Raw genomic sequence first — 72089 nt, 5'->3', positions numbered from 1 at the left:
TCTGGCTTACAAAACAGTTTCAGTTATACACGAAGGAGATACATCCACATACTTCTGTTAGACAATAAGGGCATAGCTGTATTGTTACACTTTGATTAGATTACTTCCAAGAACAAAAGGCGATAGCCACGTAAGGACATGGCTATTAAAGTTTCTGATTAGATTACTTTCAAGAACAAAAGGCCAATCGATAAGACCCTGCCCTCTGAAGCCAGAACCATAATTACCTATTAGCAGTTTCTTTAACGTGATCATTAGTTTCGGTCAGCCTTGTCGCCCTCGCCTCAGACCCTTTCCATAACCAGTTTATCCCTCAACTGATTCCTAGTTACGCATCCCAATTTTAACCCTTTCCTCTTCTCAATCTACCTTATACACATTCTCACTTCTGGCTCAGAGACAGCAATGCTACCCACTGCACCACAAGACGTCCGAACCAGGGTTTTATGACAATCAACATGGTCATCATTAGACTCTTGTTCCAGATTTTTATCTTTTATTGAATTCAAATTCCACCACCTGCCATAGTGTGATTCAAACCCTGATCCTCAGAGCATTACCCTGGGTTTCTTGTCCAGTGACAGTACCACCATGCCACTGCCACTCCACATGTTAGGCATGATGGCTGCGAATATGTAAGGCTTAAGCCCATTGACATCTTTGAAGCTTTGGTGAAATATTTGGTTCAAATATCTGTCTAATGATTTGACGTTGAAGTTGAGTAGCATTTATTTAGAAAGCATTAACAGGGTAATGCATTAATGTTTGAGGATTGAATCTGGGCGGGCCACTTTGGGTGAATCAGTCAAAGCAATGAATTCCTTCTGCAATTTTAAAAGTGCTCAACATGTGGCCCTACCGTACAACCTCTGCAAAATATGATGTTTTACAAATATCCAACAATAAATATTAAAATTCAGAATACTGTGTGAATGAAAACTATGTAAAACCATATAGGGTATTGTTATTCATAGCGTTCAGTAGAAAAGGGATAGAATTGATACCATTAATTTAGTCTGTTTTTCAATTAACATGCTGTTTACTTTGTCCAAAAGTAAGCCACAATGCTCCCTCTCCCACACTGCCTCACTTGCCCAACAATCTCATCCTCACTAACCTAAACTAATGTTCGTTCTGATGAAGGGTCATCCAGACTCGAAACGTTGGCTCTATTCTCTCCCCATAGGAGCTGTCAGACCGGCTGAGATTTTCCAGCATTTTTTGTTTTTATCTTTCAGCATGGGCTACATCCGGACAAGAACAGCAATGTTCCCGTCATGCAGAAACACCAATCCAACAGAATACAACAACCAGATGATAAACATGATCAGCAGAGACTGAGTCATATTCTAATTAACCTTTTTCTCACACTCTGCTCAGAAGGTTGTCTGAGACCAGGAACTCACTGCACCTAAAATCTAAAATTTGTCTAAATATTGCAGTCAGTCTTGGGCGACTCCTTGCTCTAGAAGATTGGCAAGTTTCAGGCAGTTGGAAAAGCTATTTTCCATCAAGTTGATGGCCTTACAGCAACAGTTGGCATTTGCCTCAGTTTGCACTCCTGGGAAATTCCACAGAACCTTGTGTTACGGAGTTGCACTGGATGAACAATGGCAAAAACTGAAGTGTCTCTCTCCAGACTTGCTTTGCAACTGCAATTAACAAGTGTGTATGAAGCACTGGAAGAACCTTTGTCATCTCAGTCAAGCCATGTCTTGGTACTCATTCTATAATTCTGGTGAGTGTGCTGCCAAAATTAATTTGACAATCTGCTAAGGAAATCTTCTGATACGGTTGACCATCTCCTGTTCCCACAGGGCCTCAGTACAGGCCACTGTCTGTGTGATTTGTGGTTGGTAATACACTCAGCTGGTCAGATATTGCTTCGAAGAGTTTTATTTGTCTTTTATTTGTCTTCGTTGTGCAGCCCAGCATAAAAGAGTTTGGTGATACTTTGTTGTCAGGAATAACTTCTATCATCATCCTTCATGGAAGAAGAAAAGCAACTCTGTCTCATTGGTCAGAACATTGAATTCATTGGTCAGAACATTGAATACAGGAGTTGGAATGTCTTGTTGAAGTTGTACAAGACATTAGTAAGGCCACACTTGGAATACTGTGTACAGTTCTGGTCACCCTATTATAGAAAGGATATTATTAAACTAGAAAGAGTGCAGAAGAGATTTACTAGGATGCTACTGGGACTTTATGGTTTGAGTTATAAGGAGAGGCTGGATAGACTGGGACTTTTTTCTCTGGAGCGTGGGAGGCTGAGTGGTGATCTTATAGAGGTCTATAAAATAATGAGGGGCATCGATCAGCTCGATAGTCAATATCTTTTCCCAAAGGTAGGGGAGTCTAAAACGAGAGGGCATAGGTTTAAGGTGAGGGGGAGGGATACAAAAGTGTCCAGAGGGGCAATTTTTTCACACAGAGGGTGGTGAGTATCTGGAACAAGCTGCCAGAGGTAGTAGTAGAAGTGGGTACAATTTTGTCTTTTAAAAAGTGCTTAGACAGTTACATGGGTAAGATGGGTATAGAGGGATATGGGTCAAATACGGGCAATTGGGACTAGCTTAGGGGTTTAAAAAAAAAGGGCAGCATGGACAAGTTGGGCCAAAGGGCCTGTTTCCATGCTGTAAAACCTCTATGACTCTATGACTCATCCTGTGCTATGGAGCAAACTCTGGACCGGAAGATGATCATGGAGGACTTGGGAACATAAAGAGAAGCTTGCAGGCTCTTCACATCTTCAAGTTTCTCCCTGACTTACAACTGGGGCAGCTGTTGCATGGTTTTCTGCAGCCGCAACATTTCCCTCTGTCTGTCTCCCTCACTCTGTTAGGAAACCCAAACCTATCTCGTTGGGGAGCGGGGAGGTCTGGGACTGGGCTGCACATGCTCAGATTGGCATTTTGATGTATTTTTAGACCTAGTGCAGCTAAACATAAGGAAAGAGCGTGAAAACCTAGGTCAACTGACTGGGGAACAGAGCACCATCAAGAAGTTGAGACTCAGACAGGTATCATGGAGAGGTCCCATAGGAAAGGGGACAGGGAGAGCTCCCAAAAGCGGAGCTCCAGAGAAAGGAAAGCAACAGAAAGAGGTTCCAGTTCAGTTAAAAAGAGAGGAGCAGGAAAACAGGCTCGAAATAGAAATAGGACTGTGGGGAGCAAACTGTAAGTGAAGAGGGCTCAAAGGAAGCTCTGGTAATTGGAGAGAGTTCAGGAGAAGCCCTGAAGATCTAATAAGGATGGTAACTCCATGCTGGGCTGCTGGGGCAAAGATACTACTTTGGAGCACTAGTGTTCCAGCACAGCCGAAGATCTGAAGTTATGCTTGTGAGTTGGTGTTTGAGTGTATACTTGGGAATACAAAGGAATTGAATCTCAGGAGATGAGATTGGAACCCTGCAAGGTGAGCTGTTGTTGATGAAGTCTGAGTTAGAGTGACTTTTAAAGAGAATTCCAATGAATGGTTCGATCTTCAAAGGTGAAGACTGGAATCCTTCATGAGAGAGACAGAGTTTCGATGTGATTCATTGACTTTCAGTATTACTGACATCTGGGTGGGTTGCTGAGAAATCTATGGACTCTGTTTTAGTCGCATCTGTCATTTATTGTGTATTGTGGTGTGTTTGACCACAGTTGGCCCGTTAATTCACGTGTACTTCGTACTTACCTTGAACATTAGAGTACAAGATAGATTTTGGACAGAATTCTCTAGCTGTTGACACTGGCGGGACTCTCTCATCCCACTGTTGGCACACTTCTGCTGTGAGATTCCTGGCAGCATGGGGTGGCCTCAATGGGAATTCCCATTGATAGCGGTAGCACCAGAGTATCCCACCACCAGTGAACTGTGTGCTGCCTCCCACTGCTAAGAAAAACACTGAGCAGAGGCCAGAGAACCTCACTTGTTATAAATTATTTTATCTTTATCCTCATACAGTAAAAAATATTTTTGTTTGTTCAAAATCCGTGGAATCTTGTGGTTTTCTTTGCTGAGCAAATGTCTTAAATCTCAACCGTTGTTCTTTAAACAAAATGTTATTTGTCCTGAACCGGATCTTATCAAAAACTTGAGGTGTGGTCAAGGGTCATAACACACTCTTCCTCTAACCTTCTTAGGATGAAGAACTCTTTGGTATTTGCCTTGATTGTTTCCTTCCAATGTATTGGGGTTTCATGATTCTCCAACCTTTCGAATCCCTTTGTGTTTCTTAATATGTCAACATTTTAGTTTCCATATGCCTCACCAACATTCCTTCTAAGACATACTTGGCCACTGGAAGCAGTGGGACCACAATTATGATCATTGTTAGAATGATCCCTCCAGAGTAATGCACCCCTGTGACAAACCATCTATGAGTCTCTGCAGAACCAGCAAGCCCCTGAGAATCAGAAGTGAACATAAAAAGATAAGAGCAGGATTGGATCATATTGTCCCTGTGCCTGGTTCACCATTCAATCTGATCACAGCTGATGTTCTGTCCTAAATCCACTCTCTCACCTGCTCTCCATATCCCTTCAGAGACCAACAGCTCAACTTTGGTGATATTCAATAATGGAGGCTCCACAACCTTCTAGAGTAGAAAATTCTGAAGATTCACAACCTTCTGAGTGCAACCCAAACAACTTTTTTAAAAAAAGCTGCTTTTGGGAAACTGAAAGATTAACCATTATGTCCTCTACCTCCAGTCTCCTACATGACAGAGAAGAAACTCCCATCAATGATGGAGAGGCACAGTGGAACAGTGGCTAGCACTGCTGCCTCACAGCTCCAGGGACCCGGGTTCGATTCCCGGCTTGGGTCAATGTAATGTGTGGAAAACTCCACATCGGTATCATTTTGCGTCGCGTTGTTGCATGAAAACCTGGCATAGACTGCCCAGCAGGGGGGCATGGAATTCTTCCAGTGTGGCAAAACCAGACATTTCAAGCATTCTGCAAATCCAGCAATTTTAACTGAAGTCGCAGACCAGCTTATATTCATGAAATGCATTCCTTCCAAGAAATGCAAAGTGCAAAAAAAGATGACCCTACAGAATTCCTGGGGGGGTAGATAATTTTAATCCAGATTACTGGTCAAATTACAGTCCAGGTTCAAGGCTTCGGTACCACTTTTAAAATTGATAGTGGAGCACCTGTTAACATATTAGCTTATGACCTTGACTGACTTCAGTCAATGACCCTTTATCATTCGGACATTGAATGGCAAGGTCGAGCTGACATAGACCTTCCTACCAAAAGCAAGATTATTGCTACTCTTAGCTACAAGGGGTGAAAGATGGCTGATTCTCGCTATGTTCTTCACAATCAATTTACATCCCTATTGAGTTGTGATGTTGATTTTCTTGTAGGAATGTTAGACCAACAGATGATGTTCAAAGTATGAATGACTCACTGTCTTTAATACAACAATCTTCATCCTTTTATTTAGAAGCAGTGGAAACTCAGCCTTCAGGCGCCGAGGAAGTTTATACCCTCAGCAGTAAGTTCCTGAATCTCTCAGTTTTTCACAAAGTAAGGGTAGATTTGGTAGATACAGAAGGCACTGCAGCAAATGGTGACCATCCACAGGAGATCCTTCTGGACCCAAATTGACTCACCCTAAAGACTGCAATACTGAGCGATCTTTTGGAGGTTGAGGTCCTGGAGAATGATTTGTCTTTCCCATTGATAGCTCCACCTTATAACATCTTTTTTGAAGAATCAGCTGAGCAGCATTTAGATCTTAGTTCTACTGAACCTACCAATGTATTGCCAACATTACCTCTCATGAAGAAAGTGCTTTGTCTAAATCCAGCTTAAAGCCCACGGAGTGTCACACTGTTAAAGAGTTGGTACCTTCACAGGGGGAAAGACAGCCATCCTTCAGTCCTATAAGCTGAAAATCTTCTCTTCAGAGCTGGAGGTCAGCACAGAAGCTGCAACAGGAACAGTACCACTTCTGAAGCTGTAGAATCCTGTACAGCTATCATGTCCCCTTGTTGATTACCTACAGGAAACTCCTCTCATTACAAAAGATGAGGCTGTCTTGTCTCCATACTGTCAGGAAAATAGAGGTAGTTTTAAGGGATTTATATTTGTATCACTGAATATTAGAAATAAGGTAAGGGTTTAAGTGAGTTTAATTTAGTGGTTTTGTGTAAGAAGAGTAAAATTATAGTTAGATTCATGCTAGACCAAGGTGTTTGTATGTGTCGGGGTTTGGTCAGTTCAAACTGTGTTTCTATTTTGCTTAGAGAGGCTATGGTGTGAAAACTAAACAAGCTGGGATAATTAAAAAGTTGTTGCTTAGCAACCTGTTAGGGTAAGAAAGTGTTTTGGGATTGTGTGTTTTTGACCAATTTCATAGCAGTTGGTGATAAGAAGTCTGAAAGAGAACATCTCTCTCAGTTTTGCTGGAGGGAAGTCCATACTATGGAGTAATGTTTAAGAAAACAAGTGCAGGAAACTTAAAGAAGAGCTAGTTGAGGAAACTAGAGAGGAACAGGATACTGTTCATGGAAGTTAAAGTCAGACCTGGGAAGAGAAAAGTTGATGAGGTTGGCTGCAGACAAGTCACATATCTGAAGCAACTGTAAGGTTTGGTGTCCTTATTTCCAGTGTTTGAAGCAATAATATTCTGTTGGGGACTGTGTACTTGAGTTTGTGTTGTAGTTTGGATGCATGTTGCAATTCAAGACCCAGGAAGCCTGAAAGGAGAGGTGGAAAACATAGTGCTGGATTCCTTGTTAAAAGCTTTGTGGAAGCTTTGTTTGAAAAGATAGTTGGAAAACCTGAAGTGGGTTCTTAATACAAACAGCTGATTGAAAGCATTGTTTGAAAGATGATTTTAAAACATGTCTTTTTGGGAATGGAGCTTGGGGAACCCTCGTGACAATCATTTGGGGGATTGTGAGAAAAGTCCATCGAAGTTTGGTTGAGTGACATCTGCTATTTGATTTCAGCGTGGGGTGTTATTTTTGAAAACTGTACACATTTGTGAAGCTAAGGGGGGAGTAAAGGAGTGTACATTATAATCAAACTTTTCATGTCTCCTAATTTTTTTCTTATTGTTAAACAACTGATCAACAGTCATGTGACTCTCTGTGTTCCTCCACGTTTTCTTAAAAAAATAAAATATTATTGTCTTCTGAGCCAGGGTTCCATTCTGGGCCATCCAGTAGTAGTAACACTAACTGGAATCATAACAATATTCTCAACAACTTGTTCCATTTCCCATACTGGAACAACCTCATATAGACAGAAGTGTGCCTCTCTTACCATTGCCAACACAAAGTAGACAGTCCTTCCAGAAAATCATTGGGAAATCATCTTTTCTTTTCCTGACAGACTTACAGGAAGTTGGTTATTTTCTTTTCATTGTCCAGGTCCATTGAAATCTCAGATCTTTGATTCAACAGTGGATGGTACGACTGTGATAGTCCTTCCTGGAGTTGAAAATGATTCAGCTTTTGAAGCTTCTTCCCCAAAGTCCTCTGATGGACCAATACGTTCCTGAGGTTCCTCTTCTAGTGCCAGAGGGTCCAAAGATCAATTCTCTTTAGTCTTCTCTTGGATCAGTTTTTCGTTCCAAAGTCTTTGTTGTCCTTGAAGTCCCATCATCCTGAAACCTACACTCAGCTTCTCACCAATGCTGATAGCAATGCTGATAAAGTGTTGTCCTATTCTGCAGACGATGATGTCCTATGAGATGAACAAGAGAACACTCACGTCTCCACGATGTCTTCCCTAAGGGCCGAGAATACTGAGGGAGATTGAATCTGCCAGGTCTGTGACTTGGGAGGAGGAGAGTAGGAGTTGGCTAGAATCTGTAATTGTAAAAATAGGAGTTGCAGAAATGTAACGTAATGTAAATTGTTAATTACGTTGTTTCATGTTGTTGTTAAAAAAAGGATAGTGCACTTGGAGTGAGATGTAATTTAAAGTGTTAACAGATGGGAAATGCTCAGGTATGACACAGATGATAATGTACCATTGACATCAGTCATTCATGTGTTAGATTTTCTCTGCTGAGAGAGAGATTCGAATCATGGCCAGGAGCTATTTGCCTTCTTTGTAACCTATTTAGAAGTCGAACGAATACACAAGTGTTAAGCAGATATCAGAATATGCCTACAGCATGTTTAAAAACCAAATTCCATGCCTAGAGTCCAAGACAAAAGGACCCAATCACAGAACACTGCTGAGGGCTGCTGGTCAATCATGATAGCTGAAGAATCATCAAGCCTCATTCATGGTGTCCTAGTAACCCTTCTAGCAGCTGTGGTTCAAAGTCTCAGAGATTCATTATCAGCTATGTTGCTGAACTTGCTTCAGAATGTTGGAAAGATAGCTTGTAATCTGCCATTTGCTCCACTGTTCAAGATTTCCAAATCCAATGTTAGTTTTAATTGTCATCGTGTTAACAAAGGTTCTGAAATGGTAGGCTGTGGTCAAGATATGTATTCACTCGAGTCCCACTCTCCCTGGTGATACTGACTGATAACATTGTAAACTGGACTGAGTTGTAACTAATTCACAGTTAAACTGGCTGTTACAAGAATTCTTTCTACAAAGACAGTCTTTGTTTTCCTTGAAGTTCCGTCATCCTGAAACCCACACTCAGCTTCTCACCAATGCTGATAGCAATGCTGATAAAGTGTTGTCCTATTCTGCAGATGATGATGTTCTACTAGATTAACAAGAGAACACTCATGTCTGCAAGATGTCTTCCCTAAGGGCCGTGAATACTGAGGGAGATTGAATCTGCCAGGTCTGTGACTTGGGGAGGGGGAGAGTAGGAGTTGGCTAGAATCTGTAATTGTAAAAAAAGGAGTTGCAGAAATGTAATGTGATATAAATTATTAATTACATTGTTTCATGCTGTTGTTAAAAAAGGATAGTGCACTTGGAGTGAGATGTAGTTTAAAGTGTTAATAGGTGGGATATGCTCAGGTATGGCTCAGATAATGATGTACCATTGACACCAGTCATTCATGTGTTAGACTCTCTCAGCTTCAAAAGCTGAATGATCTTCAACTCCAGGAAGGACTTTCACAGTCGTACCATCCACTGGCATTATTATAGTTGGTTGTAGGACCATGTTGCTGTCTAGTGTCACCACCAGATGGCTCAATATACTGCTACCAAATGCTGAAATCTTGGTTGACGTAACAGTTGATCTGAACAGAATTTTTTGTTTTTTTTCTAAATGTTGTCTCAGGTGGGAAATGTCTTGACAAGTTTTCACTCCGTATTTTTGAACTCTTAGAGAAAAAGGAGGAAGGAGCAGGTCCCACAACATCATGCTGATGAGCTGGGCTCGAAATAAGTCTGCTAGCAACCTTGCCTCCTGACAGAGGCGCCGAACCTGAAACAAATTTAAAAAAGAGGAACACCCCCCCTCCCACATGGACATCCCTCAGGAAACCGCCCCCACCCTGAACCACCACAAAGGAAGCGCCTGGGCAATACCCTTTGACTCCTGGGGGCTGTATGTACCTGTCGCGCCTGGCGGGTTCTGTTGATCTTAGCTAGGTGGCCAAAAGCATCTCCCATTGGCTTCTGTTGTTAGTCATTTTACCCATTAACAGATGTATCCTGTTTACTGTGGCCAGTTTCTGTCTCATTCCAGCCTTCCCAAATCTACAATCGTAGTTCTCACTTTCAAACACAGTATCAAACCCAATCATATTACGGTGGATATTGAAAAATGTTTTTGTATCATTGGGTTGTTAATTGAATCTGGTTCATTGCTCATTAATCAATCTAATATGGCCAGTCCCCCTGTTGGGTTTAGAACATGTTGTTGCAGAAAACTATCCTGAACACTCAAGAAGTTCACTATTTTTCTGACATGAGCCTCTCTGTTTATCTTAATCTAAATGGAAGTTAAAATTTCCCACTAAAACCATTGTCTTTGCTGCAAGCTATTTTACTGTTGTAAAATGCTTGATGATGTTCAATTAAAATTTGTAATTTGTAATCTGCACACAATGTTGTTCAAAATGTGTTTCCTACCAGCAGGACAGAGAATCTAGCACGGTGGGTGGCGGGCGGGGGGGGGGGGGGGGGGGGGGGGGGAGGCAGGTGGTGAGGTTGGTGAAGCCTTCATCTAGGTTAGGTTAACCCCCAGGATGCAAATTAGTTTCACACCAGCCTTCGGTGGGTTTTCCGACTGCCACGGTGGGCACCAGTGGAAGATCCCACTGTAAATTCATGCCAGTATGAAACATATTTCTGGGCCTCCCACCATATTCTCCCACCAACAAACCCACCGGTGGGGTCTTGGGACTATTGTGCCCAATGTTACAGGAACACATTTAAATAAAATCTTAGGATAAGTTCCAGTGATGTCTGCTGACCCCAGTAGAGGGCTGGTAATTAGTATCAAGTGAAGTTACCTTTTTGGTGGTTGACATATTAAAAGATTTATTGGGCCCAGTGAATGCTCGGTGAGGAATCGTTGTGCTCTGCTCACCTTATTCCATGGTACGCATCCTCTAGCAATGGAAATCATCATTGCTTTAAATGTCTTTACACTGGGGTCATTCCTGCTGGTGTGGGTCATAACTTCCACCATCACTTTCTCAAGGTGTCTTGGGATGAACAATGAATGCCCCACCTTTCCTGTGGTACCAGCACCCTGAAAACAAATTTCCAAAATAAAATTGGTCCTTGGGGTCCAGCGCTCTGTATGTGAGTCAATACCTCCATAAAATTTTCTATGTTGATCAGGCATGTCCAGGCTTAAACTTCTGAACTCTATTGTGTAAGGATTTCCCAAAGTGCACGGGATCATTATTGGGACCAGCTGAGTCGTTTGGTTTCCCCTGGAGAAGTGTGTTTCCTGTATGACAAAGCAGATCAATCAATCTATCAATGCTCATCTGATGTTTGATAATAAGCACTGAATTATGTTTGGGAATCAAGATTTGGCGTGGCATGTGAGATGACACCAACCCAGATGGGGACCAGTTGGTCTCCTGGCTGAACACTCATCTGTTGAAGTGACAGGAAAATCCATCATTTTAGTACCTACTCCAAGAAACCAGCCCTTTACTTCCAACCAAAATGTAAGGGGTACAAATATCTGGCTTATAGCGAACATATTTAGATAACTACCTGGTGACTGTAGTTATTTGCATAATTCAGTACTTACTATTACACAGCTGATAAATACTAATGGAATAATACTCCTTCCGGTTCATATTGAGAGCTCTTTATAAATCTCTGGCATCTAGGCTCTCTAAAGTAATTGCTTCAGGTTGTGGCATTTCAATTGTTTCTTCAACCTGACCCTCACTGCTTACTGAATCTGGTGAAGGTGTTGGAGTTAGGGAAAGAGTGATATAGTGGGATTTCCATGATGAGAGACAGAAAGCTCATCCTTCTGTAGTTTCATTTATTAAATATAAAATAAACACTGTTTAAAATTGTATTTGTGTTCCTACCTTATGAGAGAACAGCTTCCAAATTCCACTCTGCCAGTCTGTTCAAATTTCTCAGTATTCTTTGCCAATCTTTTGAATTTGTTTGTCAAACGGTAAATGACATGTTTCACTTGCTTCAGCTGTCACCTGTAAGAACAACTGTCCCATCAACATGACAGAAACAGATCCAAAGTAGCAACATAAATTTACTGCAATCCACTGTGACAACTCTGGGAAGTGCTGGATAATTGAGCTTTGGTCTACAAGGCTGCTTGGAGCACACATTCCCAACTTAGAAGCGTTAAATAAACAGCTTCAAACACAGTTAAACCATCAACACAAGCGCTGTATATTCCTGTAATAGTGCTGCATTGTGCTTATCAGGGGTTAGGGTGACTGAAGACAAGGTCTAAAAATTAACGGCCTAAGTAAAAAAGATCTAAATATCTTTTGTGACAAGGAATCATGTAATTATAGCACTTTTATGATTCACTAAGTAGTCTCACAACACCAGATTAAAGTCCAACAGGTTTATTTGGTAGCACAAGCTTTCGGAGTGCTGCTCCTTCATCAGGTGAGTGCAGGATTTGTTTCACAGCGCAAATCCTGCACTCACCTCATGAAGGAGCGGCGTTCCAAAAGCTCGTGCTACCAAATAAACCTGCTGGACTTTAACCTGGTGTTGTGAGACTACTGACTGTGCCTACCCCAGTCCAATGCCGGCAACTCCACATCATCACTTTTATGATTGGTAGTCAAATGTAAATGTTTCTAAGCCATTTCTAAAGGGTGAAATTATTAGATTTCAAGCAGGTAAAAACATTAGCTTTCCCTTTGTTTACCCTCTATTACTGTCAATGATATGAAAACATCAAAGTGACCTCAGCATTAGCGCAAGTTAGTGTGTGCAATATAAGATGAAGTCCATATGAACAGAACATGGTCATGCTGGATAACATATATCTGAAATGAAGCAAAAGACTATGGCAGTATTTTGCAAACTATTTTCCAATGTGAACCAATTTTAATTTACCACCGTTTTCTCAAAAGCAAATAGAGACAGGCAACAAACAGTTGCCTTTCCAGCAACGCCCACATCCCAGGAAACAATATATTTTTAAAAATTCTTGAAAATTAACATGACCCCAGACACCAGCAAAAACAGCAATAAAGCAGAACAGTAACATTTGGCATGTTATTAAAATTTGCGTACTAGAGATCAACATCATATAAATATGAACATTTGTTTTTAAATTATTTTGTAAAAGTATTTTGTTTATTCATGTAGATTGAAGACTCAGTGAAGCCCCTCTTCACCACCACCACCACCACGTTAGTCAGTTAATCTTCCCTCAGCACACATACCCCCTACCCAAACCCCCCCCATACATTCATTCCATCCACTCAGCCCCCACTTACTCAAACTGTCCCTCCTTCCTCAGCTCCCCACTCATGCCCTCACTCTCCACTCAGTCCACCCATGACTCATGCCCTTCCTCCCTACCCACCCCCATTGCACTCATCCTCTCCTCTTTCCCCACCTGGATTTCTCTACCATGCAAAAGCAGTGATAATGTTGGATAGGAAAATATTTGAATTATGCTGAAATGTTAAACGTTTAATGCGGAAAAGTGTGAGGTGATTCACTTTGGAAGGAGTAACAGGAATACAGAGTACTGGGCTAATGGTAAGATACTTGGTAGTGTGGATGAACAGAGGGATCTGGGTGTCCATGTGCATAGATCCCTGAAAGTTGGCACCCAGGTTGATAGGGTTGTTAAGAAGGCGTACGGTGTGTTAGCTTTTATTGGTAGAGGGATTGAGTTTCGGAGCCAGGAGGTCATGCTGCAACTGTACAAAACTCTGGTGCGGCCGCATTTGGAGTATTGCGTACAGTTCTGGTCGCCGTATTATAGGAAAGATGTGGAAGTGTTGGAATGGATGCAGAGGAGATTTACCAGGATGTTGCCTGGTATGGTGGGAAAATTGTATGAGGAAAGGCTGAGGGGCTTGAGGTTGTTTTCGTTAGAGAGAAGGTTAAGGGGTGACTTAATAGAGGCATACAAGATGATCAGAGGATTAGATAGGGTGGATAGTGAGAGCCTTTTTCCTCGGATGGTGTTGGCTAGCACGAGGGGACATAGCTTTAAATTGAGGGGTGAGAGATATAGGACAGATGTTAGAGGTAGGTTCTTTACTCAGAGAGTAGTAAGGGTGTGGAATGCCCTGCCTGCTGCAGTAGTGGACTCGTCAACATTAAGAGCATTCAAATGGTTATTGGATAAACATATGGATGATATTGGAATAGTGTAGATTAGAGGGGCTTTAGATTGGTTCCACTGGTCGGCGCAACATCGAAGGGCCTGTACTGCACTGTAATGTTCTATGTTCTATGTTTATAAAACGTTAACTGATGTCATAGAAATCATAGAAATCATAGAAACCCTACAGTGCAGAAGGAGGCCATTCGGCCCATCGAGCCTGCACCGACCACAATCCCACCCAGGCCCTCCCCCCACATATTTACCCGCTAATCCCTCTCACATCTCCTTAGGACTCTAAGGGGCAATTTTTAACCTGGCCAATCAACCTAACCCACACATCTTTGGACTGTGGGAGGAAACCGGAGCACCCGGAGGAAACCCACGCAGACACGAGGAGAATGTGCAAACTCCACACAGTGACCCGAGCCGGGAATCGAACCCGGGACCCTGGAGCTGTGAAGCAGCAGTGCTAACCACTGTGCTACCATGCCGCCCCAACCACTGTGCTACCATGTCAGGGAGAAGCAATTGTCAGGGCCCAAACCGCATGCCCCCCCCAGGGCCCAAGCCTTGGTCCTGCTCCCCCCCAGCCCCACTTCCCTGCCAGGCCCCAGCTCCCAGCCCCTGGTCCTGAATCCCTGTTCTGGGTCTGTGCCTCACAGACCCTTTTCACCTGGATCTGCAGCCACTCCAGCAGTACTTCCTCAGTGGCCAGCAGTGGTTCCTCCTTGGCCATTACCACTTGGATCCAGAACGCCAGGAAGGAGGAGCTCGGCCTGGGGGCTCAAAACCCAGTGGGTGAGGGAGTGGAGCCTCTTCCACCAGTGGGTGCTTGGATAGAACCAGGGTTCTGAGTCAAGTCAGAGGCAGTGCAAAGTGGTGACTGCAGCCAAGGGTGGGATGTGGTTGAGGCTAAGGCTAGCTAGAATCTCCCTTCTAGGGCTGGAGCCTGAAGTTGTGATGTACTTGGGGCTGAGTCACTCCACTGGTAATGGAACCTCAGATTGAGTGGGACGATCCAGTTGTTAGAATAGAGCTGTAGAATCCCTACAATGCAGAAGGAGGTCATTCAGCCCATCAAGTCTCAAATGAGCATTTCACCCAGGCCCGCCCCCAGGCGCTATACCCTGTGTATTTACCATGGCTAATCCATCTAATCTATTCATCTTTGGACACTAAGGGGCAATTTACTGTGGTCAATCCACCTAACCTGCACATCTTTGACCTGCTGGACCCGGCTCCTGGTGCTGTGAGGCAGCAGTGCTAACTCCAGCAACTGAGATTCCTGCTACAGTGGAAGCATCAGGGAGATAGCAATCCCTGCATCTCCCAATCACAGAAACAAGTCAGAGTGACAGTGGATTAAAGAGATAGGGACTCAATGACAGCTCCCCTGGGCCATGCAGAATTCAGAAAAAAGAGTGGAAATCTTTAATCCAAAAGTTGGGATTCCGTGAAACAGCAAAAATCTTGCACGGCTGGTCTATTCAATATTGACATAGAAGCCAAAGATTTCCCAGTATAATTGCAGTATAGCCACCACCGATGGACTGTATATGTTTCCATCTCTTCACCTCCTTACTGCTCAGCTGTGTAACAATGAATTACATCGAATCTACAAGAAAACATGCAAGTGTCTTTTATTCATAAAGATACCATGAGATATAACACGTATCAGAGATTCTTCTATATAATTTAAAAATCTCATGATGGTTTAATGCGTCGATTTCCATCCACACTGCTACTGAGTGATATAGATTACCATAGTTCCATAATTGATCCCTCGTCGCCAGTGACAGTGAGCCAGTTAATTACAACTGGTGATGATAAAATCAGTGAAGGTCCTCATTTCCAATCGCTACTCAGTTAGGATGAGACTCAGATGTTACGAGCTGATCTAATATCCCTCAGTTCTGGAATGGCCAGCTGACTTGTGTACATGTAAAATGGCCATTTGAGTGAAGAATCAAAAGGCTATTGACCCCAATAAACCAAAGCCTATATCAGTAATTGTTTTCAGGTGGGTGGGGAGAGAGAATTTGGGAAGGTAAGCTATTTTTAAAAGTTATGGATTACCTTACAGTTGAATAGTGAGTATCAGCAGCTCAAGCCATGGGTCAAGCTGGAGGGTTTCCTTGGTTATATGGCTATGTTCCACACAAAGTAGTGCATTCGGCAATTATATCATTGGAATCATCCACTGTTTTTAAACCTGTGTAGCCTATTCACCAGTTCCAGTAAAACTGATAAAACTAATTATAAAGAACAGTGCCTCCTCCTCTGTCTTCCATTGACAACAGCTATTACAGGTATCAAAATATCTCTCTCCATTGTCATGTTGTGACTTTTACTAGATTTATTTTACATATCTCTATGTGATCTGATAACTGAAAGCAGATTTAACTACAATGCAACAAGCTGAACTTAGATCTCCCTTAGAGCGGGACCAGCAAACCCATATGGTAATATTAACCCTCAGTTACCTGGATATGGGTAGGATGAACATTCCTTTATTAGCATTACAGCCTGGGGAAAACATCCGAGGAGGACCTGGTCTTTTGCACTTTAGTCTAATCAGATGAGCGTAAAATGAACTCTGCATTCATTAGCTGAAGCAAAAAGGACATTGAAGACGGTTTAAGGAATCAGGTCATCAATCTCTTGTCTGCAGGGTGAGGATCAGAGACTTCTTTGAGCTTACAGGGAAAAGAAAATTATTCAGCGTGGAAGAAATTAGGATAGAAGACAAGATCATGACAAAAGAACATGCAGGGTAAGGTTAGTTGGCACTGTTACTGACATCTGGAGACAAGAACAAATGGCAAAAGAGAAACAGAGGAAGATAGGAAATCAAGGGTTACAGGAAAAGGGCAGGAAAGTTGACGTGAGGAATGTTGGATCAGCCATGATCCTATTGAATGGCGGAGCAGGCTCAAGGCTGAATGGCCTACTCCTGTTCCTATTTTTTATAGACTTGTAGACCAGTTTTCTCTGTGTTTGTAGATGTCTATTATATAATTTATATAACAAAAACAGAACCTACAGCAAATATTAGTCCAATTATAATGACAATAAAATGACACAAAACCAAATATTCACAAGCCGCACACCTTGTCTAACAAAGTGGTCTCCACTTGTGACAAAATAGGAGCTCGGAATTCACAGGTTAAGGATGAAGGATGTCCCAAAATAAGAAAGTGGTTTCAGTAGTTACAAATTCTGAGGCAGCATTTCCTTCTACGAGACTTCACATTTGCTAGCTAATATTATTCATCTTAAATATAGCTAGATCATTGTTTTTCATGGAAGCTGCAGCGTTCTCAGGTTCTCTTCGGCCGAGCAAGGTGAAAACAGGTTAAGTAAATAAGAATTTGGTAGCGCCCCTGCTGATTGAAACAATGGGCAAATCAGATCTCATTTCTGTATCTGCAGACTGCCTTCTGTGCCATTTGTCTGGTTAAGAATTAACACAGCAAAACGTTCATGGCGTCTATCCCTTCTCAAAAAAATTCCACTCTAGATAGTTAAACAGCACAGTAGGAGAAATTAGTAACATTCCACTGAAGTTTAACAAAGTTAGATATGCAAAAGACAACAGGGTTCACTGAAAAGTCTCTGAAAAAAGACTGGAATTCAGCAATTCTGGGGGAGGTATCTTTCGTGCTCCAGAGAGGGGTGAAGGTTTTTTCCAATTTTTTCCTGAGTTTCTGTTCTGTTCGATCTAGTGGACCCAGGCAATGCTGAATCAAGCAGGCGTCAAGATTATCTGGCAGTCTAACTTCTTTTAACTTCCGTTCAAAGCAACAGTACTGATCTTTGGCAAATGTGAAATTTGTGGTTGGACCACACTGTTGATAATGCCAACTATTTTAACTCGACATTGCATTGTTGCCCTATAACACACTGTGCTTTTGCTTTGTGAAGGTAGATTCATTCAAAGGACTGCTTAAAAAGGAAAGAACGAGTAAAATCAGAAAATATACTGATGTTCACCACGAGGAGAGTGCTACTAAAATTCATTCTGCACACAAAAACTTTATACAGTAGAAAAGATGGGAGTAATTTCTTAAACAAAAACAACAACAGTCTGGGTTTCACTTTCTTCAAGAGTTCAGTTCATTTTTTTTTTGCCCTACAAATTTTAGACTTTAATTTTAGCATCCAAAAGAAATCCAGAAAAAGAAAATCGAAAGTCCAACGTCCAAATAAAATGAGCTGTTTGATTATGGGAGTCTCAGCCAATTGGTGAACAACTGTTTTGTTTTGTTTAAAATAATTTGTACCTAATTTGTAATTAATTTTTAAACTCATTTGTAGAAAATCTGTGGTTTAACAAAAAGGTTTGAATATAAAATATCTTCCTGCTACATTTTCTTCAGGAACCCACGGCAGTTTTATTTCTAAGAATGCTCAGTCCCTGTGCAACCATCTCTTTGTCTTTCATCCAATAATGCTACTTTTTTCTGCTGTGGTGGACTGCACACGTACATCTCTTCTTTGCTGAGTAATAATCTGTGGGAGAAACAGAGACAAACTGAGCAGACAGAACCAGTGCATCAATCACACGCAACACATAGCAAAAGGCCTTTACTATGGTACAGGCAATCATTTTGCCCACTTTGGACATCCTATTGAAAAGATACATGGACCAACCTGTGTGGGTGGTGAACATGGGGATGTGTCAGCCCTGCCGACCTTGGTTAGCTGACATTCCCAAACCTGGACAAATTCTCTAGCTGGCCAGTGGCAGTGGGAGTTTGATGACCGTTGGCTTCAGCCAGGACCCATGTAAATGATAAGGATGCTTTCTTTTATATATTTGTTCAAGGGATATGGGTGTCACTGTCTTCATTGCCCAGCCCTAATTGATCTGAGTGGCTTATTCGGCCATTACTCTGGATTTAGAGTCACACGTAGGCCTGCCCAGATAAGGACGGCAGATTTCCTCCCTCAAAGGATCTTAGTGAACCAGATGGATTTTTACGACAATGGTTTCATGGTCATCATTAGACTTTAATTCCAGATTTTTATTGAATTCAAATTTCGCCATCTGCCCAGGTGGAATTTAAACCCGGATCCCCACTGTATTACCCTGGATCGGTAATCCAGCACAATACAACTACGCCACTACCTACCCAGGTGGTGGATATAATGAGAATCTAGGGGAAGAGAGGCCCAAGGTGAAGACCTGGTGAAGCTGCTCCTTCTGACCAACAGAAGAGCAAGTTAACGTCTGGACATGGCAGGAAGGCAGTGAGATCAGATTATTGGGTACAATAGCTTAGTGTTACAAGACTTGTAATGCAGAGTTTTGTACCGAGTACCCAGAGAAGCAAATTCCAATCCCGGCAGCTCAGCTGGCCAAGTTAAATTCATATAATTAAATAAATCTGGAAAAAAAAATGTTGGTAGCTGTAATTACAACTATGAAACTAATGGAATGTTGTGAAGACCCATCTGATTCATTGATGCTTTTAGGGAATAGATCTGCCATCCTTACCCAGTATGGCCAGCATGTGATTCCCGACCCGCATTGATATGATTTACTCTTAACTTCTGAAATGGCCCAGCACGCCATTCAGATAGACCAAACCACTTTGAGAAAGTACTGAAGCAGTTCAAGAGGGTAGCTCACCATCATCTTCTTCAGTGTTATAAGAGATGGGCCATAAATAGTGACCTTGCAGCAATGCGTTCATTCTGCAAGTGAATTTTGAAAAAAGGTATAAGTGTTTCCCGTATTTAACTCCCCTCTTCTCCCACCTCTGCCAGGTGAAGGATGGAGTAGTTAAAATTAGACTCAGGGTGCAAGTGTGCCCTTAAATGACTCTGAAATGGGGCAATAAATGCTGGCCCAGCCAGCGACATCCACGTCCCATGAACAATTTAAAAATTTGAACGTAACTTTTGGCCAGCCAAAAAAATCCTTCTCAATTTAATGTTATAGGCTCATTGCCACTAGGGGTGTTGACAGACTATACAAGTACAACGGCCTCAGGTGGTTCACGTTTATGGGCTGGATAATAAATACAATGGCCAGAATTCTGTGACATGCCTCGTTGTCAAATCTCTGTTCATTGCAGCAGCACCGGAGAATCCCAGCTGCAGGTGAGGTCAGAGAATCCGGCCCTACATAGTCATCATTGGCAACGTGCTGTTCTACTTTGACATGGAATGGAAAGACACAATCGTGTTCCACTTCGTGACATGATTATAGATACAGCAATAGGAGCATTATCCATAGACTGTTGGGACATCTTCCGGTGACTCCAGAAGGAATATACATGGGGCAAAGCAGCTTTCTTCCTGTTTTGTGTCATTTGAAGTTTCTGAAAAAGACGCTACTGTAATGAATCAGCTGTATGCTAAAAGTGAGATGAAGTTTTTATATTTAGTCTGTAAAAACATTAAACCCAGTACAGATATTTAAGTTTCCTGCTGTATTTATTGTATTCAGGACACATTGTGCTGCTTTGCTGCAATGTGATTTTGCAGTCCCGGGGAGTGTTGAGGCAGGGATCCATTGTGCTGGTTTGCTGCAACATGATTTTCCAGTCCCGGGAAGTGTTGAGGTGAGGATCCATTGTGCCGCTTTGCAGCAATGTGATTTTCCAGTCTCGGGGAGTGTTGAGGCGAGGACACATTGTGCTGCTTTGCTGCAATGTGATTTTCCAGTCCCGGGGAGTGTTGAGGCGAGGACACATTGTGCTGCTTTGCTGCAATGTGATTTTCCAGCCACAGACGGGGAGGGATCTGACAAGGTTTATAGGACACGAGTGGCACTGGAAATCTAATTAAGCAAGTAGATATTTAACTTCTTGCCCTTCAATGCCTTCCCATGTTTCCCCTTTCCCACACACAATCTCCTTCTCACCAACTAAGCACTCCGTGTCCTTTTCCTCCTGGTTCGTCCACAATCCCATTTATTATTCTGACCCTCTTCACACCCACCATCCTTCCCACCCACTTTCCCCCCACTCACCACCTGCGACCTAACCTAAAATACTTCAGTAGTTGTGGTGAACCATAGTTGGTTACCACTATGAGTGCTGAGCCATGGATGGTCAGCACTATGGGTGTTTGTAGATATGTTACTGTTGTCACTGTTGGGGTAGGGTTGGGCTGTTCTACTTGTTGATATTGTTCTGTGGTACACTCCAGTTGGCTCCGCCTACCTGGGGAAGTATAAAGGTCACGGCACTGCCTGGTGACCCTTTAGTCTGGGATTGTATTGTATATAGTGTGCTCCATTCTTGTTAGTAATAAAAGCCTTTATTTCCCGGGTACAATCTAGCCTCCCGAGTGATTTAATCGCGCATCAGTAGTCTATTATGTTTAACGATTTAAAAGCAAATCAACGATTTCCTGTTTGTATCAGATGGAAGGTCAATGTCAGGTCAAGGGGTGGGGAAACAGGGGTGTGTGGGAAACAGCCAGATCAAAGACATCAAAGGCACAAAGGAAGTGGGGAGCATAGCAGATGACCAAGTCCGAGGCCCAAAGGAGTGAGGTAGAACCAAATGGCTGATGCTGTAATGTAGTATGCAGCAGACAGGAAACTGGCTGAGAATAGCAGTCACGGACATTCGGCCTCTGATATTCGGGTAAGCGTTCTCCAAAAGGCGGCCTTCGCGACACACGACGGCGCAGAGTCGCTGAGCAGAAACTGATAGCCAAGTTCCGCACACACGAGGACGGCCTCAACCGGGACATTGGGTTCATGTCACACTATTTGTAACCCCCACAGTTGCCTGGACCTGCAGAGTTTCACTGGCTGTCTTGTCTGGAGACAATACACATCTTTTTAGCCTGTCTTGATGCTCTCTCCACTCACGTTGTTTTGTTTCTTAAAGACTTAAAGTATTCGCATTCCAACCATTATTCATGTAAATTGAGTTTGTGTCTTTATATGCCCTGTTTGTGAACAGAATTCCCACTCTCCTGAAGAAGGGGCTTGGAGCTCCGAAAGCTTGTGTGGCTTTTGCTACCAAATAAACCTGTTGGACTTTAACCTGGTGTTGTTAAACTTCTTACTGAGAATAGATGGGACAGGGTCGACAGTAACAGAAGCAGGCCCAATGTAGGCCATTGGCAGTGGGGGGCCTCAGCAGAAGCAACCAAAAAAAATGCAAAAAGTTTAAATGTCATTCAACTCCAAGGTATGAAGCTGACCTTAAAGTGCCAACTCGGCTGGGAAGCAGTAGACAACAGTGACACCTACCTCAGAAGTGAAGTAGTACAGGACTTCAGAGGCAAGTAAAAATCAAAGGAAAGTGTGACAACAATAAGATAAAAATGTAAGCGTGCACACTGCATATGAAACATTAGGAAGTGTGCACAAATGGGAGATTTGTAGTATATTACTCTAGGTATGCACTCAGTGTTTATCTCCTACCTTACAGCATTTATAGTTTAAAAGAAGGGCTTGCGAAAAGGTTCTGGTCATAATTTTGACAGCTGCTGGCAAGATGGTGGGCATTCAGAGTAGATCTGCTTGTCACCTCCAGTTGTTGCACAACTCCTAGAACAAACAGTCTCCTTATGCACAGCTTCTGGGTGGGGTGAAGTTAGAATCTTCCGGCAGTATGCTGATACTTTCTGTGTCGCCCTCCTGCTTGCTTTCTTTTTACTGCTCATCCCCTTCTTGGAGCATTCCAAAGGGAATGCCAATTGGAGAGATTGGAGCTAATAAGTCTGCAAATTGAGTACTAGCTCAGAGAACATCGAAATAGTAAAAGGAGCCAAGTTGAATGGTTCATTTACAAAGTTGTTGCAGTTCAGCATCTTGACGGCACCTCCAGCTTCACGGATACAGCAATGGAGAATTCCTATTTTCTACAAAGCTCCCCGACAGGAGGTCTAAATTAAGGCACAATGATGGAAAACGTGACGCCACCACTTATGTATTACTTTAACTTCTTACTGTAGTTAGTGCACGGGTGCTTCTCACTTTTGCTGGAAAATCACATGGGAAGCAAATATGGAGGCAGTGAATTGCTTGCACAATGTTCTCCCAACCTATTTTCTGCCTCAGTTATGCTGAAAAATATGGACAGTAAACATAGGTGCATATTTTTAATTATAAGCTACAAGAAACAGGGTTAATATTTCAGGTTGATGACCATTATTTTAGCTGTCATGGCAACTACCTTACTATCCGAGAGAGATTGTAATAACTATCCTCAATGTTTAAAAGTAAACAAAGGGTAAACATTTATTCTATTTACTATGTGTAGTGAAACTGCAAACACATAATTTATATGCATTAATGATTTTATTACATAATGTTAAAAGAGAACTTTTCCCCAAGTTAACACTCATGGTGGCACAGTGGTTAGCATTGCTACCTCACAGTGCCAGGGACCCAATTCCCAGTTTGGGTCACTGTCTGTGCAGAGTCTGCACGTTCTCCCCATATCAGTGTGGGTTTCCTCCCTCGCCTGTACCCAAACAGGCGCCGGAGTGTGGCGTCTAGGGGATTTTCACCATGTTAATCTAAGCTACTTGTGACGCTATTAATAAATAAACTTTAAAATTTCAAAAACTGTCACTATTTAAGACCATTCATGGTGGGGCAAATTGATATACTGACAGACAGTGGTGTTGGGGCTTTGGAGCTTTCCCGTGAGCTGTCTTAGCGTTTAGAGGTGAACAGATGAGTTGAAGATTGCTAGCTGTAAACAGAAACTCCACAATGGCAGAGGAATACAGTAGGAATACAGTAGAGCTCAACTATAGAGGCTAAAAACACTATTTGGTTCAATTAGCATCTTCAGAGAGGAAGACAGTGTTAATAGTAGGCATTTTATCAGGTGCCAGTGTTGGTTCTTGATCCCTTCCAGTGTCCCACATGCAGGCAAACTTTCATGTACTTTTTTGTACAAATATTACATTTTGGTGTTTAACAATTTTGTTACTTGAACTTTTATATTTATAAAACCTGCCGTTTTACCAATGATATGAGTAAAATTACAATCTGATGTACAGGTAGTAAAACGTTACTCAAGAGAAAAATAGTTGGCACTAATGAAATCTAGTATAAAGCAGTCCAGATCTGCGTTAACCATAGAAACCATAGAAACCCTACAGTACAGAAAGAGGCCATTCGGCCCATCGAGTCTGCACCGACCACAAATCCACCCAGGCCTTATCCCCATATCCCTACATATTTACCCACTAATCCCTCTATCCTACGCATCTCAGAACACTAAGGGCAATTTTTAGCATGGCCAATCAACCTAACCCGCACATCTTTGGACTTAACCAGACACTATTCTTGAAATAGTTCAGAGAAGCATGGTGGACCGACCATCGGCGTTTCATTAGTTTTATGACATCAGCTCCCAACAGTGATTTTTTAAAATTTAAACAGCAGAAGTACAAGTATCACACGTGAAATATTCAACTATCACTTGCAATTTATAATGTTTTTTATACACGTGTGGGGCATCACTTAGTATCATTATGTACCGTGTTCCAAATAATTTTAATCCCCAGACTAAAATTCCAATTCTTCTGTAAATCATAGAAACCCTACAGTGCAGAAGGAGGCCATTCGGCCCATCGAGTCTGCACTGACCACAATCCCACCCGGCCCTACCCCCACATATTTACCCGTTAATCCCACTAACCTACGCATCACAGGACTCTAAGGGGCAATTTTTAACCTGGCCAATCAACCTAACCCGCACATCTTTGGACTGTGGGAGGAAACCGGAGCACCCGGAGGAAACCCACGCAGACACGAGGAGAATGTGCAAACTCCACACACACAGTGACCCGAGCCGGGAATCGAACCCGGGACCCTGGAGCTGTGAAGCAGCAGTGCTAACCACTGTGCTATCGTGCTGCCGTTATGTGAAGTATCTGTGTAAAACACAGATACTTCATATAACACGTTGTAAGCTTTCACACAGGTGAAGGAATTTTGCTAATGCATAGTTGCCATGAAAATCGCAGTGCATTTCTAGAAATATTTTTATAGACTTCTACTGTTCTTGAAGGAGGAATTCAAAAGCTGTAAAGATTTTTAAAAATGATACATTATATTTGAGATTTGGATTGGAAGTGCTTTAAGTTCTTAGAGGAAATTTTCACTGGCTGGATTCTACTGGGAAGCATAACAGTTAACAGATCACCATTTGCAATGTTGAGACAGAGGCGTTGAAATTGTACACTTAAAACTACTTTTTAAACTGGGGCTGCTACTTCAATGTTGTCAAATTTAATAGTGAAAATAAAAGTTTTGGCCAGAATTCTCCACTGCTGTACGCCCTGCTACCACTCTCAGCGAGAACGGAGAATTTGGCACTCAGCCAAAACGCCATTAACTGCAGCGAGACTGGAGAATCTCAGCCGCGAGCGAGGTTAGAGAATTCCAGCCTTTAAGTTTCAAATTAAAAATACAAACTCTTAGTGGACCAATTTCCAGACTCTATAAAGTGGAGATTTTGAGGCCTTCCAAACAGTGAAATGGGGCAGTAGCTCCCTAATGATATTGGGGAAATAGCTACTGCCTAGTTCCTGTCATCACTGTGACCACCACAATCTTACACCCAGGGCAACTGTGGCCAATTGGAATGCCCATCTAGGTCTGTCAGTGGACCCACAAAATGCAATTTGGGGTCCCATCACATACACACTAGTGGATTTGCTATCTTATGGGAGTGCTGGGCAGAGTGTGCACCTCCTGAGTTTGAATCCCCAAACAGGGATCTACATTCTTCCAACCTGTTAACCATTGAATCAAAGGTGGCTCCAATTTTCTGCCCGTTACCTACTTACTGAATACTAATGAGGTCTGGCCCTCAAAATGCACTGTGCCTCCAGTCACGTGGTCAACGAGAGCACTTTGCTGGCTGGCCACCCAACATTTGTGCTCCACGAAAATCTACTCCAATCTCTGACTGATAGACAAATAATGAAATGAGAAGACATGCAAATCAAATTTTGTGTCAAAGCATGGTGTATAAAATGTTTAAATTTTCCTAATGAAACTTCCAAAATAAGTCAGCAAAAATACAGGTTGCTGTATTAAACTGGAAAGAAAATACAAACATTTTTAGGTCAAATCAGCTATTAGAATAGCTCCCCATAATTTAACTATATGCAGAATCACAGAATCTTTACAGTGCAGAAGGAGGCCATTTGGCCCCTCGGGTCTGCACTGGCTCTCTGAAAGAGCATTCTACCTAATCCCACTCTGCTAGCCTTATCCCCGTAATCTTGCAAATTTATTTTTTTCAGATAGGAATCCAATTCCCTTTTGAATAACTTGATTGAACCTACCTTCAACACCATTTCAGGAAGTTTGTTCCTGACTCGGGGTGAAAACCTTTCTTCTCGCATCACCTTTACTCCTTTTGCCAATTATTTTGAATCTGTGCCCTCCACGGTCTCATGATTGAGAACACTTTCTCACTATTTACCTTCTCCAAATTCCTCTTGAATACCTCTATCAAGTATCCTCTCAGCTTTCTTTTCTTCAAGGAAAACAGTCTCAACCCCTCCAATCTATCCTCATAAACACAGTTCTTTTACCCTGGAACCATTCTTGTGAATCTTCCCTGTACTCTCTTCAATGCCTTCACATTCTTCCTCAAGCGTGGTGCCCAGAACTGGATGTAGTACTTTAGATAAGGCCTAACTAGTGTCTTATACAAGTTCAACATGACCGGTTTACACTTGTACTCAATGTCCCTATTAAGAAAGCCTAAAATACTATATGCTTCAACTGCTCTCTCAACATGCCCTGCCATTTTCAATGACATATGTACAGATACACTGAGGTCCCACTGTTCCTGCACCTTCTTTAGAGTTCCTCCCTTTATTTTATACTGTTGCTCTATATTCTTCCTGCCAAAATTTATCACCCCACACTTCTCTGTAAAGAACTTCACCACCCAATCCACCTTTGAAGTTCAAGACTATCCTCATCACAGTTGGCAACGTTTCCAATTTTTGCATCATCTGCAAATTTTGAAATAGTGCTCAAAACAGCACAGTCCAGGTCATTAACATAGATCAGGAAGAACAAGGGTCCCAACACTGACCCCTGGGAACTCCACTACAAACCTTCCTCCAATCTGAGAAACAACCATTTATCATTATTCTGTTTCCTGTCACTAGCCAATTTCTTATTCAAGTGCCTACTTTCCCTTTTTTCCATGAGTTAGAATTTTGCTCACGATGACACCTGTATTAAGCGCCTTTTTTAAATCCATATACACTACATCAATAACATTGCCTCTGTCAACCTTCTCTGTTACTTCCTCAAAAAACGCCAGCAAGTTAAACACAATTTTCCCTAAATGAATTCACGCTGGCTTTCCTTAATCGTCCTGCATTTGTCTAAGTAACTATTGACTTTGTCCCAAACTATGGCTTCTTGAAGTTACCCTACCACTGAAGATAAATGAACTGGTCTGTAGTTGCCAGTTTTATCCTTGCACCCCTTTTTGAACAAGGATGTAACATTCACAATTTCCCAGTCTTCTGGCACCATCTCTGTGTCTGAGGAAAACTAGAAGATTATCACTGGTGCTTCTATATTCCATGACATTCCTCACCTCAATATCCCTGGATGCTTCTCATCCAGTTCTGGTATCTTGTCAATTTTAAGTGAAGGTAGCCTTTTTAAAATCTCCTTCTCAATTGCAAATTCTTCTAGTGAACCAGTTACCTTCTCTCTAATCTCAACAAGGGTAGCAGCCTCTTTCTTTGGAAATACAGATGCAAAGTACACATTTAATACCTCCATTATTTCTCTTGCCTCCACATACAAGTTTCCTTTTTTATCCCTAACGGGCCATACGCTGTTTTTTGCACCTTTTTATTATTTATATGCTTATCGAAGACCTTTGGATTCCCTTTCATGTTAGCTGCCAGTCTCTTTTCATGCTCTCTCCTTGCTTTTCCTATTAGTTTTTCACTTCACCTCTGGTCCTTCTATATTCAGCCTGATTCACCATTGTATTTTCTACCTGACACTTGTCATACGTGTACTTTTTCCTTTTCACCTCTATCTCTCTTGTCATTCAAGGTGCTCTGGATTTATTTGTCCTACCTTTCCCCTTCAAGGAAATATACATTGACATTGCCTGCAGTACGTTTTCTTTGAAGGTGGCCCATTGTTCAGCCACTGTCTTTTCTGCCAACATTTGATTCCAACTCACTCGACACAGATGCATTCTCATCCTATCAAAGTTGGCTTTCCCCCAATAAATAATCCTTGCTCTGGATCGCTCCTTGTCCTTTTCTGTTGCCAACATAAACCTTATGATACAATGGTCACTGTCTCCTAAACACTCTCCCACTAATATTTGATCCACTTGGGCCAACTCATTTGCCAGAACCATGTCCAACAGGCAGGTCCTCTTGATCGACTGGAAACATACTGCTGCAGAAAATTATCTTGAACACATTCCAGGAACTCTCACCCCTCTTGTCCCTTTGTACACTTCCTATCCCAGTCTATACTTAGATAATTGAAGTACTCTATTATAATTTTTTGCACCTTTCTGTAATTTCTTTGCAAATGTGTTTCTCTACATCCCTTCCACTAGTTGGTGGTTTATATACTAGACCGATCAATGCTAATGCACCTTTTTCATTCCTTACTTCCAGCCAGAGAAATTCTGTCCTTTACACCTCTGGAACATCCCCTTTCTCCAGTACTGTAACACCATCTTTAATCAATACTGCCAGTCCCCACGCCACCCCCTTTTTCTTCCTTTCATTTCTCTCTTAAACACCTTGTACCCAGGAATATTTAATGCCCAGTCCTGCCCTTCTTTAAGCCAGGTCTCTGTTATAGCAATAATATCATGAATTCATTTGTCAACCCGTGCCTGTAGTTCACTAATCTTATCAACCACACTCCTTGCATTCACATACGTGCGCATTAACCCCCATTTAAGCTTTTTACTTTCCCCCTTACTTTGACCTCATCCAACAACATACTATTGCCTATTCTAGTTCTATCAAACTCTACAAGAATTCTATTTACCTTGATATTACTTTTTGATATATCCTCCTTTTCAGTTAATTCTTCTCTACTTCCCACTGCCAGTTTTTCTCCTCTCCACTCGGAATCTCCTCTTAGGTCTCCATGCTCCTGCCAATCTAATTTAAACCCTCCCCAACGGCACAGACATTAGTCCCAGTCCTGTTAAGGTGTAATCCATCCTTCTTGTACAGGTGCTATCTGTTCCAGAACCTGTCCCACTACATCAGAAATCTAAAGCCCTCCCTCCGACTCAATTTCTCCAGCCATGTAGAACATAGAACAGTACAGCACAGAACAGGCCCTTCGGCCCACGATGTTGTGCCGGGCTTTATCTGAAACCAAGATCAAGCTATCCCACTCCCTATCATCCTGGTGTGCTCCATGTGCCTATCCAATAACCGCTTAAATGTTCCTAAAGTGTCTGACTCCACTATCACTGCAGGCAGTCCATTCCACACCCCAACCACTCTCTGCGTAAAGAACCTACCTCTGATATCCTTCCTATATCTCCCACCATGACTCACCATATAGTGGTTAGCACCGCTTCCTCATAGCACCAGCGACCCAGATTCAATTTGGCCTTGGGTGACTGTGCGGAGTTTGCACATTCTCCCCATTTCTGCGTGGGTTTTCTCCAGATACTCCCGTTTCCTCCCACAGTCCAAAGATGTGCGGGTTAGATGGATTGGCCATGCTAAATTGCCCCCTAGTGTCCCAAGATGTGTACATCAGAAATGGTTCTGGGAGAGGTAGTGTGATTTCTATGTTTCCACTCAGCCTTGGAATAGTTGCTGCTTTATTGATGCTGGTCTGTGTTCACTGTTGTCTGGACTCCAGGTGTGTCTCAGCTTGCATCTGTTGCACTCACAGTGCTCTGACGTTTTGGTGAGTTTTGAATCTGTTCCTTTTCTTGTTATTTCAAGAAACTGAAATTGCGAGGTCTGTAGCTTCTTCAAATTCTCTGGGTCTTTTACATGCTGTCTGCTTTCACCATGATTGGTTATGTGTTCAGGGTCTAGACAGGGTTCTTGGGGATTGTCTATAAGAATCATAGAGGTTTACAGCATGGAAACAGGCCCTTTGACCCAACTTGTCCATGCCGCTCATTTTGACCATTTAGCTAGTCCTAATTGCCCAGATCCTGCTACACCCATCTTACCCATGTAACTGTCTAAATGCGTTTTAAAAGACAAAATTGTACCCGCCTCTACTACTGCCAAAATATACAGTCCTGCCCCAACCCCACTCCTGGCCTCCAGCAGGAGCAGGGAGAGCCAGCCCAGGAACCGGGAGGGAACTGCCCCCCCACTCATTGTTGAAATGTTCAATCTTCCTATTCATATGCTCACTAGCACATGGCACAGGGGTAATCCTGAGATTACTGCTCATGAGGTCCTGCTTTTCATTCCCTTCCTAACTCTCTAAAATCTGCTTTCAGAACCTCATCTGTTTTCTTACCTTTGTCTGTGGTCCCAATGTGGACCATAGCCTCTGGCTGTTTGCCCTACCCCAAAAGAAAGTCTCTAGCTTACAAATTAAAATACCCAACTGACACGATACAATACAATGATCCAAGAGTGTTTTTTTGACCAGGCATAGATCAACAATCCACCAGCAATTCCAGTATTGAGCCAATTATCTATCACGAATATATTAAGAACCATTTATAAAGCACTTTAATGTGGAAAAATGTCCTGAGACACTTCACAGAGGAATAAGGAAAAAGGATCCCATATCAAATTATAGAATCATAGAAACCTACAGTGCAGAAGGAGGTCATTCGGCCCATCAGGTTTGCACCGACCACAATCCCACCCAAGCCCTATCGCCATAACCCAATGCATTTACCCTAGCTAGTCCCCCTGACACCAAGGGGCAATTTTAGCATGGCTAATCCACCTAACCTGCACATCTTTGGACTGTGGGAGGAACCAGAGCACTCGGAGGAAACCCACGCAGACATGGGGAGAACGTACAAATTCCACACAGACAGTGACCTAAGCTGGGAATCGAACTCGGGTTCCTGGCGCCGTGAGGCAGCAGTGCTAACCACTGTGCCACCGTGCCGCCCATGATCAGAGGGTTTGGTTAAAACGATAAGTTGTAAGACATCTTAAAAGAAGATAGGCTGAGGGACTTGGAGAAAAGAATTCCAGAATGACATCTCAGAGGTTGAAAGCATGAGTGGCAACAGGAAAGTGGGAAAGTTTGCAGAAGTGGATGGAGTCAGGAGGAATGGAAAGTGCAGGCAGCAAAGGGGTTATATGTTCTATGCGGTTATGGAGAAAAGGAAAGTGAAGCCATGGAGGACTTCCAAGGCATGGATTAGAATTTAAATTGTGAGACATTGGCAAGTGGAATGCAATGAAGGGGGTGGGGGGATTCCAGCAATGGATTGTGTAGATGATGTTATGGAATTGCAAGCAGGCAAGCTTTGTGATGGAGTGAAAATACAGTTGGTCATTTAGATTAGAAACAAGCAACATGACAAGGTTAAAGTCTGGTTCAGCCTGAGACAGTGGCAGGGAAGGGGAATAGAGAAGGACTGGCATTTATATAGTGCCTCACTTGACCAAACATCCCAACTACTTTGCAGCCAACACTGAGGTGTAACCACTGTGGTCATGTAGGAAACACAGCAGGTAACTCGCACAAACAGCAATGTGACAATGATTGGATAAACTGTTTTTGTGATTGATTGAGGGATAAATAATGGCCAGGGATAACTCCCCTGCTCTTCTTCGAGATAGTGCCGTAGGATCTTTTACATTCTGTTAAAAAAGTGTTATTCCTTTCTCAGAGTTACAAAGCCAATGCACAGTGTGGTCCGGGCAAGCCCCTAATCCATCTCTGATTGATCTGAAAACCAATTCAAATTCAAACTGCAACCAATTCATGGTCCCCAGAAGAGAGACATACGAGATCCAAGCTGACAAGAACAGTCATTACACTGACCTCAAGCTTGATTCTATGCCCACTTTTATGTTCCCCTGAGAACGCTAACATAGACTTGATTTAATATCTCGGGCTGGAATTTTATGACCGTTCATGCCCTGCTATCGCTGCCAGCGAGAATGGAGAACTTTTGTTCACTCTTGCGGGGCCAGAGAATCCCAGCTGCAAGTGAGGTCAGAGAATCTGCCCTCTCATCAGAAAATGCAGCACACCCATAGTCCTGCACTGGACTGACAGCCCAGATTGTTGAGCTGAAATCTGGAGTGGTATTCAAATCCACAACCTGGGGTTTAGGGAAGTGTGCTGGCGACCAAGTCATGGCTGACATTCAGGGGGCAGGTGTGGAGGCTAAAGGTGAGCAATATTTGGCCTTTACAGCGTTTAGCTGGGGGGATAAAAATCAGTCCAGCCTGCACAGAGCCAGCACTGTGGTGTAGAGGTGGTGGACAGGTTGTCTGGTTCTCCATCCGCACAACAATGAAGAATGAACCACCCCTGGTTGTCAAATTGATGTAGATGCAAGTATGAAAACCTGAAGAAAGTACAGAGTGAATCTGTACAAAAGTGAATATCACCTGTAATGAGAAGGAAATCCACCGTGTACCTGTTATGCAAGTTTGTCTCCTCCTCTTGGGCTCGGGCATCGCCTGGCTTTTTATTTCCTTGCTGGGGGACACTGGATGATCAAAGTTACTGTTCACTGGAGCCTCTCGCAGTCCACACAAGTGTTTCCCTCTGCTGATAACGCGGCTCCTGTAAAAAGCTGGGACATCTTGGCATTTCAGTTCTTCCCACTCCAAAGTCCCTTCCGACGGGACTTCCCTCCCGAAGTCATAATTCCACTTCTGCCCGGCAGCTTCGATGTTTGCCCGGAGTAAGTGCTGAAAATCCTGCTGCAACTGCTCGTGGTCCACGGGGCCGAACAAGTTTCTCCGGACCTGGTCCGCCTTGCCCTTCAGGTCCATTTGCAGATTCTCCTCTTCAGCACGTAGACCCATCATGGTGTCCCTGAATAGAAAAAATACACACACACACACACACACGGGGGGGGGGGGGGGGGGGGAAGAGAGAGAAAAGAAAGAGGCTTTAGATCAAAAACTGTAACAAATCATACAACACCTGACAATGACCCATCCACCTTTCCATTTGGGGAATTCATATGCTTACTGCACTGCCCCAGCAGAAAAGTTAGGAGAAAACTCCCAAACTCCAGGAGAGAAGGATGAATTAATCTTACCGAGTTGTGTATCTTGGTAAACCTGCAGCTACAAGTATTTGTGAACTTTTGGTTCAATCAGACAATCATTGAGAGTCAGGTCTCGCCAGTTGGCTGGTACAGTTTGTGGGCCCGCAGTGTGTGTGTGTGTGTACTGCTCCCCGCCCCGCTCCAGCCGCCTGGATCTCGCCTTTCCCCGCCAGCGGTTCAGTGGCGCTAAGTGCCATTAACTGAAGGTTGTGCAATAATCACATTCCACACACCGCAGGCAGCAGCATTTCCCGTTACAAACACACAGTGACGCACCAAGCCTTCTACTCCGTGCGGCTGACTTTCCAAACAGTCGCTGGGGAGGAATCATTCAGGAGAGAGGGAGGGAGAGACAAAATTAGACACAAACTGCCCCCTCCCCACACTTCCCCTGCAGTAAGGCTCACTCAGCATTCCCCAACACCCCCCCCCCTTCCATCAACACCCCTTGCCTACTCCTCCTGCCATTGTTTCCTCCTCCCCACTTGCTCATTATTCAGAATCCAGCATCGCCCAAATGCCCTTTTGAAAAAAAAACTCCTGCCCTTTTGAAACAAAATATATATTTATCTCCTTTTGGAAACCACAGAGGCGGCTCCTGCTCCATTTTTCAGAGACATATACATCGCCTCTGGCTATTTAAAGTTTAGCCCGGCCACCCTGCAGGTTGCCGGTGGCATTACTCTGCTATACAGTTGTGTTTTGCGGTAAACAGTATTACAAGACGCACACACTGGCCGCTTCAGCTGCCTCCGGCTCACGGTGGGATTTCCAGGTTCCCCACGTGATAACATCCCCGACACATCCAAAGACTGCAGCTGTCAGTCAGGCAGGCGTTCCGATTCATTCTGCAGACTGCAACACATCACAAATACAACTGCGCTGCAAACTGTGCACCACCAGACACCACACCGGTACACTAAATGCTGCACCACTCGCACTTCTATCGCGCAGGCCATGGGAAGATGTGTCAGAGTACTTTACAGGGTGGAGGAAAAGTGATGGGGGAACGCATGGATAAGGGAAAGATTGCGGTGAGATAATGAGTGAATCAGAAATGTACTTGCATTTATAAATTGGTTTTCACTTCCTACAACTAATTGTTTTTGAAGTATACTTGTTATGATACATTATAAGTATACTTTGGGTAAGTTTTTCACTCAGAGGGTGGTGGGTGAGTGGAATCGGCTGACGTCGGTGGTGGTGGAGGCAAACTCGTTGGGGTCTTTTAAGAGACTTCTGGATGAGTACATGGGATTTAATGGTATTGAGGGCTATAGATAGGCCTAGAGGTGGGGATGTGATCGGCGCAACTTGTGGGCCGAAGGGCCTGTTTGTGCTGTGGCTTTCTATGTTCTATGTTCTATTGTACTAAGGAAGCTTAGCATTATGCAGGATAAAGCAGTGCACTTGATTGGCACCCCATTCACCACCTTAAGCATCCACTCTCTCCACCACCAGTGGACAATGGCAGCAGTGAGTACCATCTACAAGATGCACTGCAGCAACTCACCGAGGCTCCTTCCACAGCACCCTTCAAACCAATAACCTCTACCATCCAGAAGGGCATGGACAACAGGTGCTTGGCAACACCACCACCTGCAAGTTCCCCTCCAGGTCACACACAATTCTGACTTGGAAATATTTCACTTTCTTTCACTGTCCTTGGGTCAAAATCCAGCAACTCCTGTCCTAACAGCACAGCGGGTGTACCTACAGCGGTTCAAGCAGCTGGTCACCACTTTCTCAAGGGCAATTAGGGATGGGCACAAAATGCTAACCTTGCCAATGATACCCACATCCCGTGAACAAATTAAACAACATGGCAGCCAATTTATGCACAGAAGATCTCACAAACTGCAATGAGATGATTGACCAGCTAATCTGTTTGTCATGCTGCTAGTTGAAGGATACAATTTTGTCGAGGCATCAGGAGAATCTGTCTGCTCTCCTTTGAAATAATGCTTTGGGGTGTTTTATCTAGACCCAAGACAGCACCTCATCTGAAAGACATTGCAATACGCCTCCTTCGGAGCTGCACCTGTCACCCTCCAAATGATGTGCTCAAATCGATTTCCCCTGAGTCTGGCTGATCGAATTCAGTCCAGAAGCTGCAGTTTTGCAATATTAAATTGTAGGAAATTTCAGCTCATCCAAGTATTACTGTTGAGCAGGCAGTTGGGAAATGCAACAACTGGAGATGGAGAGGCAGATGAACTTGGTGCTTTGACACACAAGCTGACCTAGGCTTCTGAATCATGATTGCCAAAAGACAGTGCATAAATAATAAGATGGAACTTTGGGGTGCACTGCAATTGAGGGCATGGGAGAAGAAGTCATTTGAGAAGACGTAAGGCAGGATTTTCGGGTCCCACCAAGGCCAGCATGCTGGTTCCCAACCTTGTTTAGGCGCTGACTGTTCTGAGGTAGATTTTGAGGCTGGCAGGGCTGTCTGCCTCATGAGGCAGGCAGTCAATTAGGTTCATTAAGAACCTTGGTAAAGGTAACTTTAAAAGACTGACTGTGATTTTCCATTTGGCCTCTGGTTTCCTGATGTAGTGAGGGACAGTTTGACTGGCTGGATGTGGAACCTAATGCCAGGCTGAGGTGTCAGCACTCCAGGAAGGTCAGCAGGCCCTCCCTGCCTCCTTGGGTGGGTGTGTAGTGAAAGGCTACTTTGTAGAGGGATTTCCCCCCTTATCCTTTAGGGGTGGCACAGTGGCACAATGATTAGCACTGCTGCCTCATACCGCCAGGGACTCAGGTTCAATTCCGGCCTCAGGTCACTGTCTATGCGGAGTTTGCACTTTCTACCCGTGTCTGCGTGGGTTTCCTCCGGATGCTCTGGTTTCCTCCCACAGTCCAAAGATATGCGAGTTAGGTTGATTGGCTATGCTAAATTGACCCTAGTTTTAAGGGCATTAGCAGGGTAAATGTGTGGGGTTATGGGAATAGGGCCTGGGTGGGATTGTGGTTGGTACAGACTTGATGGGCCGAATGGCCTCCTTCTGTACTGTAGGGATTTTAGATTCTATCTTCATAGTGGTGGCCTGGTTGCTTTCATTATTTTTTATTTATGATTTTTCAATCCCAGTGAGTGACTGTTTCTCTCTCGGGGTGGGTTTAGGATCCAGAAACAGGCCTAACTCCTGTTTCCCACCCTCACAGTGAAAATTGAGCTCGCAATGTGTTCAAATCAAGAAACTGAGTACCTTGGAGGTGGACTGGAGAGATATTGAAGTAGCTAGGTCTTAATGCAATGGGCAGGGCAGAAAGAAGATAAAGGAGTATTGAAAACTTAGTGGAAGATGACTACAGAACATAATCAAGTGCTAAAAATTGCATATAGTTTCTGATTGTGACAGCAGTGAGTGCTTTTTAACATAAATGGTTTGTATGCAACAAACTACACATAAAAGGCAAGGGAATATCACAAGGGCTTTGCCAACGAATACAATATCACAACTCAGACATTGTGAACAAAACACGCTAATAAAATACACCCAGTGTGCACATATTGAACAGTGATTATATACTACATATATATGTGCACATATGCAATATACTATATTTCTCCTTTACATACTGTAGATGTATTGTAGTTAGGAATAGTAGAATCCTGCAACCCCATAAAAGTAACGTTTATTTATTAGTCACAAATAAGGCTTACATTAACATTGCAATGAAGTTACTGTGAAATTCCCCTAGTCGCCACACTCTGGCGCCTGTTTGGGTCAATGCACCTAAGCAGCAGGTCTTTCAGACTGTGGGAGGAAACCAGAGCACCCGGAGGAAACCCACGCAGACACGGGGAGGACGTGCAAACTCCACACAGACAGTGATCGAAGCCAGGATCGAACCCAGGTGCCTGGAGTTGTGAAGCAGCAATGAAATATCACACACAAAACTGGTTTGCACAGAACTTATTGTAATAATACACGGCAACTATATAGAATAACAAGTGTGTTACAAACAGACTCGGGGAACTACACATAGAATGCATGTGGCTCAGCTTTCCAGACCCCGTGCTACCAGCTGACCATTGCACGCAGCATGCGTCTCAGAAAAAACTTGCAAAAGCTTTATTCTACCATGCAGAACAATTATGGACGCTGTTTTGATATTTTTCTGATCAGCCACCAGTGGCATCGGGCCTTGGAGCATTCCTTTGCACTCGCTTTGAAATTCTTCTGATATAATTTTCGAGTAAATTAAGTGAAATAAAATGACCCGTTTCTCTGAGGGTTGCATTGATCTGTCAGTGAAGCTATGGTAGATGATCAGAAATCCTACAGAATTTCCACATCTACAAACTTGCAATCTCAATTTCCCCCAGAATATTTACGCAATAGCATTCAATTCACACGCCCCGAGAATGCTTCCTTATCAAGGTAACACGAAAAGGGGGCCGCGCCGCTTCAGCTTTTACTGAATTGCGCTGGAACTTTTCTGATGAAAAGTCATCGACCTGAAACGTTAACTCTTTCTCCACAGATGCTGTCAGAGCTGCTGAGTATTTCCAACATATTTTTTAAGCGTAATATAATTGTAGTTGGTGCAAAATCAACTTTGAAAACTCCCAGGTGAACAGTTCCATCGCCAGTTAATTAAAATAAAAGCTTCTAATGCTAACAAACTTGACGAACACATCAAACCCTTTAACGCATGTAAATGTTTGGCTGCCGATAAACTGGAGCTCAATGCACACCTCCAGCCAGTGCAGGCACACATGTCACTGTTTACAGTTCTATTGTATATCCCTAGCTAGAGAGTACACTGAAGTCAGCGTTCCCAATATCCTATCTCCATCTATCCCTTTTGCATCCGCGATCTTAAAGCAATGAAAAAAGTTTGTGTTAAATGAGGAACCCTGGATATTTGCTTCGGATCGCCCCGAACACACAACGCGCTACAAAACCCACAAACCCTGCCCCTATTGCATGTAGTGAAGGCGAGTGCTCGAAGCTGTTACACTGCTTTGGCCGCTTGTTTCCTGCCATGTGTAATTTGCAGCAGCGGCCACATTGTTTATTTGTGCCGAATCCTCTTCCACACGTGCACCAGACACGTGAGAGAGCACTCGCTCCTGGAAATTGGCTCATGTCCAGTGTCAACAAAGGGAAGGGGAAAAAAAGAGTTGTGTAATTCTACAATCACTAGCTCCGTGTGTCTCAGCGCACATATTTACATGTTCATACAGGATGCGAGCTGTAACTCTTAAACCCACTCCCCGTGCTGTCCCAGTTAAATGTTGCAATTGTTGGCTTGCTCTGTGTCGGTGTGTGTGTAATGATCAGCTGGAGCGTGGAACAGCCTGTTACTCCAATAAGATTGACACAAATGGTGATAGTTTTAGCTGGAGCAATTGCCTTAAATGTGAATACTGCATTGCTGCAGATCCCTAGCGCTGCATCACATACCATTAAATCTGTCATTACTTAGCGAGTTTCATATTAAACTATTAAATAGGTTTCCCATTCCCAAAGTGTCAGCAAATTTAAAGAGAAAAGTTTATTAATGTTTATAATTATTTGTTTAAAATGATCTTTTCATAAAATAATTTCTGGTGGAGGAACCAGGTGATTTATAACAGTAAATTAAGCCGAATTTTCCATTAAAACTTAATCAAGTGAAATTTCATGGGTCTTGTAACCGCACCCCTTATATCGTGACGCAAAAGTCTTAAGGATGAAATTAAGGAACATAGCATTAAATGGAAGAACTCGCAACAGACTATAAAATGTATCAGTGTTTCAAAAATCTTGCATGCTGTTTCACGCTTTACATGTGCATAGCAACAAATACATAGATCACAACCAGACCAGAATACACATCTAGGTCCGGATTTTGCGTTCGCAATGACAGCAAACCCCAGTGTTCATTGCCCTGAAACTAACAGCAACTTCTGAAGGCCACAGTTAAATGCAGAAACCCAGAAGTTACTGCCAGTGATTCTATGCTTCTCAATTGGTTGCAGTGTTGAAGTCTCTGTAAATGGAATCACTGAACGACTGATAATTTCCCCTTTGGTGCTGTAATATTGCTGTTAAAACCCCCTGAAATTTTTGGACCATGTTAATGAGGTGTAACTGTTTTTAATAGTATACTAAATCATAACAAGTGCGAAAGAACCTTTCTGGCCCTGGAAAATAATTTTTATTTGTGTAATGTCCCATTTTCCATTGTTTCCAAATTTTAAAATAAGTTTATTTGTGATATTTCAGCTTCAAACGTGTATGTCCCAATTTTTTTTTCGACCTCTGTAAAATTGATCAAGAATGAGGGATAAATCAGTGCATTTTACTTCCGGTTTGCTGTCTGTAAGAATCTTTCAGCTTGATTGGCTGCATACCCTGCTTTGTGGTATCACTGTTGCATGATGCCTCAATATGTCCTTGACTTGGCAGCAGATTTGAACTATCACAGAATCACAAGAGTTGCTACAGTGCAGGAGGCCATTTGGCCCATCACGACTGCACCAACTCTCTGAAAGAGCAACTAATGATGGGGAAGAGGATATCCACTCCACAGGGATCATTATATCTTTGTGGGCAGCTTTCCTTGATGTCAACAGTGAGCCTCAGGTCTTCGCAACTGACTGAAAAATCTGAGCCCTGATGTTTCTATAATCTGAAAGATCTATATTACTTTTTTGATTGGCTTAAATTTGTTTTCTTTATATTTCCAGAATGTAATCAGTGCAAGTCAATCTTTATATGGGTGGCCCGGTGGCACTGCTGCCTCACACCGCCAGAGACCCAAGTTCAATTCCAGGCACTGTCTGTGTGGAGTTTGCACGTTCTCCCCATGTCCCACGGTTTCGTCCCACAGTTCAAAGATGTGCGGGTTAGGTTGAATGGCATACTAAATTGTCCCGAGGTCCCGAGATGTGTAGGTTAGAGGGATTAGCGGGGTAAATGTGTGGGGTTGTGGGGATAGGGTCTGGGGGGGGGGGGGGGATTGTTGTCGACGCAGACTTGATGGGCCAAATGGTCTCCTTCTGCACTGTATGATATCAGGAAAGTGGGCAAAAGCTATTTCCACCAATTTTTCTTCATTAAATTTTTTCCACTGAGTTTTATGTTTGGCACATCTGCCCAGTCCTGAATATTCTCATTTAAATATACAGTTATAAAGGACAGCAGCACTGTAGCTTTTGCACTATCAAAGCACTCTGAGGAGAGAGTGAGATTCCTATGGGACTGTAGTTGCTAGCGTAAGTGGAAGTGAGTAATTTCTGAACCCAAAATGTCTGGAGCATTGGACTGGTGGTTTCTGAAGCTGGGGTATAGCTTTTGCAAAAATGTATTTGTCATTTTGTCTGGACAGACCCAGACTCCTGACTGTGTCAGCCTAACAGCAGACCTCTGCACGCTCCCCAAGCCCCAGCCAACAACCTCACATTTATCCACAGAGATACATTTCCAGGGAGAGGCATGGCATTCCCTATATATCCTGCATAGCGTTATCATGGATGAGGAGGAAGAGGAGCAGAGGTGGATGGAGCAATGTTGAGTCAGGTTGTGCTTAAGGAGGATGTAGGCCACCAGCTATTACTCCCATAGAGTGTATAGGTAACACAGATCATAAGAGGGCCTCTCTAAGGAGTTGTGTATAAAAGTGCACTTTACCGAAGAGGCAATAATCCAAAAAGTGGCTTTTGAGTGAAAATGTCAATTCTGTCTCCATTATGAACCTCCGAAGAGTGGCTTGAGTCACTACAAACAGGCACATGGTTTTACTGGATTGGTCACTGGAAGGGCTGTTAGTTTCTCACAGGCTTATATTTGTCACCTGGGCAGATTTGGGTGATGGCAAAATGTTTCAGTTTGTCATATCACAATTTGTTGTAGCTTGTTGCACCTTCACGATTTTGTGATTCAGTCTGGACTGGATGAAAAATTCATTGAACTGAAACATTCAATCTGTTTGTTTATCCATACTTGTTGCCTGACAAGCTGAGTATTTCCATTTTCTACTTCTATTTCAGATTTCCAGCAGTATTTTACATTTGGGTTTAATTCACTGCCACTTCTCTTCCAGGATTGCCAACTTGAAGAAGTTTTGCTCTTCTCTCCAATAGGATTTCTGTTCATCTCTTTTATCCTTTTCACCTTCACTTGTTTCTATTTCCCTGCTTGTGTTTGATCAGGCATCTATCAAAATCCACTTTCACAGTGTGACGTTAGTGTACCTTTAAGAGATTTGTTTTTAAACATGACCTCTGCAGCTCTCACAGTCAGTGTTTCTCAGCTCACAGCTTTAACTGATGTCATTATGTTGCCGGGCTGACTATGATTAGTCCTTTTATCGCTGCTTAAGTGTTTTAAATGGGGTTGTTTGTGTTTACCCCAGGATTAGTTTTATGATCCTACATTATTAGGAGGACAAAGATGTATTTTTGGACAGTTTGGAGCTGCAGATTTGAGTTTTAGTTTTAGAAGGGACTGCTAGCTAAAAAGAAGTGGTTTCCCTCTCTCCCTGTTGTTTTGAAAATTCAGTTGGTTAGCTGAAAACAAGAACTTGTTTTCCTGAAGGGTGAAAATCTGCTGTTGTTGGGGGATAGACCAGACTCTCTCTGGTGTTTTGGGAAGCTGTCTTGTCTTCAAACTGTTCAGAGTATATCCAGAGAACTGCAGACTTCAACCTAAGGACTCAATTTCTAGTATCACGTGAGCCTTAGTCCATGTTGTGTGGAACCTGTTAAAGGGTTGTTTATGGAGGTTGAATTGATTGGGACGGCTTATATATATTCATGAGGGTTATACAGTATTGTGGGTGTTTGGATTTTGTTTGTAATTGTTAGAAATTATTGCTAATTTTCTTTCCATACATGTTAACTATGTTCTTAAATAAACTTTGTTTGATAAAAGCTCCTGAATCACACCTGAAGTGGAACATATCATGCTTATCCTAGCCAAATCCAAGATGGAATCATAGAATTCTACAGTGCAGAGGGAGGCCATTCGGACCATCAAATCTGTACCGACCAGGCCCTATCCCCATAACTCCATGCATTTACCCTAGCTAGTCCCCGCTGACACTAAGGGGCAATTTAACATGGCCATTCCACCTAACCTGCAAATCTTTGGACTGTGGGAGGAAATCAGAGCACCCAGAGAAAACCCATGCAACCACAGGGAGGATGTGCAAACTCCACACAGTGACCCAAGCCAGGAATCAAACCTGGGTCCCTGACACTGTGATGCAGCAGTGCTAACCACTGTGCCATCGTGCCGCCCTGCAAAATTTATGCTTCAGGTGGGCTTCATAAAACACTTTGCAATTTCTAACCTGAACCATAACACCAGCCACATCCCAGTTCCAATGAAAGGTCGTCACCTTGAAACATTAACTCTGTTTCTGTCTCCACAGTTGCTGCCAGACCTGATGAATACTAAGCATTTTAGATTTTTATTTCCAGCATCTGCAGAATTTTGCTGTTCAAAAGTAAGGGGTCATCTATTTAAGACAGAGATGAGGAGATTTTTCTTCTCTCAGAGGGTGGTGAGTCTTTGAAACTGTGGCGATATAAACAGGGCCTAGTTTTAAGGCTGATAAAATTGGATATCCTAAATTAAAGAATTGGGCATATTGAAATCAAACACAGTCAAACCTCAGGCAGGCCAATTGTACAAATACACAAATATGTCTGGGCCTGACCCATCAACCACCCATCAAAGGTCGTTACATTCTACTTGAAACTTAGCAGGAGATCATGGCACCTCATTGAAATGCATTGGCCTATTGTTAGAAGCGCAGATCGAGCCAGACTTTCTGCCACCAAGAGTTCCTGTAGATACCTTATCTGATAACAGGCAGACATCAAGAAACCCACTGGGTATTGGAACCCCCTCCTGGGACCTCATTGGCCGGAAGCCAGAGAAGTTTCTGGAAAGGCAAGCAGGCTGGGGGATAAAGGGACATATTTTCAGACACACTGCAGCGAAGACTCGACAGAGGAGACAGCAGTGACCATTCGGAAGACTGACCAGAGAAGGAAGGAAGGAAGGAAGAAGGTGCCATCGAGACTCACCTTCGTGAAGACAGACCAGAGGGACTCAGAGAATCGAGCCTGCAGTTCAACCAAACCATCTTTATGGGTAGTATACTTGAATCTGCTGGGGTATCCTCTTGTTTTATGTGGGTAATTTAAGGGATAATAGTGTTATTATTAATAAACTTGTTGAACCTTTACTTGTGTTTGCCCTTTGTCCATCTTGCAAATAAGGACACTGGGGTAAAACCTTGGAGTAAGTAAACTGGTTGAAAGTATCTGAGAATTAACAGGTACAACAAAACTCTCTTCCTCGAAAGGTGGTGGAAGCAGAGTCTTTGAATATTTTTCAGGCAGAGGTAGAGAGATTCGTGATAAACAAGGGGGGTGAAAGTTATAGGGCGAGTAGATGGGTGTAAGGGACTGAGGAAAATTTGTGGGGAACACAGTTACCAGTGTTCTTTGTCCTTTGTGGGCTTCAGTGTCCTGTTTGCTGGGTGGGTGCTGTAAACAGGATGCTGTTGGTTGAGTGATGTGGGCTGGGCCAATGGGATTGCTCTGGGGGCGGGAGGAAAAAAAAGGCGCCAGGAAGTGAAGCAGTGCAGAGAGAGAGGCAGAGCTGGAGATGCAGAGCTGAAGAGAGAGAGCTTTTTCCAGGCAGGGAGAATTCGGTTTGGAGGGAGAGGCAGCCAGGCGTTCCCCTGCCTGTTCTTTTCATTACTGCCAAGGAGGACAGCATTCAGCGCACTCGACCTACATTGCTGCACGGATAGCTCGCAGCACCTCTGCCTCCTGCGGCATCATCTTCCACACGTGTGTCTCTCCTGTACTGTGTGTGGGTGTCGTGAGTAACTGATGGGGACTATACAGTCCAACTGGATCAGTATGTACGAATGTGTTACGGAGGATGAGTTTCCCTATATGTGCACCAACGGAGGGCCCCCAACGATTATAGATCAGAGCTCACTGTTTTATGTCTGTTAATTATATGTGTTATTAAATTTACTTTTGATATTCCGATTACAGTACTGACATTTATGGGTAAACAGGGAATTAGCCAAATCAACATCAACCGCTAGGAATTCGGGATCCTGTTGATTGAATATTTAAATAGTAGCCCCATATAGTGGTCAGCAGGGGGTTACATGGGAATATGGAGTTGAGGTTATGATCAGATCAACCATGATCTTATTGAATGATGGAGCAGGCTTGAGGGGCTGAGCGACCTACCACTGCTCCTAATTTGTACGCTTGTATGTATGTATACTCATATACAGTTGAACTTTCATTTGATTTTATTGGAGCCAGAACTACATGGGCAGAACTCTGAGCCTGCTTCAGTGACTGCTACAAGGGCCAACAAGGAACATTTCACTGAACTAATCTCTTGTCCAACACTATTTCCCTTTCACATCACAGCAGTACTTCTTTCACACCCAACTTCACTATCAATCTACCACCCATCCTGTAATTTGACAACACAAAAGCCCTCCATGTCCTATTTGAAAGCACTAATAATCATCATTTGAGTGAATAAATTAGCACCAAATATGAGCACCTTTTCCCTGTATGTATCTAACCCCTAATGAAAGAGATTGTAATGTTAGAGCACATTTTGATTTATTGCTATGAAGTTTGAAATGGCAGAAACCACCTAGTTCTTTCCAAACTCAGTGTTCCACTGGAGTGCCTTTATGTCTCCTATTTTAATCCTCCTGATACTGGTATCTCCCAGGATAGCAGCGCATTACAAATCTCCACCTTTACCCCTCTGTGCGCCATGTCTGTGGAACATGCGGCCTATCGCCTCAACAGGTCCACAGCAGACGTCATCTCCCTGGCCATGCACTCAACCCTAGAGCACTTGGACAACAAAGACACCTGTGTTGGACTTCTATTATTGACTACAGCTCAGCCTTCAACGCCATTATTCCAACAAAACTCATCTCCAAATTCCATGGCCTGGGGCTCCTCACCTCCCACTGCGACTGGATTTGAAACTTCCTAACCCACAGACCGCAATCAGTAAGGATAGGCAACAACACCTCCTCCACGATCATCCTCAACACCAGTGCCCCACAAGGCTGTGTCCTCAGCCCCTTACTATACTCCTTATACACCTATGACTGTATGGCCAAATTCCCCTCCAAATCAATCTTCAAATTTGCTGATGACACCACCGTAGTGGGTCAGGTCTCAAACAATGATGAGACAGAGTACAGGAAAGAGATAGAGAATCTGGTGAATTGGTGCGATGACAATAATCTTTCCTTCAAAGTCAGCAAAACAAAGGAGATAATCATCGACTTCAGGAAGGAGAACATGCCCTTTCTACATCAATGGATGAAGTAGAAATGGTTGAGAGCTTCAACTTTCTAGGTGTCCAGATCACCAACAGACTGTCGTGGTCCCCCCCATGCCGACACTATAGTTAAGAAAGCCCACCAATGCCTCTACTTTCTCAGGAGACTGAGGAAATTTGGTATGTCTACTACGACTCTCACCAACTTTTACAGATGCACCAAAGAAAGCATTCTTTCTAGTTGTATCACAGCTTGGTATGGCTCCTGCTCTGCCCAAGACCGCAAGAAACTATAAACAGTCGTGAACGTAGCCCAGTCCATCAAGCAAAACAGCCTCCCATCCATTGACTCTGTCTATCCTTCCTGCTGCCTCGGAAAAGCAGCCAGCATAATTAAGGACGCCACACACTCCGGACATACTGTCTTCCAGCTTCTTCCGTCGGGAAAAAGATACAAAAGTCTGAGATCACGTACCAACCGACTCAAGAACAGCTTCTTCCCTGCTGCCATCAGACTTTTGAATGGACCTACCTTGTATTAAGTTGATCTTTCTCTACACCCTAGCTATGACTGTAACACTACATTCTACACACTCTCCTTTCCTTCTCTATGTAGGGTATGCTTTGACTATATATTGTGCAAGAAACAATACTTTTCACTGTATACTATACATGTGACAATAATAAATCAAATCAAATCAAAACATAGGAGGTGAACCCAAGATTCCCAGGAACAAACTCCAAAAATGCAGCCATCTTCAGGGCTATCTCAGTCTCATAACTCTTTTCTACAGCATAAATAGCTAACAACCTCTTATGGTGCCGCATTCCTGGGAATCCCATGTTCCACAGACATGGCGCATGGAGAGGAAAAGCTGGAGATTTGACATGTGCTGCTATCCTGGGAGGACACCAGTGTCAGATAGGTGTACTACAACTATTGCCATTCTACTGAACCATGAAGCTGTGGTCTTACTGATCTAATGAAAGAGAATAGCAGGCATCATTACCTCCATAATCTGGAGTCGGTCATGCAGAGTGCTATCAATCTCTTCTCTATTGCTAATGGAGGAGTAATTAGAGTCATAGAGGTTTACAGCATGGAAACAGGCCGTTCGGCCCAACTTGTCCATGCTGCCCAGTTTTTACCATTAAGCAAGTCCCAATTGCCCGCATTTGGCCCATATCCCTCTATACCCATCTTACCCATGTAACTGTCCAAATGCTTTTTAAAAGACAAAATTGTACCCACCTCTACTACTGCCTCTGGCAGCTCGTTCCAGACGCTCATCACCCTCCGAGTGAAAAAATTGCCCCTCTGGACCCTTTTGTATCTCTCCGCTCTCACCTTAAACCTATGCCCTCTAGTTTTAGATTCCCCTACCTTTGAGAAAAGATGTTGACTATCTACTTCATCTATGCCCCTCATTATTTTATAGACCTCTATGAGATCAGCCCAAAGCCTCCTATGCTCCAGGGAAAAAAGTCCCAGTCTACCCAGTCTCTCCTTATAACTCAAACCGTCAAGTGCCGGTAGCATCCTAGTAAATCTTTTCTGCATTCTTTCTAGTTTAATGATATCCTTTCTATAATAGGGTGACCAGAACTGTACACAGTATTCCAAGTGTGGCCTTACCAATGTCTTGTATGGCTTCAACAAGACATCCAACTCTTTTATTCAATTTTCTGACCAATGAAACCAAGCATGCTGAATACCTTCTTCACCACTCTGTCCACCTGTGACTCCACTTTCAAGGAGCCATGAATCTGTACTCCTAAATCTCTTTTTTCCACATCCCTTCCAACACCCTACCATTAACTGAGTAGGTCCTGCCCCAATTCGATCTACCAAAATGCATCACCTCACATTTATCTAAATTAAACTCCATGTGCTATTCATCGGCCCACTGGCCCATTGATCAAGATCCTGTTGCAATCCTAGATAACCTTCTTCACTGTCCACTATGCCACCAATCTTGGTGTCATCTGCAAACTTACTAACCATGCCTCCTAAATTCTCATCCAATTGATATTTCTTACGCTGTATCTAGATATTTCTGGTACTTGATTTTATGCGGACTGAAAAATTGAGTGTAACATCTCTAGTTTTCATGAAACAATACCTTGGGAGATCCAGCACTATATCATAATGGTAGTTAATGTCTGGGAATGTGTTTGAGCTGCATCACGTCTTCAGGATTCAGATGATAATCATAAGCTATTTGGATTTCATTCTTTTACTTTATAAACTTATCCAAGTTTTTCTTGTTGTTTTATACTTTTTATGAAAACAGTAATCTGAGCATGACTGTCACAGTCTCCAGAAAAGTTCGGATGATTTTGTAAGCTGTGAGTGTCACTAGACCAGTTTTTAAATGTTATCTGAATCATGATATGAGGTTGTTGCTCTGACATCAATACATTTAAAAAAAACATTCTGTTGAGTTGGGTCAATTTAACATCATTTTCCATTTATTTTCGAATCAATAAATAAAGTGTACAGAAATATGAATACCCTCTTGCACACATCATTATGATTATAATTATGATAATGATTCAGAAATCTTTATCTTCCTCAAACTAAAAATCGTGATGGAAGATGGTTTGTATTTGCAGGCAGATTTTTATGAAGACAGCATTTATCATGCCACTGATTGTTTTGGCACAGATTGAATCTGAGTGCAAAAATAATCATTGGTGCGTTAAACACTGAGCTCATTATTGCCATTTAGTCTCATAACTCGGAGCTAATCCATACTATTATTTAACCATTGTTTGAACATGCTATTTCTGAACAATGTCTAAATTTTTAACTGCATATTAAATGGTATTTCAGAATGAGTTTATATTTAGAATTTGAGAGGAAGCAGCACTGGCTAAAATCCTCATGCAAGGCCTGGTGGGCACAGCTAAGAATCAACGTTCTGGGTAACAGCCATTCACAGCTTTAACACTGATTCCACAATGATCTAATTGATTGGTAGATCCAACTTGTCTTAATTGCTGCTGTTGACATTTATTTACTGAGGTCATTGACTAATTGTCATGCACACAGACGTTTTATGACAAAGTCTCAACATTAACTAGCAGTGGAATTACATGTAAAATGCAGGCTCAGTGTGACTTGTCTTTGTCACAGTACTGTCTGATACTCTCACCGTGTAGAAAACACACGTACACATATGCATGACATGAATTCATAATCTGTCACATTAAGACTCACTGCCCTGATGCTTGATTTGCATCCTTTCCAATTTCAGCAGCCAAGTAATTAGCCAGAACAAGAGAATGAGGGAAAGTGCACTGTAAAATATCTGTGTCTTAACCTTCAGAAATTCACATTCATTTCTTGGCAAACACCACTCTGAATTTAATATTCTTCTCAAGCAGGTTGGAAGCAAGCTGCTGCTTTTCTGTTTAGGTGGATTGGTCTAAGAATACTAAATTTTGTGGGCTTCAAATTGTCGGCACTCATTCCTTTTGGCTGCAGATTGTACACCTATCCTTGGATGCAATAAACAACCTAGACCTGGATAGAAAGCTGTAGTGCTCTTAATCTAACTTGAAAGCCTTTGGCACTTTTCTAAACTCATAGATGCTAAACAACTGTCCCTGTGTCTTTGTATCCTCAGGAAACCCCATGAACCGTACCTTATCAAATTGGAACAACTTTAATCAATTTGTGTTTGTGTTTCATTTATAAATTTTTCAGTGGGGTCTTCAAGTTGAGGTTGTTTGTCTCCTTGGTTTCTGACCAGTGTAGAGTCATGAAATATGGGCCGTGATTCTCCCATCGCGACCTGCAACGTTTCTGGCGAGTCGCAGTGGGAGATTGCGTCACCGGCCTTGTTCCGGGATTTGCGCATGCGTCGGGAACACATGCACATCTCCCAGAGCCGGCGAACAGTCGCCAGTCAGACCACGCTGGAAACTAGCGGGAAGGCAGGTAAGTCATTTGAATCTTTTTTTAATATGTTTTAAATGTCGTTTAAATCTAATTATCGGAAACTTACCAGTCCTGAATTTTTTCTGCAAAATGGTTAAGGTAGCTGAAATAATTAACTATCTTGTAGCGAGCATTGGAATTATAGATCTGTGTCGATCTTTTTAAGATAAGAAATAGAGCTGATGCTTTAAAATCCCAGGCAGTCCTCGAAATTGCAACAGTGGTTAGCACTGCTGCCTCACAGCGCCAGGGGGCCCAGGTTTAATTCTCGGCTTGGGTCACTGTCTGTGTGGAGTCTGCACATTCTCCCCGTGTCTGCGTGCATTTCCTCCGGGTGCTCCGGTTTCCTCCCACAGTCCAAAAGGTGAGCTGGTAAGGTGCATTAGCAATGCTAAATTCTCCCTCACATCCGAACAGGCGCCGGAATGTGGCGACTAGGGGATTTAAACAGTAACTTCATTGCAGTGTTAACGTAAGCCCACTTGTGACACTAATAAGTAAATAAACTAATAAATGGTTCCTGAGAACGCTGTTGTAAGTCAAAACATCATAAGTGGGAACTGATTTCTCCATAGAAATAAGGTTCAAAATCGGGGATTTGTTCCATCAGCAGGGCCAGGCGTAATTTTTACAAGCAAATTGCAACCTCATTTCCAACAGGTTTTAGACATTCAAACTTCTGCCGGAAGCCTCTCCGAGGTGCGGCCAACCTGGATTTGGCTCAAGCCTGGCTAACACCCCCAGGGTGCGGCATGCCAAAATTATTCACCGAAAACTGTTCTCCACTTTCTGAACTATAGCTTGGCCTGGCAGTGTGTTGTTGGTCAACCACAGCGACCATTCTCCATAGACGGCCAAGCCCTGTAACCAGCTGCTGACAGCGTGTCAATCCAATCTTTTGGACCCAGAGTCACAGCCTGATGAATGAAAGGTACAGGGGACCTAATGTTTCAGTGGGACGTTTCACAATTTTACTGGGCACTTATAGGGTCAGAAATCCAATACTGTTACTACTGGATGTTGGATTATTTGACTCTATTTCAGACAAGACTGCATTTAATAAGTAGTAGTGTACATATATAATAACAATATTAAAGAAAGGCTGATGTGGAGTCGGGAAAGGACATTGTTAATTTAGAACAGGGTATCAAATCATAAGCATTGTAAGTGACATTCGTCGTAACTCGAATGTTGTAAAGTCAAGGACTATCTTCATAATCCAGTGATACACCTCACACACACCTAGAAGTACAGGTCAATAGACTCAAAGATACCAGGAAATGCATTGCTTGCATGTAAATGGGTCCCCACATAGACACCACAGGAAACATAAAGGGATCGGAGAACAAGATCTAGATTTCGAGGTATAAGAAAAAGATTGGAGGGAAATATAGAGATGGAGGTTTGTAGGTTTGCAGTTTTACTAACACAACCCCTTTTAAAAATAAAACTTGTTTTTAGATCTGCGATGTAAATCCAGTTCTCTATAATGGTTGAGCTTTAACCTTTTTAAAGCAGTTCCATTGATAGAAACTTTGTCAAAAAGTAGATGGAACAAAAGGAGCGTGGTGAAGATTGGAACTCTACATATTTCTAAAATGGGCCGCTGCGAGAATGAGAGTTAAATATTCTAATTTTGAAAAGTAAATAATTATTGTTGGCAAGATAATGAGGTGCATGTTTGGCGACAATACTAACAAAGGAGCAATATTGTCTGGTTCTGGTGGGAAAATAACATATTTTAAATGCCTGATGCATGGCTCAGCAAATGGTAAGATCCTGTGCAGTGAAAGGACAGGGTTCCATGTGATTAGATGAGATTGAATTCCGCTGGTAAGAGGACACATAGGATTTATGCAGATTATTAAAATGCAACTGCAGAGATTGTTACATGCCTGACATTGGGAAACTCCTGCTTCAGTGCTACAAACTCTACCAGTGCTGCTTTAATCAAGATCTTCTGACCAACATCCCAGCAACATTTAACTATTGGTTTCGATGTCTGCTACTACTGAGCATATGTACTGCTTTGCACATATAGGATTTGTTATGTGAACAAATGAAATAGATGAACAGGAATAACAAGCCAGTCCATCAAACCTGCCTGATATGATGATACCAGGTTAAAGTCCAACAGGTTTATTTGGTAGCAAAAGCCACACAAGCTTTCGGAGCTCTTAGCCCCTTCCACTCACATTGTTTCGTTTCTTAAAGACTTGATTAGTTGTAAGTATTCGCATTCCAACCATTATTCATGTAAATTGAGTCTGTGTCTTTATAAGCTCTGTTTGTGAACAGAATTCCCACTCACCTGAAGAAGGGGCTAAGAGCTCCGAAAGCTTGTGTGGCTTTTGCTACCAAATAAACCTGTTGGACTTTAACCTGGTGTTGTTAAACTTCTTACTGTGATATGATGATGATCAGGCCATTATTGCTGTTTCTTCGGAAGGAATTCTTCAAAGTGCAGATAATGAAAATATAACAAAACTTACTCCAACTTATGAATCAAAGAAAGGGTTTAATAAAGAAACTTCATTACTCCAAACTTGGGGCCACGCCCTGGACCACTCCAAGCTCCCCACAATTCCAAACAGATTCTTATTTATAGTTAGTCAGCTGGTCAGCTGACTATTACATCACTGTAATTGGTTCCATAGTTTACTGGGTCAGCTGATCTTTACATCTTGTTCCCATTGATCATATTATATCCAGTAAAAGGTTGTCACCGGTTACATTCTAACAATTGCCAAACACTTTTTCTCTTCCAACGCATCAAAACCCTTGGCACACAGCCTCCCTCTTGCCCCCAATCCCACCCTGCAGCCATATAATCTCTAGGCAGAAGCAAAACATGAATAAATCAGTCAGGGAAAACAATACTCTGTAAAATACCTCCCCGACCCCCTCAGGTGAGCACAGTAAGGAATCTCACAACACCAGGTTAAAGTCCAACAGGTTTATTTGGTAGCACAAGCCACAAGCTTTTGGAGCACTGCCCCTTCATCAGGTATGGGGCAGTGCTCCGAAGGCTTGTGGCTTGTGCCACCAAATAAACCTGTTGGACTTTAACCTGGTGTTGTGAGATTTCTTACTGTGCCTACCCCAGTCCAACGCTAGCACATCTCCACATCATGGCCCCTCAGGTGATGCAGAGTAGGAGATCACATGGACCAAGTATTATCAACAAGGATATTTGTCATCTATGTAAGGGCAGGAATTCTCCAGCTGTTCACGCCGGCAGGATTCTCTGGTCCCACCAGCAGTGCAGCCCCACCCATGGGTGTCTTGCCAGCGTGGGGTGAAATCAATGGGAATTCCCATTGACAGTGGCGGGAGCAGAGAATCCTGCCACTAGCAAACAACGAGCCACCTCCCGCTGGCAGGAAACATGCAGCTGGGAGGTCCGAGAATCTCACCCAAGAACTTTGCCCCTGTGATAAGTTAGCATCCCAACATTAGGTGATAATGTATTCCACAAGCACACAATTCTCTGGGAAAAGAGAAACTAATTAATATCCAGTATATTTCAACTTTGCATATCAGTATTACTTTTAAACACATGTTCCCTAGTTCATCCCAATGTGTGAAACTAAAATAATCTATCAATAGAGTTTGCTATCCAGCTTTTAGTTTATTTACAGATCTTTATCAAATCACCTTTAAATTTACACAATTATAAAGTAAATAGACCAAGATCCTTGAGCATATCTGAGTAGATGTCATTCTTTAAGCTATTCATCGTTCTAGTAGCCATCCCAAGGTCTTTTTTCAAGACCACTCTATCCCCGACCTAGGGCAGTATTTAATGTCTTCACCAATGGTAAGTTTGAAAGTGGTTAGCCTTTAATCAAGCACGATGGTGAAGGCCGGGGACCTTGCCACTTATCTTCCTCTACCTTGATTAAGTCAGTAACGGGAAGGCCCATTGGCGGCCCTCTTGAACCGTTGCCAACTGAGGCCCTTAAGGGGCAATTCATGCCCAATTAACCCAATGCCAATTGGGCCTGTTGTCATGCAGGGAGTAGGACATGCAAACCTGGGTGGGTTGCTTGTGGTTTCCCGAGGCACTCCCTGTCTGATCAAAGGACCAAGCATTGGGTAGGAAGTGAGGCCACCGACCCCCCTGCTCTTGTTTGTTTACCGATGGCCTGGGTTGCTCCACAATCCTGGGCCTCCAGTGGGAGACATTCTGGCAGCAGCTGCTGCCTCTCTTGTGGCACTGCTGAGCTAAAGAGTTGCTAGCCTCTAATTGTTTGGCAACCGATGGTAGGTGGGACCTCCACCCCCAGGGTTATGATCGCTTGAAACGCTCACCAGTGGCCTGTTAATTGCATGATTGGCTTCTAATTTGGTGGCTGCTTCCCAAAGGAGACAATGCAGGTCTCCTGTTGGTGGCTGAGATTCCTATCACCTCCATAAATTTTTCCCTCATGTCTCATTGGTTACGAACCTTCAGTGACCTTCGCACAATAACATTGAGATCTTTTTCTCTCAGTATTGTTCCTGGATAATGATATCTGTATTCTGTGTTGGTCCCACCAGCATGCACATAACTTCATTTATCTAAACTAAATGTCATTTGGCATTGTTTGGCCTCGCGCTGAGCAAATCTAAATCTTTTTAGATCGTTTTGCACTCCTACACTGTCTTAATCCTTGCACAGATTTTGGTGCCATCTGCATTTACTATACGCAGCTGTCCAGGTCATTAATAAAGAGTAGTGGGCTGAGGACTGATCCCTGAGGGCCACTGCGAGAAATATTTCTCCAAGCTAAACCACATTCATTAACTACAATTTAGCTGCAGGAAATTTCAAATTTCTACTGATACCACCAGACTCCAGCTTGTGAAGTAATCCAGTGCGATGTACAAAGCAGAGGCTTTCTGAAAGTCCAGGTAAACAATGTCTTCCTTCATCCAGTACCCCGGTCACTGTCTCAAAATACACTGTCAAATTTGTTAGGTACAATGTATTTTTTTGGAAGCTGTAGTGAATTTCTAATTGTCCATTCCCTTTCCCAGTGATCAGAAAGGGCATTTTTTATGGTCCCTGCTAGCCCTTTATCATTAATGGATGAAAGGTTGATTGACCTACAGATCCCTGGTGCTGATTTGTCTGTTTTTTTAAAATAGGAACTATATTAGTTTGATTCCAGTCTCAGGTAACTGTCCCTGACTCAAATGAACTATGAATAAATGAGCAAGGCATGCAAGGAGCTCCGCCCCATTTCTTTAATCACTCTTAGATGGGCATTATCCAGATCTAGAACTTTCCAAATCCATTAATATCTATTTTAATATTAATAATGCTACTATAAACTTAAAAGTCACTGACAAAGGTATAAGTGGACAGCTGGCTAATGTCGATTGGGTAAACTGACCAAAACGTATGGTGGCAAATAAACAGTGGGAAACATTTAAAGAAACAATTCAAAATGTTCATCAAAAATACATTCCATTGCAAAACAAAAACTCAGTGAGATAGATCCACTGTGACTTACGAAGGAGGTTAAAGATAGTATTAGATTAAAAGAAGAGGCTTTTATGTTGCAAAGAACAGCCATGAATCTGAGGATCGGGAGTGTTTTAGAAAGCAGCAAAGAGCCACTAAAATGCTGATAAAAAGGCAAAAAAAAGTAAACTAGCCAGGAATAGAAAAACAGATTGTAAGAGCTTTTACAAGTACACAAAAGAGAAGAAAATAGCTATAATAAACTTTGGTTCCTTAGAAGCAGTGATAGCTGAAATTAGCATCTATTTTGTGTATGTATTCACAGTGGAAGATACAAATTAAAGTAAAGTTTATTTATTAGTCACATTTATTAGCTTATATTCACACTGCAATGAAGTTACTGTGAAAATCCCCTAGTCCCACAATCCGCCACCTGTTTGGGTACACTGAGGGAGAATTTAGCATGGCCAATGCACCTAATCAGCACGTTTTTGGAGTGTAGAAGGAAACCTGAGTACCCAGAGGAAACCCATGCAGACACAGGGAGAATGTGCAAACTCCACACAGACAGTGACCCAGACCAGGAATCGAACCCGGGTCCCTGGCGCTGTGAGGCAGCTGTACTAACCACCGTGCTGCCCCCTTAGATACCAGAAGTAAAGGGTAACCTAAGGGTTAAGAGAAGAGATTAGCGTCGTTAATATCAGCAAAGAAAAAGTACTGCAAAAAATTAAAGGACTAAATTCCGACAAACCTGATAGTCGATCAGAGCAACTAGGAATGGATAATAAATGCTGGCCAGCCAGCGACGCCCATGTCCCATGAATGAATAAAACAAATATCTTAGGCTTTTAAAAGAAATAGCTGCAGAGACAGCAGATGAAAATTGGAGTAAGTCCCACTGATTTGTTCAGTGGGATTTTCAAAATGAATCTCCCACACTCTGTGCACTGCAGAGAGCCCTAGAGTAAATCACTACAAAAAGCTCTGGGTGGGGCGTGTTCCCGCTGGAGAGGCCGGCAGATGATTTTTCAAAATTCCAGAGATTCTGGAATGGACCCAGCTGATTGGAAATTGGTAAATGTAACACTGCTATTCGAGAAAGAAGGGAGGAAGAAACCAGGGATATAAGTCGGAAGTGGGCGGCTGAGGTAAGTGTTGTACCTCTACTGAATGAGGCTGGTGAGTTGATAACAGCAAACAAAGAAATGGTGGATATGCTAAATAATTTTTTTGCATCAGTCTTTACCATGGAAGACATTGTAAATATCTCTATAGTTCCCTGCCTTCTGCATTTCTCCTTTTTTGAAGAAAGGGAATCACATTGGCTGTTTTCCAATCTTCTAGTACTCTAGGCCGGTTAGTTTAACATCTATTATTGACAAGATGTTAGAGTCAATAATTAAAGAGGAATAGCTAATCATTTGGGACAACTGAATATAATCAAACCCAGTCAACATGGTTTTATGAAAGGAAAATTATGTTTGACAAATTTGCTCTAATTCTTTGAGGATATAACAGGGAAAGTAGATGGAGGGGAATCTATAGATGAAGGGTGGGATTTTCCGGCCACGTACACCCCAAGGCCAGAAATTCCTGCTTGAGCTCAAAGAATCTTTAAATGGTCCATCAAACTTTCTGTCTTGCTCGCTACAATTCCCGTGGCGGGCGAGACGGGAAATTTTCGGAGTGTATTTTAGATTTCCAAAAAGCATTTGATAAGGTGCCACATAAGAGGGTAATACATGAAGTAAAAGTGCATGGAATTGGAAGAAGTGTGTTAGCACGGATTGAAAACTGGCTGTCACGTAGAAAATAGAGTTGGATTAAATTAGTCCTTTTCAGTGTGGAAAGATGTAACTGGTGGAGTGCTGCAGGGATCAGTTCTTGGCTCGCAATTGTTCACTGATGGCCTACTTCTGCTTCTATTTCTTGTGTTCTTGTGTACAGACCAGTCAGCCTGACATCAGCCATTGGAAAATGCTGGAATCTATTATTAAGGAAGTCTTACCAATGCATTTAGAAAAGTATAGTATGATTAGAACAATTCAGCATGGTTTTATGAAAGGGGAATCCTGTTTGACAAATTTATTAGAGTTTTTTGAGAATGTAACTAGCAGGGTAGATCAAGAGGAACCTGTAGACTTGGATTTCCAAAAGACATTTGATAAGGTGGGTCACACAAAAGATTAATATGCAGTAAAAAAGGCTCAAGGGTTTGTGGATAATATATTAACATGGTTGGAGGATTGGTTAACAATCAGGAAACAGAGAGTTGGGAAAAATGGGGCTTTTTCAAATGGCAGCCTCAAATATTTACAATCTATATTAACGACTAAGGTGAACAGACTAAGCATAATGTATCCAAGTTATCTGATGATACAAAGTTAGGTGGGAAGGTATGCTGTGGGAAAGACATAAAGATCCGGCAAAAAGATACAGACTGGTTAAATGAATGAGCAACAAGGTGGCATCTGGAATATAATGTGGGGAAGTTAAAGTTAAAGTTTATTTATTAGTCACAAGTTACATTAACACTGCAATGAATTTACTGTGAAATTCCCCTAGTCGCCACACTCCGGTGCCTGTTTGGGTCAATGCACCTCGCCAGCATGTCTTTCAGACTGGGAGCAAACCGGAGCAACTGGAGGAAACCCACGCAGATACGGGGAGAACGTGCAGACTCTGCACAGACAGTAACCCAAGCCGGGAATCGAACCCAGGTCCCTGGCGCTGTGAGGCAGCAGTGGTAGCCACTGTGCCACCCCAGTGTGAGATAGTAAGAATAGAAAAGCTGCATTTTTTATTAAAAGGCATGAAACGTTTACTTGTGAAAGGGTCAAACACAGCAAGAAAATGGCAAGTTGATCTGTATTGCAAGGGGACTGCGTTACGAGGATAAGGATGTCTTGCTGCAATTGTGTAGTACTTTGGTGAGACTATACTTGGAGTACTGTGCACAGATCTGGTCTCCATATGTAAGGAAGGATATACTTGCATTGGAGGAGGCACAGAAAGTGTTAACTAGATTAGTTCCTGGGATGAAAGGCTTGTTTTATGATTAGAGGCTGAGTAAATTAGGCCTAATCTCTCTGAAGCTTGAATGAATGAGAGCTGATTTTGTTGAAATGCAATAATCTGTTAGGGCTCAACAGGGACACTGAGTGGTTGTTTCTGCTGGCTGGGGAATCCAGGACACAGGGAAACAGTCTCAGGATAAAGGATTGATCATTTAGGACTCAGGTGCGGAGAGCTTTCTTCACTGAGAAGGTTGTGTATCTTTGGAATTCTCTATTCAAAGGGTTGTGGATGCTCAAGTGAGGAGTCTATTCAAAGCTTGGGTAGACACATTTATGATCTCTCAGGAAATGAAGTGATATGGGAGCAGGTGGTAAGTGGAGGTGGAGCAGAAGATCTGCCATGATTGCACTGAGTGGCGAAGGAGGCTTGAGCAGCTATTTGTCTATTCTTGTTTCTATTTCTTATGTTCTTATGTATACATGGGAGGTCCTCTAGCACTAATACCAGGTTAATTTGTTCATGTATTGTCTGTTAAATGTTAGATACTTCATAGGATAGTGTGAATATGAATATATAGGTTTATGTTCCAGATGAGGTTTGCTCAATATTAAGCACACAAAAAACTGGAGTAGGAGAAGACCATATGGTCCATTGAACCTACTCTGCCATTCAGTATGATATTTGCTGATCTGGGCTTCAGCTCCAGTTTCCCAACCAGTCCCCATATTCCTTGATTGTCTGAGAGACCAAAGATCTGTTTAACTCGGCCTTAAAAATATTCAATGATGGCTCACCTACAGCTCACTGGGTAGAGAATTCTGAAGATTCAAAATCCTTTGAATGAAGAAATTTCTCCTTATCTCAGTCCAAAATGGTCAGCATTGGGCCACTTAAGGACTTTCCCCCCACCCCATGCTCAATTTTCAGGCTGACGGGCACGGGCCAGAGGAGGATGGGAAACCAAAAATGAATAAATTCTCCATCTTGGCCTTTAGATTTAGGGAGCCCTCCCCTCCAGGACATAGGAGCATAAGGACATAGGAATTAGGAGCGAGAGTAGGCAATTCACCCCTTCGAGCCCACTCTGCCATTCTATATGATCATGGCTGATCTCCATTTCATCTTAACTCCACATCCCTGCCTTTTCCCCATAGCCCTTTATCCCGCTTTTGATCAAATATTTGTCTATCTCCTGGGAACTGGAGCCCTTTCTCCCCTCCTGGCTTACCCCTGATGCTGTGATCACCACCCTCCCAACATCCCAAGGCATCCACTACCCTCTCATCCCCTGGACTCCCAGGATTTACCTTAAGAATGGTCTTAGTTCCAGGCAGAGCACTGCTGTACCTCTCCTGGCCACTGCAGCACTGTGCCTGGATCGGTAGGATAGCAGGTAGAGTGGCTGACAGCTCTCCAAGGTAGGACTTCATTCCAAGGCAGACAGAAGTCCCACCCATGCCAATCAGAGCCCAATTGCGTGTGACATGGCAGTGGGCTTCTGAGGGTTGGCGGGAGTGTGTTATGCGCCAACTCTCAGGGCGCTGCCGCTGACACTCAGGATGCTCTTTAGTATTGGGGTTACTCCTCCTATTTTTCGACTGTATGACTTTTCAAAATGTTGTGTACCCTGGATCATTTATTTCCCAAAGTTGGACATTTGTAATCATAGGCTGAATAATATGAGGGGGTGATTCTTCCAGCCCGTTGCACTGCTCTAGCAGAATAACAGGGTGGAGACGTCAATGGAGGCCATTTAGTGGGCTTCCAGCCAGGTGCCACTGCTTCCACGTGTCTCCAGGGACAGGATGTCTGAAGTCGTCAGATCCACGGTGGAAATCGGCGCGGGAATGATTTAAATATTAAAATTTGGATTTAACTCCCATTAGCAGGCCTGGGACTGAAGTCTCCAGGCCCACTCGCCTCCATCGCCCCTCCCCACCACCCCCCGCCCCCCAATCTGCTGCCAGGAGTGGTTCATTCCAGTGGAGTATACAACAGATCCCCATTAACGGGGAATTGGCAGTCGACCCTGCTGGAGTGAGGGGAGGCCATGTAGATACCCCCAGGCAGTCAGAGTTGAGGGGGTGCTCCCTGGGTATTGCCAGCCTGGCAGTGCCAGCCTGGCCAACTGGCACTGCTGAAGGGGCAAAGTGGAAATGCCCAAGGGCCACCTTAGCACTGGCCGTGCAGCAGGTAGTGCCAAGGGAACAGGACCAGAGTGGGCAGGGCAGAAGTGGCAGGGCCAATGGGGGTGGGAGGTCCTGCTACCACTCTGCAGTTGGGATCGGTGCATCGTGGGCAGTGGGAGGTAAGTGGATGGTCGGGGCTGGCCATCCGGGTGGGGGGGTCAGGGCTCTGGGGAAGGGTTCGGGGCTGCGGGAGGGATGGGAGGCTGGCAGGGGGAGTGCGGGGGAAGATATCAGATCTGGTCCGGGAGGCCAGTGATTGGGGTGGGGGGATCTGTAAGCCGGGGGTCACAGGGCTGGCGAGTGATCGGGAGGCCATCAGTCCGGGGCTCCTGCGCGTGTGCCGATCTCGGTGCTGACAGATCAGTGCATGTGCAGTGGCCCGCTCAGCGCTATGCTGCTGGCCTTTCCAACGGGACTAGGCCCCGCCCCCGGATTTTCAGCGTGAATCTCTCTGAGGCACTCAGCCATGCACAGAGTGCGGGAGATTCATTTTGAAAATTTCGGCACTTAGAATTCTTTTGGGAGAATCCGACCATGGTCACTCACCCAGAAGATGTCAGCATTCCAACTTCTGGGCCCGCTGTCTGTGCGCACCTAACAATAGGCTAATCACTGGCAAGGATGGCTTACAGATCGTCCTCCCGTCCACAGAGTGCTGGAGGGCGGGATGTCCAGTCCTGGAACTGTAGGCACTTGGAACAAAGCAACAGCCAACATTTTAAAGGACGCTGAGCTCTTGACAGCATCGGGTGACCCATCAGATGGTCAATCCTGTGTATCCACTATACATAGTGCAAGCTTGAACACCTCACAGGCTGGTCAGGTAAGTCAAATTAAATTTTAGTTAAAGAGAAAAATACTGCGGATATTGGAAATCTGAAATAAAAACAAAATTTTGTAAACACTCACAGATGTGGCAACATCTGTGGAGACAGATGCAGCGTTAATGTTTTGAGTGTGTATGACTGTTCTTCAGAGCTGAGGAGAGATAAAAATGTAATGGGTTTTAAACTGTTAAAGAGAGGGGATGGAGCAGGTGTAGCAAAATAGAAGGTCAGGAACAGGTGAAAGCTCAGGAAAAGATTTGACAAAGATGTAATGGATAGAAGGCAAAGGGAGTGGTACTGATAGTGTTAAAAACTAAGCAAAGTGCTAATTGGTATCAAGGTCAAATAGCAGAATGTGTTAATAGCGGAACAAGGGTCAGGGCTTTCTGAAAGCAAAACATAAGAACAAGTTTATAGACTGGTCTTGTGGGGAGAGCATGGGGAAAAGGATATAGGAATATCAAAATGGAGGACGGAGCTCATGGTTTGACTTTGGTGAACTCACTGTTCAAGGCAGAAGGCTAAAATGCCTAAACAGAAGAGAAGATACTGCTCCTACGTTTCTACAAAACAAACTTGAGGAATGGCACCTCAACTTCCATTTAGGCATTTTACAGTCTTCTGCATTTTACAACAAATTCAGACCATGAACTCTATCCTCCATGTTGATATCTTTTTTCCCAAACCATCCCCCCACAGGGCCACTGCAACTTGTTCTTATGTTTTGCTTTCTGAGAGCACTGACCCTTGTTCTGCTATTAACACATCCTGCTATCTGATCTTTATACAAATTTTAGCACCTTCCTTAGGCTTTCCCACAATCATTACTACTCCATTTGTCTCATGTCCATGATATCTTTGTCAAATCTCTCCTGAGCTCCCACCAAAACCTTCTATTTTGTTCCACCTGCTCCACCTCCTTTCTTTAACAATATAAAACCATTACATTTCTTACTCTCTTCAGCTCTGAAGAAGAGCCATTTAGACTCAAAACATAACTCTGTTACTCTCCTGACAGATGATACCAGGCCTGCTGAATATTACCCAGCATTTTCTGCTTTTATTTTAAATTTTGGCTAATCTCTGCCAATCATGTCAACTTTCATAGGTGGCATAAGTTTGAAAATTCAGCAAGTCTCCCACATTTTGGCACTGAGGAATTGTACTTTATTACATATTTCCATGCATAGATGTCTGTGCCATTGGTGCAAGGGGTGAGGCATTCTAGAGGGGGGCAAAGCTTCCCCCAGATTCAGTGAGGCCATTCTTGCTGTCCTCTTGTGTGCAGTACATGATAGATGCCACCAGCTCATGCCAAAAGCTGGGATGAGGAGCTGCATGGGAGGAGGGGGCTGATGGGATCAACAGTATTGATGTCATAGAATCCTACGGTGCAGAAGGAGGCCATTCAGCCCATCAAGTCTGCACCGACTACAATCCCACCCAGGCTCTATCCCCATAACCACCTCCATGCATTTATCCTAGCTAGTCCCCCTGACACTAAGGGGCAATTTAGCATGGCCAATCCACCTAACCCGCACATCTTTGGACTGTGGGAGGAAACCGGAGCACTCGGAGGAAATCCACGCAGACACGAGAAGAATGTGCAAACTCCACACAGACAGTGACCCAAGCCAGGAATTGAACCCGGGTCTCTGGCACTGTGAGACAACAGTGCTAACCACTGTTCCACCATGCCGCCCCCTGCTGTGGTGAGGAGGACTTGGTCCCAGTACATAAGGCTCAATGAACTTATGAGATCAGTTGTATATAATTAGATCTCTACCTGTATACTTTGGGACGGCATATGTTTGTCTGTGCCTCTGCTGAGGGTTTCTAGGGTTCCAATGACCCTTTCGGTATGGTGCTGCTCTGTCCCCTTCCTGAGGATCCGCATAATTCTCAGCCTCCCCGTGTTCCCTCCTTCCTCTCACCCTTCTCCCCTCTCCTCCCCCAATCCTTTTCTTCTCTTCACTAGGGGTGGTGAATCCAACTGAGACAACACTCCCATCTTCTCAAACACTTTTCACCTCTCACCTCTAGCCAATGGACAGGAAAATAATCTGTCAAAAGAGCTCGCTGAATCAGAGGAGAGTTGAAAAGTATCCAAAAGGTTCCTCCGTCCATTCAATTGAAGAGTACCTGCAGCCAGTGGGCGATTACTGAGACTGGTTTCAGCTGCAGATTTAGAACGCGCCCAAACAAAAAACAAATTCTCCACCTGTGATAAACCTCAGCCTGAAGGTGGCAGAGAGAGAGAGATCCGACAGGCCTCTGCTGCTGCAGCCAACCTCAACCCAATCCTTCCTGCAATTGTGGGGGCCCGTGGCTGTTTGCATGCCCCACGCCACCCGAAAATATCACCCCCCCACCCCCCCATCACCCAGACAGATTACACAACCTCCCACCCATCGCAATGCAGAGCAGCAGCAGGCCACCCCTGCCCCCCACCGATTGGGCCACCCTGGCCTAACCCTGCCCCTTCAAGTCCCGCCCTCACGGGCCCCCTACTATAGGCCCCCTACTATTCAGGCCGCGGCCTGGCACTGCCCAGTGGACAATGCTAAAGTGCCCGGTGGGAATTGCCAAGGTGCCAGGCAAGCATGGCCAGGCTGGTACTGCCCAAGGGGCAACCCCCTTGCCCTCGACCTCCCTGGGGGCCTCAATGGCCTCTGGTTCTACCGGCGAGGCCAACACCACTGTTCCCTATTCATGGAGAGAACTTCTTCCAGTGGGGCCATAGAGACAAGTGAGCCTGGACGATTGTGTTCCCAGGTTCGCTAATGCCATGTTGATGAGCATTTAAATACATTTAGATAAATTATTCAGCCACTCACCAGAAATGTGTGAGAGGCTGACCGTGCCAGAGATCCAGTGCCAATATGATTGCGAGAGCTGAGAAATCGGGCACGATCCAAACTTCTCAGCTCTCACGCGATTTTAACCCAGGAAATTATAGGCCGGTGAGCTTGACGTCCGTGGTAGGGAAGTTGTTGGAGAGGATTCTTAGAGACAGGATGTATGTGCATTTAGAACGGAACAATCTCATTAGTGACAGACAGCATGGTTTTGTAAGAGGGAGGTCGTGCCTTACAAATTTGGTGGAGTTTTTTGAGGAAGTGACAAAAACGGTTGATGAAGGAAGGGCCGTGGATGTTGTCTATATGGATTTCAGTAAGGCATTTGACAAAGTCCCACATGGCAGGTTGGTTAAGAAGGTTAAGGCTCATGGGATACAAGGAGAAGTGGCTAGATGGGTGGAGGACTGGCTTGGCCATAGGAGACAGAGGGTAGTGGTCGAAGGGTCTTTTTCCGGCTGGAGGTCTGTGACCAGTGGTGTTCCGCAGGGCTCTGTACTGGGGCCTCTGCTATTTGTGATATATATAAATGATTTGGAAGAAGGTGTAACTGGTGTAATCAGCAAGTTTGCGGATGACACGAAGATGGCTGGACTTGCGGATAGCGAAGAGCATTGTCGGGCAATACAGCAGGATATAGATAGGCTGGAAAGTTGGGCGGAGAGGTGGCAGATGGAGTTTAATCCGGATAAATGCGAAGTGATGCATTTTGGAAGAAATAATGTAGGGAGGAGTTATACAATAAATGGCAGAGTCATCAGGAGTATAGAAACACAGAGGGACCTAGGTGTGCAAGTCCACAAATCCTTGAAGGTGGCAACACAGGTGGAGAAGGTGGTGAAGAAGGCATATGGTATGCTTGCCTTTATAGGACGGGGTATAGAGTATAAAAGCTGGAGTCTGATGATGCAGCTGTATAGAACGCTGGTTAGGCCACATTTGGAGTACTGCGTCCAGTTTTGGTCGCCGCACTACCAGAAGGACGTGGAGGCGTTAGAGAGAGTGCAGAGAAGGTTTACCAGGATGTTGCCTGGTATGGAGGGTCTTAGCTATGAGGAGAGATTGGGTAAACTGGGGTTGTTCTCCTTGGAAAGACGGAGAATGAGGGGAGATCTAATAGAGGTGTACACGATTATGAAGGGTATAGATAGGGTGAACAGTGGGAAGCTTTTTCCCAGGTCGGAGGTGACGATCACAAGGGGTCACGGGCTCAAGGTGAGAGGGGCGAAGTATAACTCAGATATTAGAGGGATGTTTTTTTACACAGAGGGTGGTGGGGGCCTGGAATGCGCTGCCAAGTAGGGTGGTGGAGGCAGGCACGCTGACATCGTTTAAGACTTACCTGGATAGTCACATGAGCAGCCTGGGAATGGAGGGATACAAACGATTGGTCTAGTTGGACCATGGAGCGGCACAGGCTTGGAGGGCCGAAGGGCCTGTTTCCTGTGCTGTACTGTTCTTTGTTCTTTGTTCTTTACCGGCTCACTCCACCCATCAATGCGTGGGCGAGCCAGTCCAATCGCGGCCTCTGTCCCTTCCTGTCCTACATGGATTTGCCCAAATTGTTACTCAGTTGTATTGTCTCAACTTCTGTTGAGTTTTAGAGTTCTAAATCTCCATTCACCTGACCAAACCAATCCATATCTTGCCTCCCTCAACGTGTTTTAGTTATAGTCCTACTCAAGGCCCTAGTTATATAATTCACCAGGATGCTAATGCCAGCCCGTTTAAATCAAGCCCAATCCAATGGAACAGCTCCCTCTTCCCTGACTACTAATACCAATGCCCCATGAACAAAATCCCTTGTTCCCAAACCACACTTTTAGTTTCTAATTTGCTTCACCCTATGCCAATTGGCGTATGGCTTCGGTCGCAAACTCGGATTGTTACCTTTGAGATTCTGCATTTTAATTCAGACCCTAAGTCCTCAAATTCTCTCAGCAGAACATCGTTCCTATTTGTACCTAAGTTGTCGGTTTCTACATGGATAATGTCAACTGGATCACTCCGTTCTCACTTCAAATTCATCCTTAGCCGAGAGGAGATGTCACTAACTCTGATACCTGGGCAGTCAACACAACCTTTGGAACTCCTCATCACAGCTGCAAAGAGCAGTATTTATACCCTGACTATACTGTGCCCTATTACTACCACATTCCTTTTCACTTCCTCCACTTAAATGGGATCCTGCACCATGGTGCTATGATCAGTTTGCCCATCCACCTACAGTTCTTGTTCGCATTCACACATATAGCAAGTATCTCATGCCTATTGGTCAAAGTCAAAAGCCAAGATTTCTCTATCATCACATCCTGTATCCCCCTAACTGCTGAAATTGCAGCCACACCCATTTGACCATTGGCTTAATCTAAAGGGTGTGACTGCCTCCTGACTCAAAATATCCAGGTAACTCCCCCTCTCTGATGCCCTCAATATCTGCAGCTTGGAATCTAGGTGACAACTCTGAGCCTTGGTTTCTTGAGCAAATGTGGTTGTCTCAGATTACAATGCTCTCTATAAACTCCCACATCTTACAGTCACAGTATATTAACTGCCCTGCCTTATCTGGCTATCCTTACTTATTTATTTATTTGATTAGTTAATCAGTTACTAATTTAGTAAAGTCAAGTTACAGTTTCCCAGCTTGATAAGCAAAGGAAAAACATTTAGCAGTCATTGGAGCTAAAACAAAAAGAATAAAAAGGAGCATCTTCTTCCCCTCGGTATCAAATTCCCAGTTTTTGCACTCTGTTTATAAGTTCCCTGTTCCCTGATTACTGTGTACTCCAGAATCTCTTGCAGTTATCTGTGCACTGTCACACTTCCATTCAAGTATTAGAGTACATAATCCCGCTCTCTGAGCTTTGGCCTTCAGTGTGGCCTTTTCCAGCTGGGACCTATGTCATCACATTCCAAAATTATTGATCCTCTTAAAAGCCTATGTGCCTTTCCTAACATGCTCTGTGAGTGTGTTCGTTCATATTCAGTTCATTACTTCCACTACTGCAATATTGGTCACATTGTTCTCCCATACAGAACATCATCCCCATGAAGCATATTCTGAAAACATGCAGCGATAATATTGATCCAACTGGCCAGTAGCCTAATAACCCGGTTTCTCACACACTGATAATCGCACTTCTTCCACAGTCCATGCAAAATATTGTTTTTGCAACAATGTGTTATCCACCCTTTCCTTTTATGTCCTGACTGGACATCAAACTTAACCTCAAACATTATTTGTTGTCATTATCCACCTTCAAATGTGACATGATAGCAAGATTGGCGGCACGGTAGCACAGTGGTTAGCACTGCTGCTTCACAGCTCCAGGGTCCCGGGTTCGATTCCCGGCTCGGGTCACTGTCTGTGTGGAGTTTGCACATTCTCCTCGTGTTTGCGTGGGTTTCCTCCGGGTGCTCCGGTTTCCTCCCACAGTCCAAAGATGTGCGGGTTAGGTTGATTGGCCAGGTTAAAATTGCCCCTGAGATGCGTAGGTTAGAGGGATTAGTGGGTAAATATGTGGGGGTAGGGCCTGGGTGGGATTGTGGTCGGTGCAGACTCGATGGGCCGAATGGCCTCCTTCTGCACTGTAGGGTTTCTATGATTTCTATGATAGGTATCGATGAGCAAACCTATGAAATGTCCAAATTTCTCCTGCCCTCCATTATCACACAGACTTCTCATGTTGTGGATCAGATTCCTGGCTCACCCTCAGGGACTTGAATGTTTTCCTTGTGTCTCCGTGATCAGAATTCAACACATTCCAATGTCTTTTACATAGGTTCTAATCCACATGTTAGCTTATCTATAGCACACTCTAGCCTGTTATGTATTACATCAAGATTTTTTCCTAGTCTTCTCTTACACTTGCACCCCTTCCTCTATATTATTTTGGTAGTTTAAAACATTTTTGCTTTAATCAACTTCTAAAAGAAACAATAAATTTCAATGGAAATATCCTTAAGAAATGAATTAGATCAATGTGTAAATGAAGAGACTTGGAAGATTTCCATTGTACCACAATGTCACACGTGGCCATCAGATGTTCAAATAGAACATAAAGTTCAGCATTTGACCCAGAGAAGAAGCTCAGGGGTGACAAGACAGAAAAAAAACAACTTAAATTTTGGAAAATTATTTCTGCAGCTGAAGGAAATTTATGACAGCTTTCATTTTAAAAAACCCATTCTTAAGGAACTGTAAAAGTACGGTGTATGTCAGATTTAACTACTATAGTTTCTTAGCTTTAATCAGCAAAGTGGGCTTAGACAGAAGTTAAACTAAGAAGAGAACTCAGACTGATTTCAAGACCGCACTACAATCTAATTTAATTAGAGGGTTCAGCTGACAATTATAAATTGCTGAAACATCATAGTTTATTATACCAATCAATATCCATACACAAAAGAGTTAACTCCTTTTTAAAATTGCTCAGCAATTCATTAATTTCTGCAAAGACTGTGTTACTGCCCAAAAATAAATATGGGATCATCACTTGTCTAGTTTATTGCAATTAAATGAATAATCATCTTCTTTGAAGAGCTCAAACACATTAAACTACATTGAGAGTGTAAGACACTTACTGTCAGCAATAAAACAAAAAAGACAAACAAACAGGGAAATATGATAGGATGAGGGATGAATTGGCTAAGGTAGACTGGGAGAACAGGCTGGCAGGTAGGATAGCTGAGGAACAGTGGAGGATTTTTAAGGAGATCCTTTTCAGTTCTCAGCAAAAATATATTCCAGCAAAAAACAAGGATTGTAAGAAAAGGGAGAACCAGCCGTGGATAACGAAGGAAATAAAGGAGAGTATTAAAATAAAAACAGCTGCGTACAGAGTGGCCAAAAATAGTGGAGAAACAAGTGATTGGGAAAAATTTAAGAAACAACAAAGAGAGACTAAGAAAGCGATAAAGAAAGGAAGGATAGACTATGAAGCTAGGCTAGCAATTAATATAAAAAATGATAGTAAAAGTTTTTATAAATATATAAAAAGGAATAGAGTGGCTAGAGTGAATGTTGGACCCTTGGAGGACGAGAGGGGGGAGTTAATAGTGGGAAATGAGGATATGGCTGAGTCTTTAAATAAGTTTTTTGTGTCGGTCTTCACGGTGGAGGACACAAATAGTTTGCCAAATATTAACGATAGAGGGTTGGCAGCAGGAGAAATACTTAATACAATTAATGTTACCAGAGAGGCAGTGCTGGGTAGACTAATGGGACTGAAGGTGGATAAGTCCCCGGGTCCGGATGGAATGCATCCCAGGGTATTGAAAGAAATGTCAGAGGTAATAGTGGATGCGTTAGTGATTATTTATCAAAACTCGTTGCATTCTGGGGTAGTGCCGGTTGATTGGAAAACGGCTAATGTTACGCCGCTGTTTAAAAAAGGAAGGAGACAAAAGGCGGGTAACTATAGGCCGGTCAGCTTAACGTCTGTAGTAGGGAAAATGCTGGAATCCATTATTAAAGAGGAGATAGCAGGGCATCTGGATAGAAATGGTTCGATCAATCAGACGCAGCATGGATTCATGAGGGGAAAGTCGTGCTTGACGAACATGTTGGATTTTTATGAAGATGTGACTAGGGCGGTTGATGGAGGAGAACCGGTGGATGCGGTGTTTTTGGATTTCCAAAAGGCGTTTGATAAGGTGCCCCATAAAAGGCTACTGAAGAAGATTAGGGCACACGGAGTTGGGGGTAGTGTGTTAAAGTGGATTGGGGACTGGCTATCCGACAGGAAGCAAAGAGTCGGAATAAATGGGTGTTTTTCCGGTTGGAGGAAGGTAACTAGTGGCGTGCCGCAGGGATCGGTACTCGGGCCGCAACTATTTACCATTTATATAGATGATCTGGAGGAGGGGACGGAGTGTAGGGTAACGAAGTTTGCAGACGACACAAAGATAAGTGGAAAAGTGAATCGTGTGGAGGACGGAGAAGATCTGCAGAGAGATTTGGACAGGCTGAGTGAGTGGGCGAGGATAAGGCAAATGGAGTATAACGTTGAGAAATGCGAGGTTATACACTTTGGAGGAAATAATAACAAATGGGATTACTATCTCAATGGAAACAAATTAAAACATGCTACCGTGCAAAGGGACCTGGGGGTCCTTGTGCATGAGACGCAAAAGCCCAGTCTGCAGGTACAACAGGTGATCAAGAAGGCAAATGGGATGTTGGCCTATATTGCGAAGGGGATAGAATATAAAAGCAGGGATGTCTTGATGCACCTGTACAGGGCATTGGTGAGGCCGCAGCTGGAATACTGAGTGCAGTATTGGTCCCCTTATATGAGGAAGGATATATTGGCATTGGAGGGAGTGCAGAGAAGGTTCACCAGGTTGATACCGGAGATGAGGGGTTTGGATTATGAGGAGAGGCTGAGGAGATTGGGTTTGTACTCGTTGGAGTTTAGAAGGATGAGGGGGGATCTTATGGAGACTTATAAGATAATGCGGGGGCTGGATAGGGTGGAGGCGGAGAGATTCTTTCCACTTAGTAAGGAAGTTAAAACTAGAGGACACAGCCTCAAAATAAAGGGGGGTCGGTTTAAGACAGAGTTGAGGAGGAACTTCTTCTCCCAGAGGGTGGTGAATCTCTGGAATTCTCTGCCCACTGAGGTGGTGGAGGCTACCTCGCTGAATATGTTTAAAGCGCGGATGGATGGATTCCTGATCGGTAAGGGTATTAAGGGTTATGGGGATCAGGCGGGTAAGTGGTACTGATCCACGTCAGATCAGCCATGATCTTATTGAATGGCGGGGCAGGCTCGAGGGGCTAGATGGCCTACTCCTGCTCCTATTTCTTATGTTCTTATGTTCTTAACTCAAAACTATGTTGCAATACAAAACCCTCCAAGAATTTCACAATATGTTATTTTAAAAGATGGATGCATTGTACTGAATTCAAACCTGTAATCTCAGTTGCAAGGATCCATCACAGGGTCTTTCCCTGAGAATAACAATATATCAGCTACTGCTATGGTCAAGGCTGCCTCAAAGAATTCAGACAAATAGCTTCAAATGATAACTTGCCTGAGCTGCATGAAAACATTTCTCGTTTCTGCTGTTCTGCAGTCACCAAGTTGATATGAGAGCTAACCTACATAATTAAAAGTTGCCTCAAATTGCACACTTTGATGCAACGATGGAAGATGCCATCATCTCATGTGAGAACACCATCCACCAGGTACACGGTACATACTCTTGGAACTTGGCCAACGTTGTCTACCTGATACGCAGCAGGAATGTCCCGAGCCATGCTACATTGGGGAGACCATGCAGACGCTACGACAACGGATGAATGAACACCGTTCGATAATCACCAGGGAACACTTCAGCAGTCACAGGCATTCGGCCTCTGATCTTCGGGTAAGCGTTCTCCAAGGCGGCCTTCCCGACACACGACAACGCAGAGTCGTTGAGCAGAAACTGATCGCCAAGTTCTGCACACGAGGACGGCCTCAACCGGGATCTTGGGTTCATGTCACACTATCTGTAACCCCCACAACTTGCCTGGGCTTGCAAAATCTCACTAACTGTCCTGGTCTGGAGACAATACACATCTCTTTAACCTGTGCTTAACGCTCTCTCCACTCACATTGTCTGTACCCTTAAGACTTGATTACCTGTAAAGACTTGCATTCCAACCATTATTTTGTAAATTGAGTTTGTGTCTTTATATGCCCTGTTTGTGAATAGAATTCCCATTCACCTGACGAAGGGATAGCGCTCCGAAAGCTGGTGGCTTTTGCTACCAAATAAACCTGTTGGACTTTAACCTGATGTTGTGAGACTTCTTACTGTGTTTACCATGAGAGAGCACAGGCAAAAAGGAACAATATTAGCAATGAAGGTGGAAAATTATTTTCTATTATCTTAATCCAAAAATGAAAAACAATGCAATTTATTGAAGTAGATTTAGCAAAAATATTTTTTTTGTTTTAATAGGACAAGCCGTAAGTCAAATTTCTGTTGTGCAGTACTTAATTTCTGCTTTATTAGTTAATTGACTTTGGAAGGAAAGTTATTTTTAAAACAAAGCAAAATCTATTGGCTCATTGCTGCAGGATGCATATTTCATTACTGGCTTAGAGGCTTCTCATCAATTTTGGTTTAAATATTTATGTTTCTAATTAATCCCGTCAGGAGTTAATTCCCTTTGCATATAATAGAACATGAACATGTTTTGCAGTGCCAGGTAGCTACTTGAAAACATTCCATATAAACTATATATTGATGATTGTGAGGAGAAGGAAATTAAAGCTCAAAGCTTTCCAATTTAAGAGCACCTGATAGTCTCCCCAAATGAATGAGCGATGGGAAGAGGATAGCAGATGGCTCTTCCCTTTCCCAAGGTGTAAGTTTGATAATGGCCCATCCATTCATTCAAGTGTAAATTATGTAATATCAGCTTCATGTGCTGATTTCTTTTATGTAGTTTTGATCGGGTGATTTGCTCTGTTTATCTGCTGTTCTGCAATTTTGACCAAGACAAATGAAAGGCAAAACCTAGCTGCCTGGTCATGCATCATTAATGTCATTGGTGAGCTGTTAGGGGTGATCACACTTCCTTTAGCTCCATGCTGATTAAGAGGTTT

The 72089-nt window shown here is 43.3% G+C and overlaps 1 protein-coding gene across 3 annotated transcripts; it reads right to left on the bottom strand.

Annotated features, from left to right (window-relative positions):
- Positions 1 to 15309: 15309 nt before the first annotated feature.
- LOC144498591 (cyclin-dependent kinase inhibitor 1-like) lies at positions 15310 to 33838 on the bottom strand. 3 transcript variants are annotated; one of them, XM_078219932.1, is made up of 3 exons: positions 33625 to 33838; positions 32253 to 32656; positions 15310 to 18198 (listed from the first exon to the last, which is right to left on the bottom strand). In XM_078219932.1, the coding sequence occupies exons 2-3, from the start codon at positions 32647 to 32649 to the stop codon at positions 18140 to 18142; spliced, it is 456 nt and encodes a 151-aa protein (XP_078076058.1). In that variant the 5' UTR covers positions 32650 to 32656; positions 33625 to 33838; the 3' UTR covers positions 15310 to 18139. The 3 variants fall into 3 exon arrangements, with proteins under 3 accessions (XP_078076058.1, XP_078076059.1, XP_078076057.1); XM_078219933.1 differs by lacking the exon at positions 33625 to 33838 and adding an exon at positions 33171 to 33289; XM_078219931.1 differs by lacking the exon at positions 33625 to 33838 and adding an exon at positions 32886 to 33237.
- Between the last annotated feature and the right edge of the window lie 38251 nt (positions 33839 to 72089).

This window comes from Mustelus asterias, chromosome 9 (genome assembly GCF_964213995.1).
Source record: "Mustelus asterias chromosome 9, sMusAst1.hap1.1, whole genome shotgun sequence".
NCBI lineage: Eukaryota > Metazoa > Chordata > Chondrichthyes > Carcharhiniformes > Triakidae > Mustelus > Mustelus asterias.
Note: the sequence above shows the minus strand (reverse complement) of the source record. Positions and strands in the feature narration are given on the sequence as shown.

What these genes read in the sequence shown, in the direction of transcription:
- LOC144498591 (XM_078219932.1), bottom strand. Translation starts at nt 32,649, where the DNA reads ATGATGGGTCTACGTGCTGAAGAGGAGAATCTGCAAATGGACCTGAAG. An exon ending in GAGACAAACTTGCATAACAG is followed by an intron (nt 18,199 to 32,252) that starts GTACACGGTGGA and finishes TTTCTCCCACAG; the next exon opens with ATTATTACTCAGCAAAGAAG.